The following is a 54,266-nucleotide window of genomic DNA, read 5'->3' on the forward strand; positions in this document are numbered from 1 at the left end:
TTAAATCAGAACCTTTTCTTCTACAAGAAAGAAACCCAACGAACAAACACATCTCTTTTCAGGAGTAAAGGCCACCACAGAAAATAAGCAGGAAAACCAGTTGTAAAAACAGAATCTTAAATTGGCAGTACCTTTACTTTTCCGAATCTAGCTGGAAGTTCTCATTTGCTTCCCCTTCAATGAAGCTAACCACCAGCATTTTTCCTAAAGAAGTAGATATAAAAAAAATTTCATGTGTTTAAAGTGGGAAGTGGCAGTTCCTGGGACATCTCTGGATATTGTGTGAACACTGAGCCTCAGATGGAATGGGGACAGCAGGGAGCCCACCAAGCCAGGAGGGGCTCCGGACAATATTTAATAGCAAGGGGAGAGTGTGGTGGGGGAAGGAAGAGTGAACAGATTAGAGCACATCACACCATGAACGGTTATACAGCCATTAAAAAAAAAAAAAAGCCACATCATTTGACTTGGAAGAATGTCCTGGGTATTGCTGAATCATAACATTAAAATGCAAAGAAGTGTGTATAATTGGACTCCAAATGGATATGTTTGTATGTGGTTATATAATAGGGTTGCCAGATAAAATATAGGATGCCCAGTTAATTTTAGAGAAACAAAGATTTTTTTTAGCATAAGTATGTCCCGTGCAATTATTTTGTAGTTATTTTTGTCCCAAATCATATATATATTTTTTGTCAATTGGCAAACCTATTATATCAGGATGGAGGAAAGTATGAAACAAATTGTGGGAGGCAAGAGAATATGAGAATAATCACACCCCAGCAAGCCTGAAATTCACCTATCTTTGTAAAAATATATGCTATGTGGACATTGAGATGCCTAAAGAAGTTAGAGAAAAAGATCTAGGTCTACCCTTATGCAAGGAGTGCACATCATAGGTTAACTGGAAAAGGAAATGACAGCATAAGGTGTATAGTAAAATGATATATGGAGAAAACCAAACAGTTGTTTGCAGCGCGTAGGGCTTTGAAGCACACGCATCAGCTGCTGCCCCTGGTATCTCAGAGCACAGGACTGTGGGGTGGGGTAGGAGTGGAGGAGAATTAGCCTTACCTTTATACTTCTTCGTTTGGCATTATGTCAACTGGTTATAACATAATTTAATACTTCTATATTTTGAAAAATATCAGATAATGAAAGTTGTTTTTTTTTTTTTTTTTTTTTTTTTTTTTTTTTTAGTGAGTGAGGCATACAGGATGGTATTAAAGAGCACCAAGTTTTGGAACCACATACACGTGGGATTGCAGGCTGGATTCTGTTATTCTCTGATTACATAATCCTAGGGAAGCCAATCAGCCTTTCTGTCCTGTTTCCTCAACTATAAAATAGGGATAAAATATCTGCCTCTTGTTTATAATGAGCGTGAACGACTTGTAAAGACTTTTGCATTGTAATTGGCTCCTAAGAGTTAACTACCTTTAATACTACTACTTGTTATTACTAGAAAATAATCTAGAATGTAGAAATCAGGATATTGAGGGAAACAGCTATAAACCCTGATCTCCTAGGGCCAACCACCAAAGGACTTGGGGTCTTGACCAAGATTCTGATCTCTGGATCGCTCAGCCTTCTTTATACCGTGAGAGAGGTGGACCTCATGGCCTCTGCTTCATTCATTTACTCTGTAGTTTTGGATAATATGCTGTGTGTCAGCCCTGTGCGAGGAGCTGGAGCTGCAGAAATGAAAGAGCTGGCTGTCCTTCAAAGGTGGCCTAGTTTCTGAGACTATACAAATAAGCCAGGTGGTAAGTGCTGCAAGAGAGAGGATTTGGGCACCCAGAGAAGGAAGAGCGAGAGAAGGGTCTTTCCATTGGCAATGACTATGAGCATCTTGCAGGTCTGAGCTTTCCTTACACACTGCTCAGATGTGGCCAGCCAGGCCAGGAGAGGACAGCTGGGTACCTGGTGTTGAATTAAGGTTGGCAGGGGGAGCAGGATACCACACTGAGCACATCTTCTCAGAATATCATAGGCTGCCTCATCTTCTGCAGGAGACGTGGTCCTGGGGTCGTCCTCAGACTTGAAAGGAATAGCCATGGTTTTATTTGTGCTGCTTGGTGCTAGATTTGTTGAATCTTCCAAAAGAAGAGGAACCTTGTTCCTATTTTTCATCTTTGGACGGACATCTTTCTGTTCCGAGGAAGCTAGATATTCAGCAGTCTGACTTGGAGGGGTTGGAGAAGAAGTACTTGGCTTTCCAGCTGGAAAATATTTCACAGACTCTGAGACTGCACAACATTTTTCCTGCAATTGTGAATAATATATCAAATTAAAAGTGACTTTGGCTCTTGTTGACAATATAATAGACGAGGTAATCTGAACACTTCCTACTACAAACACAAATGTTGGGTAAAATATGACATTTGTTTAACTTTATAGCTGACTTTGCAAGAAAGAAAGAAAACTGTGTTCCAGGAATGAAGACCTGATTTGTTAGCACATGAGCTGACACTTGGGAGAAGATGTGGGGTCAATCTTATCACGAAGGACTTCGTTGAGCGATGTGAGTCTACATGTGAAGAGTTATCAGTAAGATTTCCCTTCACATGACTGGAAACCTTGAAGACCAAACTATGGGAACTCAAAACAATTTACTAATTGGAAAAGGAAAGTCACAGGGAAGGGTGTCTACCTTGGGTTGGAATTTGAGAAAGGCTCATGTTCATGAAAACTCAGATATCACAGGTCCCTGTCATTCATATATGTGAGGGGATCAGATTTATGTTAGCCTATGGCCTGGGAATCCCAAGCAGAAGAATTAACATAGAAGTTGTTTGGCCAAAGCAATCACAAAATCCCTCTGGAGGGTACAAAACCTCAAACTAGATCATACAGAATTCTCACAGATAGAGATTCATCAAACAGAAATTCACAATCCAGACTCACCAATACACAAGGAAGTTCTTTACCCTAAGTAAAAGTCATAGATATAGCCAATATCAGTGTCAGTCTCTAAGAAGTGCAGATAATAGAAATAAAGACCAGAGACTATTGAATATATTAATTCAAAATGATCAAGACAAAAGAATAACACCCTATGAGAAAAGAACAGGAAAAGTTGAAAGAGATAAATAAAACTTCTAGAAATGAAAAATACAGACACTGCACCTTAACAAATGAGCTTAAATTTGGCCAAGAAAATATAAATGGACTTGAAGACAGATTTGAGAAAATTGCTCAGAATGTAGGAGCTGGAAATAGGAAATGTGAAAGGTTAAGAGACATAAAGCTAGAACAAGAAAATACAATATATTCTGGAGAGGGAGGACATGGAGGAGTTGGGGATTTGAAGAGAGCTGGGAATTTTTCAGAACTGATTAAGGACATAAATCTTTAGATACAGGCAGGAAAAATTCTGAGAAAGAGGGGGGAGTACATTGAGTACAATGAGTACAATGAGTACAATGAGTACCAATGAGTACAATGTACACATTTGAATACATTGTTCTGAGCAGGAGGGAAAAAAATATTCCTAACTTAGGTATATTGCAGTGAAACCACAAAAGATCAAAGGCAAAGAGAATCATGAAAGGGAAGGAAAAGCTTGTCTACAAAAGAACAGCAATTGCACATGGAAACAGACTTATCAAGAGCAATCATAAACGTGGGAAGATGGCAGAATAAATTTCAAAATGCCAAGAGAAAGTAATTGTTAACTAGTAAACTAGTGATACTACCATTCAAAAATGCAGAAAAAAGTAGTACCTTTTTAGGTAAAGATTTACTACTCAGGTTCTTGCTGAAGAAACTCCGGTCTGGAGATTGGGAAAAGATTCCAGAATGAGATATAAATTTGGGAGTGTTGCTTACTGAAGGTGTTTTTAAAAATCCTAAGATTGGATACAATTATTGAGGCAGTAAGTAGGGTTAAGGAGGAACACACAGGTTGAACACAAATTAAGAGGTTGGGGAGCTAGAGAAGGAGAAAGAAAGCAGTGAGGCAATTGAAAGGAGAGTATGGTATTCTAGAAGCAAGAAAGTGAACTGAAGAAGAGTGAACAGTGGTGGTCAATGCTCCTCATGAATTGAGGCCTGAGAACTACCTTGGACTTGGCAACATGAAGGTCATTGATGATTTTGACAAGACCTAAGGGATGGCGCCGAAGCCAGGTGGGAGAGGGAGTAAGATTGGGAAAGAAGAGATGGTGACAGTGATTATAAACTACCTGTTTCGAAGTTTGCTGCAAAGGGAAGCAAAGAAACAAGAAACAACAAGAAATGAGATCAAGAGAAGTGTTTTTTTTTTGTTTTTTGAGTCATGTTAATGTAACATGAAAGACAGAACTATAAAATATCCCTAATTTGCAAAGAGAGAGGAAAAGGAAGGGAGGGAGGGAGCTTATTATTATTTTTTTTTAAGATTTATTTTTACTTATTTGTGCACTGGGGGTCTAGGCCAGAGGTGCAAGGTGTAAGGGAATGCGTGTGTGAGAGCATGCACCAGAGACAGAGTGGGGAGCAGAACAGGCAGATCTACTGAAATACACTGCTGAGGGGAGCAGCGGGAGAGTCAGGAGAGGTCTGCTGTGCCACATGTGGGTTAGTTCTCTGGCAAGATGGAGATCGAACTCTTGAAATCCTGTTGCAGTGGCTGGTGGTAGCTTGATAGCGCTGAGACTTTAACCCTTGTATCACCATGGAGACCCCAAGAGATCGAGCTTTTCAATGCAGCCCCAAAGGTAGCACTGTCAATCCATCAATGTTAAGTGTTAAGGTTACCACTTCAAAAATGTATCATAACATATGTTAGAACACATTGAACAGTTTGCTGTTGCCTCCTTGTGCAGCATATTTCATCTCTTCCTGCTGTTAGGAGGGGGTCTCCTGGTTGTAGAGAGAGGGGAGAGCTTTTGGGGCAATGATCTTGTGTAGGCAGGGAGGATGGGCTGCAGTGCCCCGGTCAGCTCTCGGCAGGAAATGGAAAGTGTCTCTGTGGTTAATGGGGGGAAGCGTGTGTGTGTAGCTGCTGGCAGGGAGGTCATCTGGCAGCGAGTGGTCACGGGTGTTCTATTCTCATGAAGTGGACAAATCACCATCCCCATTTTCCTCAAAAGAAGAGGGAGGCTCAGGAAATCTGCATAGTCAATAGGTGGCAGAACAGAACTGAAGTGTAAGATTACTGACCACAAATTCAGTCCCATGTTTATTCGAGTCCCCCACACCTCTGAAGTGTGTTGCTATTCATGGTTGCCAGTCTGGACATTTGGAAGGGCGTAGTCAGCTTCTCTCTTGTTTGGGTGCTCAAGTATTTCTGATTCAAACAAAAGACATGGACCACTTATGTGATAGACTAGGCATCATGATTAAGGAAAACTAATGGGATTTGATGCCCAGCGAGGGCTGGCAAGCACTGGGCTGGGCAGTACTTCTCTGTCTTGAAACTTCAGGAGCCTCGTGAAACTGCATGTTCTGAGTTAGCATTTCTCGGGGGTGGGCCTGGGAGTCTGCATTTCCAACAAGCTCCTTGGTGAGACTGTTGCTGCTGCCCCACAGACTGCACTTCCAAAAACAAGAGGCTGAAAGGTGGAAATGACCCAAATGTTTAGCAACCGATGAATGGAACCGCAAAATACTTCCATCAAAGGCATGAGGTGCTGCCCGCCTCAGCAACACGGAGGAACCTGGAACACACGATGCTAACTAAACGAATTACATCAGACCACATGGACTGCGCTAACAAGGAATGTCCAGACTAGATATGTTAGGGGGAAAAGGATGTCCTAAAGGTAATTTCATACAGACTTTGTGGACTCCACCCCCACCCCAGGCCAAAGCCAAAGACACTGGGAACTCCAAATCCCATCACCACCAAAGGGAAGGTGGCTGGGACCTGAGGGTGGGGTTAAGCAGCCAAGTGAGTATAAAGACAGACACGTGGGCTTTTGGGGGGTCCCCCATTTTGGCTCTCCACCAGCTCGCAGCGTCCGGCCAGCTCTGAGAGTGACTTTGGGTTTCCAGGTCGGCGGATCGGGTAGGACGCATTAAAGACTTTATTTCCCTGTTTTCTCCCTGAGTTGTACATTTTCCTTATTTCCTTTTCCCTTGTAAATAAACCTTTTATTAACCGTTTGTGTGTGTCTGTAGTTGAGTATTAATAAGTCCCTTTTAAGCGCGCGGGTGAGGACCCACAGCCAGGATCCCGTTCAATATCGGGGCTGTCCTATAACAGATACAGCCATAGAGACAGAAAGCAGACTAGTGGTTGCCAGGGGCTAAGGAGAGGAGGGGTGGGGAGTGACTGCTTAGTGAGCATGGGGTTTCTTTGGGGGTGATGTAAATGTTCTGGAATGAGAGAGGTGATGGTCAACCAACATTGTGAATATACTTAATGCCACTAATGATAAGTCTCATGTTACAGGAGTTTTACCATAATAAACAAAAAGATCTAGATCACTGCAAGGGTCTCAGATTCTGATATTCATGGTTCTCTGAATTAAAGGGTAAAGAAAGGGTAAACAGCTCTTCCCCGGGAGGAAGACTTGTGTTTCAAGGGGAGAAAACTTGGTACATTTCCCCCACAGGGCAAACGCTCAGCCTGCAAAAGAAAGGAGCTATTCAGCAGAGAAGGCACTTCAAGGTGCTTAAAGCCACAGAGAAAAGAGCCTGAATGCTCCCAGGCAAAATCAATCAATCCATCAAGCATATCATTAAAGCACTACTGATCCACTTTTTGTACCCAGTCCTGGAAAAATGGAGAAAGTCGTTCAGTTTTGGGTGCTCACGTGGGTCAAGAAATAATAAGGCAGATTCTCCTGAGCAACATCCAGGCTCTGAAGGTGGAAGACGTTCCTAGGGGGGTCAGGGATAGCTGGAGCGGTCAGGTCAGGAGGCTCCTCGAAGGACTGTCACAGGGAGTCACCAAGGGCGGTCATCGTTATTTAAGCTAAATCAGCCTTCAGCAATTTATTAACCTCCCCCTTTGAACACTGCAAAACTGAACATGGGAAGTTGTAATATTCTTCGATGTAACACTGGGTGCAAAATCTAACCTTTCCCATCATACTCTTTGGGAATATGGACTGGTTGTTGGCATCATTAGAAAATGACTAATTCCTACTCACCTTATGGTAGAAGTACATATTTTCCGGAATCTCTTGGTGACAATAATGACAGTGGACTTTCTTTTCAGGAGGACTTCTCTCCCCTGAATAAAGGAATAAGAAACAACACCACAAATGATTGCCCTTGGCAACGACTAGTCCAGCTACCTCAGATGCTGTGGATGGCCTGCGCTTATGAGTATGATTTGCCTGGGCAGCACGCAGCCCTTATGGAGGGACGTTGTCCTGGAGCAGGACTCGTTTCCAAGGAGACGAAGGGACTGCTACTGCAGATGCCAATCCTGTCCATTGTGACCATCCTGTCATTTCACCATTTTCCTGGCTCTGTGATCCAACGAGGGCTTACCGTACATGCCTTTGTGGATTGTGTTAAAGCTGTGTTGGCTGTGTTGTGTTATTTTGATAGACATGTTGATAAAGTCATGTGGAAGTTGTGTTGGCTGGGCTGATGCCCAGCCATGTGGGAATGAAGGACATGGATGTGAATCTTAACCCTTCCAATTTTTCACTTGCCAAATTTGACCTTGGGCAGATTGTTAACTAGGAGATATTTACTGTCCAAAGTGTTTTAGACTCTTTCCACATGTGACTACGTTACTAAAACAACCTGTGAAGTCCACGGAAGATCTGTCACTCACGGTGGCCGTGTCTCCTGAAACACCCACATAAAAAGGTAACTGGGTCAAAAGAACCTGAAATGTCTCCTGGGGGTCACACAGACCCACAGGTCAGAAGCTATAGCTAGTTTCCCTCTGTCCACCGTCATGGTGAAAAAAGTTCCAGATGCGGTGTCAGAAACCTTGGGTGTCTGTCTTATTTCAGCCCCTAGCAAGCCCCTGCTTCATTCTGCTCCTGGGTGTCTCATCTATACAAGGATACAGGCAGCATTGGATTGTGCTGGAGGAGTTGAAAGGAAGCGTCCCATGTAGCAGGACTCTGTCTGCCTCTCTACCCATCGCTGAGGCTCCCAGCCCCCAGCCTTGGGATCTTAGACTCTCCAGACCAGTCATTTGAAGCGGACACACAAGGAGGTCACTGTCATGTATAGCTTAAAACTAGTGTGGCCAGACAAATTTATAAAGTGCACATCTGGCTATCATCTGCCCACACACGTCTTCTGTCCTGTGAGACCTTACATTGCTCGCATGCCATCCAGAAAAGGCTTCCCCCTCCTGAAAGCTTTTCTTTTCCTGTAGCCAGTGCTGCTCACCCTCACTGAGAGGGGCTGGTTCACTCCAACATGTGGCCCTGTGCTGGGCCAGCCCTCGGAGCATGATGGACTGGCCGCACTCCAGGCAGATCTTGGTCCGGTTGCCACAGTGGTGCTCGTGGATCTCCTGCTTGCTGAGGCGCACGACCAGCTCACAGAACTGACACGCAGTGGGGCGCTCCTGGCATTCTGTGCTCTGTGTGTGGGAGAGGGGACAGGCATGGTCACTGGCCTGCAGCGAGACAGGGGAAGGGGCAGAGCGGGGACTCTTTTGGACGACAAATTCTCTCTTGGGCTCAGGGATCCTTGCAAGCCCTTCTGACCAGTATCTGGGAGACAGGCAGACCTGTGCCCCTGGGCTGAGCTAGTTTGCTTCCCTAGCCTTCTTGGGTGAGAGAAGGGAAGTCAGGTGGAAATCTTTACTCCTGGCCCCTCCCCTCCTCCTCCCAGTGAACTGCTGGGGGTACAGGGGGATCTTGTATGCCTCTCACCTCATGGAACTCCAGGGCGTGCTTCTGTACGATCTGCTGACACATGGCACACCCGACCTGGATGCACAGAGAGAAACATGAGTCCCACCAGCATGTGCGCTTCCCCCAACACTGCCTTGTTTGGTCATATGCTTCTATTTTGGGTCTGTGATCTTCCAGAGGGCAGGGGTGAGGCATGGCCACCTCAGTTGCCCTGTGGCACCAGCCCAGCTTTCAAGAAGCATTTGTGGGATCCACTGCACTGAAATGGATGCCTGTGCTTGAGGGTCTCCAGAAAGACAGATGAGGGGCCCCTGACCATTGCCCCTCTTTGCTCTCCAACCCTGTTCCCTCAGCTCTGCTTCTTGGGCTGGTGCAGACTCCAGACAGTTAGGAAGATCTGAACTGAGCAGAGCTCTCTGGGAAGGACCCCATATCTACCCTAGAAGGGATTGAAAAGACTAGGAGAGAAATGTCAGCCTTGTGTGCTTTTTAGACCTTTCCTTTCCTGTGTGCCCTATCCACAAACCTCAAAAGACCTTTCAACCTTTCCTGAAACAGGGACCCCTTACCTTGATTGAATGCATGAGCCTGTGGGAATGGGAAAGCCAGGGGTAGACTCAGTTTGGCGTGAGAAACTAAACTGAGATTCCGCCTCCACTTCATAGATATGAGTAGACACAGTGCAGGCTAAGTGACTTGGCCACGATGGAGTTGCTGCCATGTGGACGGGACACTCATGGCCGCCCTGCCCTCTCTCCTTCCTGCTCACCTGCTGGTGCCCAGCCTCCTGGTGCTCGTCCATCTTCTCCTGTGGAACATGTTCCTTGCACTCCGGACAGGGAACCAGAGACTGCAGGCAGTGGGCCTCATGGAGGGCCAAGTGGGCCGAGGCTATGCTTCTTCTGCTGTAGAATCAAGGGGGAGGAACAACAGGCTTATTTCAACATATAACCGTGGAGCCATTTTTCACAGCCAGGGCAGCTGGATTAAGACCTTTTGATCTTAATACATGATGGTGATGATGCCCCCTGATCCCCTTCCCCCACATTGGTTGAAAATTAGAACATGCAAAATGATAAGAGAAGCATCAGGACATTCTATAAGTTCTTATATTGTCCAGGTTGAGCAGGGATGTTGAGAAGGAGCAGGAGGGAGCAAAGGAGTCCCGAGAAGTCTTTGAGGGTAAAGGAGAAGGTCCATTATCCCCAACGGGCTGAGGGGTGTAGACACAGATCAAACATGGTAAATGGTACCCTTGAAAAACATAATACAATTTAGGTCAATTATACCACAGTGAAGCTCTTTTTAAAGCTCAACAAAAAAATATCAATTGCTTTCAAATTTTTTTTCTTGTCTTGAAGTACTCCCTGCCCTACCACGCATAGGCATCCTGAAAGGGCATTGCCAGCATTCAGCCAGAGTCCAGACAGTGAGCTCTACCCATCCCTGCCAGCAGGTGCACCTGTGCCACCTGCAGAGGGACCTGAGGCCCTTCTTGGAGAACTCAAAGCACCCCTGTTTCTGAGCCTCCCAGCTCCAGGGCAGGGTGTTAACACTCCTCAACCCCCAGCAATGCTTCCTTTATTGCAAACATCTTCTGCTTGAGGTAGCTTGGGAGAAAGGAAACTCAGGACTCAGTAAAGGTCTAAGTGACGACAGGTGTGGCAGGCCAAGGGCTATGGCAGGAGGGCTATGGCCAAGAGGCATGGCCGAAGCCTCACCCCTTGGGTCTGAACAGACTCTACTTCTGCGCGGCCCAGGCAGACAGCACAGAGGCCATTTTCTTGGCCTTCTTTTCTTGCCCCTGGCCTGGTCACTATCTCCCTCAGCTTTTCTTTCTGAGCCTGTTCAGACCCTGAAGAGCTAGGGTACTCTAGCTGAAGCAGAGCTCTCCAGAAGGATTCTCCTTGGCATTCCCCCCCCCACCCCCGCAGGTAGGGAGAGTGGAGGGTAAAGTGCTTCAGAGGCGGGGTCCCCCCTGAGTTACAGGTATAACCGGACCCCTGCCCCAACACCTTCCCCCCCCACCTATCTTAGCTCCCCCTCAATGAGAGACTGGAAATGGTACCAGAGAATCTGATGAGCCCCTTTCCCGGGGAAAGACCATATGATCAGAACCCCAAATTTAGACCCCAGGTCTGCCAAATATGAGTAGCCCAAAAGGGGCAATGATCTTGGCCATTGACTTTAGGACTGTCCAAGAAAGTCTAAAATATCTTGGGGTGGGGATGCTGGTTCAGTGATATAGAGGTAACTACTTGTCACCCAGGGAACTTTTCCACCCATACAAATGCCTGAGCCCTTTCTCCTCACTTCAGGAACAACCTTACCCCGTGTGCCCCTCTCACTAGCTGGCCTCAGGCCGCTAGAGAAGGCTTTATCTTACCAGTTTCTGCACACCAGCAAGGCTCTCTCCATGGTCTCCAGAGTCTTTCTGTTGAGTTTCATTTCTAGCAGACAGAAACAAAACTGAAAGTATTTTGCAACCCAGAGTCCAGAAGGGAGGGGCTTTCAGAAATCTCGGCTTGGGGCTGCTCCAGGCTTCCTGTGCCTGCCGCTTTCAGGAAGGCCTTCTGCAGCACAGCCAGCCCAGCCTGCCCCTGCTGTCACCCAGGGCTACTGTCACCCACTGATTCTAAGACCCCGAGGGCAGGATCGAGAGGCAGAGCCTCCCCTGGACAGCAGCATGTCCTCCCCGGGCCGCTTGACTGCTCTGGTGGGTTGCCTTGTTCAATCTGAAGCTGTCCCTAGAAAGCAGCTCCTGGGTATCCCTCCCCCTCCTCTGGCCCCAGCTGGTGACAGCTGGGGAACAGGATCTGGGAGGAACTGTGGAGGTGGGGTGGCATTGATACTGGGCAGGTTGAGGGGCACCCCGGAATCCCCAAACCTACCCACTCTAAATAGATTCTGCCATTTGCCTTGTTATGGAAAACAGTCTGCCAGGCTGGAAAGGGCCAATATACCAACCTCATCAAGACAAAACATACTCTAGTGCATAAGAACTTTAACAGAAAGGAATTTTAATACAATAAATAAAGAGAAGATATAAGACAAAGAATGTAGTTTTCAAATCAAGTACTCAAAGTTACCCATCCCCTTGTGGGCAAATTCCCAGCCAGTACGGGTTGGCCCAAAGCAAGGCCACTAGGGCTGGGAAGCTTGCCACAAGTCCAAGGCATTTTCTGGTGGGGACCCATAGGAAAGGGGCAGAAGGGGTCCCAGAATGTCTGGGACAGAAGGAACACAATCAAAATCAAGATAAAAGCTGCCCTTGTTAACCTCCCCACAGATGTCACCCACATCTGTTTCAGGTGTCTCCTTCCATGTCCCCCAAGTCCCTGGTACCAGTCCAAGGCTGGGAAGCAAGCGCAGCTTCTTCACGTGTGTCTCTGCTCCATGTGCCTCCTCCAGGTCTCCTTCTGGCTCTCCATCCTTCAACCTCCCTTTTTCCAGTCTCCAGTTTCCCCTCCTCTCTGCTCAGCCCCACCCTTCCTTGGGTGGAGCAGGGAATCTGGAACCTCTCTTTTCCTTGGGGACCACCCTGGTACAGTTCTACAAATATAGATACAGATATATAGATTTGGTCATTCAGGTTGTAAATGACCAAACAGGGCCTTTCGCTGGTGTCCAGAAAGCCAAACTCTAAACCCTGAGAATTGTCTTTACTTGAAGGAGTTCAATCAAGGGAGTTGGGGTTAGGCACCCCAATACACCTGGCTTCCCAAGTGGCAGGAGTGCTGGGATTTTATAAGGGATGAAGGAAAGTAGGGAAGTGTCAGGCCTCACATCTCCAGGTCCCAGGAGGTGCTGGGCATTCTAGGGGGCAGGAGTCAAGGTGTTTGACTTTCCAGACAGGTTTTTTTCTCAGCAACCAGCAGATGTTTGTTTCTTTTCTTTCTTTCTTTCTTTTTTTTTTTTTTTTAAAGATTTATTTATTTATTTATTTATACAACCACTGGGTACCATCAGAAGCACGGGAGGGTGAGATAATTCACCAAAGCCAGAGCAGGGAGCAAAACAGACAGATTGATGAAATACACTGCTGAGGGGAGCAGCAGGCGGGACAGGAGAGGTCTGCACGCCATGTGGGACCCTCGCTGGAGGCTAAGGATCTAACCGGCGCTGCAGAGGTTGCGGGCAGCTTCTCAGCCCAGCGCTCAACCGCTGTGCCACCAGGGAGGCCCCAGATGTTTGTTTCTGATGCCACTGTCAACTCAAAGAGACAGAGAACTTTATCAGGGAATGCAACACAATCAATTTCCAAGTTCCCAGGTTTGCAGCTAAAGCCAGTTAACAGTTAATCATAAGGAGGGAACAGGAAGCACAATTCAGTGAGTTAACAGTTAATCCTAGAGGGAATGCAATTTAGTCAGTGAACAGTTACTCTTAAAGAAGGAATGCGATTCAGTGGTTGTAGTTTAATTCCAAATTGTTAGTCTAGAGGTATTTTCTGCTGCAAAATGGAGGGGATTGGCTACAAGGTGATCAAAATATATTTCTCATACCCATTTGATCTTCATCCACAGTCCCTGGCTCAGAGCTCCCCAAAACCTTGGCATATCCTAAGTGCTGAGCGTGATAAATGTGTCTTTTGTTATGTGAATGAATGCAGCAGGTTGCGCAAGATTAAAAGTTGAGAACTTTCAGTTCCACCCCTTAACCTCCAGGGATGGGAGAGGACTGGAGATGGAGTTCAACTCCCAATGACCAATGATTTAATCTACTGTGCCTGGGATGTGAAGTCTTATAAAAACCCAAGTGTGTGTGTGTGTGTGTGTGGGGGGGGGGGCCCTCCCCAGTGGCGCAGTGGTTGAGCGCTGGGTTGCCAAGCTGCCCCAAGCTTCTGCAGCGCTGGTTCGATCCCCGGCTGCTCCCCGGCCACCGGAAGATGGTCCCCCATGGCGCGCAGACCTCTCCTGCCGCCCGCTGCTCCCCTCAGCAGTGTACTTCGGTCCTTCTGCCTGCTCTGCTCCCAGCTCTGGTGAATTCTGCTTCTGACTGTACCTATCACTTGTATAAATAAATCTTAAAAAAAAAAACAAACCAACCAAGTGGGCAGGCTTCAGATAAGTTGCAGTTGGTGAGCACGTGCAGGCTCAGAGACTGCATGGAGCTCCCTGCCTCCCCCCCACCCCCACCTTGGCCCTATGCATCTGTCCCAACTGACTGTTCCTGAGTTCCATTCCATTGTAATAAATCAGTGATCTAGTGAGTAAAATGTTTCCTAAATACTGTGAGCCACTCTAACAAATTAATTTACTGAGGAAGGGGTGGGTTCTGATTTATAGCCAGAGGGTCAGAGCACAGGTAATAAGTTGTGGCCAATTTGTAGGCAGTAGATCAGAAACACAGGTAACCATGTGGGCTTGGAATTGACCCCTGAACAGGAGGATGGTCTTGTGAGTCTGATCCCCAGATTCCTGCGGAATCTGATAATGTCTCTGGGTACACAATGTCAGAATTGAGCTGAATTAAGTTGAATTCTTGGACACCTTGTTGGTGTCTGAAAATTGTTTGGTAGAGGGAAGTCTCTGCACCCACACATAGCACTGGACATGGGAACCCTTCCAGGTGGGAACGGTTGTTGTTGATTTTTTTTAGGAAGGTAATAGGATTAAGGAAAATACCCAAGCATGGTGTAGAGACAGGAGAGGACACAGAGCAGGTTTTCTGATCCAGGAGACCGGGTAAAGGAGGAGTCAGAGTCTTCAGTGGCTTTTCAGGCTTTTATTGGGATTTACCGGGTACATGGCAGGTAGGGGTGCTGGGGGGCCGGGAGGCTGGCAGTCCTCCCAGCCCCCAGCAAATCCTCACCCTATCTGGGCTCTCTGGTGTTCTCTCACATTCTCTCTGCTCCTCTCATGGCTCTGCTTCTCTGCTTCTTTCTCGGCTTCTGCTGGCGTCCCTGTGATGCCGCCTGTAAAGCAACCAACCCATTCTTAGCAGGTTTATGAACGGTTCTAGCAGCCACATGTTCTTCGCCATGGTTTGTAGTCGCTCCAACACTCCTCCGTACACTCCACTCCTCCACCGTTAACACCGCACTACCACCACACCGCACTCTGCTGCACCACCCTTATAAATCAGTCTCTTAGCTCAGGTGGACCCACTTCAGGTGCCCGCCATCAGGCATGCACCCAGGATCACAGGGCTCCCTCATCTATCCTGATGGCGGAAGGGCAGAAAAGCCTGATACCTTGTACCTTACCCTACACCGCCCTTTAAAGCCCAGTCTCAGCCCAGGTGGATCCCGTCTACCTATGCCCACACCCTACTCCAGGTGCCCGCCATCAGGCATGCATTCGGGACTGCAAGGATCCATCATCTGTCCTGATGGCAGGAGGGCAGAAAAGCCTGATACCTTTTACCTTACCCTACACATGGGCTCTAGCCTGCTGCCAGACTAAAATTCAGGCACCAAATGAGAGATAGTGTGCAGTAATAATAATGATCAAAGCAAAGGTGGGAGGGAAGAGCAAACAGACTTTTAAACATTTTCTATGTTGCTGACATCATACTAAGCATCTTACAGGCATCACCGAGTTTCGTCTGCCCAATAACTCTGGTGTAAGAATGACTAGTTCCATTTTGTAACAGCAAGATGAAACAATTTGTCCAATGCCACACACTGAACTGAGCTGGGAGATCTCACGCTGGGGGCCTATGCGCCTAAGCAGCTCTGAGCCAGGAGTCAGAGACCCAGGTGAGCACCAGATTCTCTTCCTCATCAGCTGGGCCAATGCCTAAATCCCTCTGCTTTGCTTCCCACTCTGTCTCCTGACAGTCCTGACAGTTCGCTACAGTCCTGACAGTAGCGAAAAGCTAAGAACTTTAACATGTGTTATCTCCTGCAGAGATCCCCAGAATGCAAGGGTGTGGTGGAGCGGGGCGAAAGAGGGCTGCACAGGTGAGGTGTCTTCAGCTATGCAAGCACCGGGGTGCAATTAGAAATGACCTTGAGATCTTCCTCTACATCTTAGTTTTCATTTAAGATGTTTCCTCTTTGCTGACTGTCCCACCCCTTCCCTGACATATCAAAATTCCACAAAACCAACTCCTGTGTTCTCACTGACAGAGGATCTGTCTCCTCTGCCTCTGGTTATTGCAGGCTGAATTGAATGCAGGCACATGATGCGTGTTTGTGATAATTAGACAGAAGGTAGAAACACAGCAGCCATAGCTGTTTCCTTTTGGTTTTTAAAGATAACCTAAGTATAGAGCTAATGCAGGAATATGCTTTTGTTAAGAGGATTAGAATATTACAGATAAAGCAAGCTTTCTTCAGACTTCCACGCCGGCTCCTGAGTCATTGCCGTTTTCCACCATGTGTGTACTGAGGCACGTTGCAGTTGGCACAAAAGCCTGTCCCCATTCCCACCGCAACATGAATCGGTGCTGTGGGCTTGCATGATTTCATTATTCTGCCACCCGTCTTTGGCTGGTCACCAACTCCTCCCCAACCCCGAGTCCCATGAAAAGCTAGATGAGAAATGCTCTGTTGTGAGCTTAGAATTCTTCCCCGGGACATTGGCTGCCTGCTTGGCAGCTGTCGGGAGTTTCCGGCCTTGTCTTTGTGTCCCGCCTGGCCTGTGGGTATGGGAGGCGGGCGAGGGTTGTCACAGGGAACCAATCCCTCAGACGTGCTCTGGCTGGGCTCTGTGTTACCTTTCACTGGGAGGGGAGAAGGGGAAGCAGGAACAATAATCAGACCTCGATGCACCGATTTGAGGCGAGAAGGAGAAATTGTGTGTGAAAGCCAGACAAGGCCATGGAAGATCAGAGAGAATATTAAAAGACCATTTTTTTTAAGATTTATTTTATGCATACAAGAGTTGGGGTACAGGCCAGATGCACGGGAGGGTGAGAGGATTCACCAGAGAGAGAGCGGGGAACAGAACAGGAAGACTGACTGAAATACACTGCTAAGGGGAGCAGCGGGCGAGCCAGGAGAGGTCTGCTGCACCATGTGGGTTGCTCTGAGGCCGGCGGGGATCGAACCGGCACGGCAGAGGCTACGGACAGCTTCACAGCTCTGCGCTCAACCACTGTGCCATGAGGGAGGCCCCTAAAAGTTCATTTTCAATGGTTGACTTTGAGAAGGGATCTTAGGTTTTTATTCCTTCACAAGATGGCTATGCTAAGGAAAATGATATAACAACAGAGATATTTCACTTCCCAGACACAAATTAAATGGTGGAACCATGCACACTCCTGTCAGTGTGCCTTTAGAAGGGTCCTGTGGTCAGAGTGGCTGGAGCCATGGGAGATAGGATTAGGGAGCACACAGTCTCCCCAAGTACATATGTTTGGGTGGGAGTTTGTTCTTTAGGCCACCATGCAATTGCTCAAATGATAAGTCCCTGGATGGGAAGGAAGCCTGGCAATATCTGTGGCTATGTTTGGGGAGGACTCTAAGCCTGACTGGGCAGCCAAGTCAGGGGATGCCCTGCCCAGCTGCACCTAGCTGGTGCAAAGGGGAGGAAAGTTGTCACTAGAATCACAGGCAAAAAATAGCAGCTCCAGGGCCTTCTGTGTGCTTTTGTGTTCCCAAGTGCTTCCCCCCCACCCCCCAATTTCTGGCAGAGGTCTGTTTCCATACATTCTCAATTTTCCCTCCTGGCTAACGCACCTCCCTCACTTTCTCCCACCCAAGCAGCAATCACACTCCACTCCCTATCCCCAAAGGGGCGTTTCAGGGGTAACTGTTGCCACATCTCATGGACGCAGGACAATGATCAAGCACCTCAAGGCTTTGTCTCTTTTGGGGGGGTAAAAAAGAAATCTTGAGTATCTTTTCACTAGCAGTAGGATGAATTGCAGGCCCACATGTATTTTCTTATAAACTGATAAACTTATGGTATGGATAATTACAGTGCAGGACTGCAAGTGTGCTTTCTTTTCCTTATGATCTTCAGAATACTTTCTTTCCTCTGCTGACTTTATTGTAAGGATATAGTATAAAATATATATATATATATAAAACATACAAAATATATGTTCATTTATTATTTTTTTATCCAGAAGGCTTCTGGTCAACAGCAGATTGTTAGCAGTTAAGTTTTTAGAGGAGTCAGAAGTTAGATATATAGATTGGCATTCTTAGTCTCCCATTGTTCTAGGGTCGAGAGTAATCTGTTCAGTGAGGATGAATATCTTGCTTTAGGTCTATCTTGGGACTTTCTCAACCCTCCCTAGTGAAGCAAGGGGTTAGGAAGAGTGAAAGAGATAATGGTCCATTATTGCCAGTAATGGTTGTGTTGGAAATATAACTAGGAAAATGAACTCTGCCATCTTTCATTCCAGGGACATTTTCGTGATGGGATGCTTACTGGCAATGCAAGTGAGGCAATACTGACTAGGCAACACTGTGGCCTCATTGGCGGGAAAAACAGCAGATATTTAGTCATCAAGATCCTAGGGCACAGGTTGGGAAAAGGCACATTTACATGCAAACCGAAGCTCCATCCCTCTGTCTCCTTCCTCCACCTTTACTTCCAGGGTCAGCTATGTCATCCCAGTGGCAGATGAAAAGTACCAATTTCCAAATGATCAATTTCCAAATCGACCTCATGGATCCACATTTTGGAGTTATAATAAGAGAAGTCACTTTAGGAACCTTACCTTCTGCTTGCACAATTTTCCTTCTGTTGCAATTCCTTCTCGATTGTTTTTGTACAATCATGTTCAGGACACTGTCTTCTTTTGGTTAAAATTAAGCAAAACTAGATTATTTATTTACTCACATCTTGTAAATGACAACTGGGTTTTGTTGATATCTTCTCTGTTGGCCTTATTTGCTTCTTGCTTGGCTCCTAACTTTATTTAGAGACCTGAACTTCCAGGTTCTCTTTCTCTTTCTATTTTAAATAAAATTTGATCTTTCTATAAATTTTGTTTTTGGGCTGATTGCTGCACTTAATTCATAGAAATAAAAAATTTATGACTTTTAAAATATTAAAAAATTAATGAATGTTCACCCATGATTCAGCTTAAGAAATAAGAAGTTAGAAATAATAGTTGAAATCTCTTGTGTAGTCAGTTCTGTTTCCCTTCCTCCCCATCCATAATTATGCCCCTGAATTTGGAGTTTGTTATGCCTTTGCATGGCTTTTGAACATTCACTTCTTAAAATTATTGCTTAACATTTACTATTAAACATTATTATCATGTATGGACCCTTAAATGATATATAATATTGTATTTGCATGTCGTTAACCTTGTATAGTGGAGCTAAAATGTTTATATAGTTCCACAACTGACTCCCCCATCCAGTCTTATATTTTTGAAATTTGCCCACATCCAAACATTTAGCTCCAGTTTATTCATTTTCATTGCTAAGAAGATGTGCCTCAAGTTGTTAGCCCATTCTCTTGTGAATTAGGACTTAAGATTTTCCTTTTATCATCATTGAAAATAATATTAAAATTAAAAATCTTCAAAGTAAAGGACATTAATATACTCAGAAAGACTTTCAAAAAGATACTTTCTTAAATAAGAAGAAAATGTCATAAAAAACTATTTAAAGAACAAAAAACAACCTTGGAAGTTAAAAATATAATAGCAGAAATAAAAATACACCTCAATAGAAATATTGGAGGGTCATTGAGAGAACGTCCCAAAATATAAAGCAAAAAGACAGACAAGGAAAACTCAGAAATGGTGAGAAAATTGGACTACTCATTCTGGAAATCTATTGCCCAAATAATAGGTGTTTTAGAAAGAAGAGCGCAAGAGAGAGAGAGAGAGAGAGAGAGAGAGAGAGAGAGAGAGAGAGAGAGAGAGAGAGAGAAGTTGGAGAGGAAGAAGTAATCAAGAGAAAAGTTTAATAAAAATTTTCAAAGTTAAAGGACATCAGTTTGCTGAGCATTCCAAGTACTCAGTACAAAGAGTGAAAAAAACTGACAGAATTTTAATGGGGATTTTCAGAACACTGGGAACAAGGAGAAGATTCAAGGGCAAGAATGGATTTAGATTTTTTAAATTGTGGCACTGGAAGTGAAAAGACTATGGCCTTAAGAGGGAAAGTGATTTTCAGCATAGCATGCTATAGTCAAGCAAACTGTTAATGGAGGATGGATGTAGAATATTAGATTGAATTTGGTGGTAATTTATTTAGGACATATGCATATTTATCTGTGAACTAGCCTACTTTTCCTTTTTTGAGCTGTTCTTGTCTGGTTTTGGTGCTGAAGTTATGTCAGCCTCAAATAAAAGGGTATGTTTCAATTTTCAGGACTAATGTATATAATACATTGTATGTATTATATAATACATTATTCAATTATTCCTTGAATATTTTACATAACGCACAAAGTAAACTTTCTGGGCCTGGTGGGGTGGAGAACATTGTGGGTACTCCAAAGAAGACATAACAGATGGTGTAGGGTAAAAGAGTGAAAATCAGGCATTTTTACACCCTCCTGCCATTAGCATCTATGACTGGCACCTGTTGTCTTGCACGCACACCTGTAATGGACACCTGGGCCCAGAGCGCACGGGGCATGTATGTAGGCAAACGACAAGGGGATATAAAGGTGGAGTCACTCTGCAATGGGAGGACAGAGGAGAGGAGATAGCCAGAGAAATGCTGAGAGAGAAAGCTGTCTCTTGATTCAGCATTAAAGGCCTGTAAAAATCTACAGAAGACTCCAAAATTATCTTTCATCTGTGAGAACCGACAATGAGCCTACCTGGCTTGGGATGGTTGCAAAACAGATGGCCAACAAGCACATGAGAAGATATTCACTACCTCTTATCAGGGAAATATAAATCAAATGAGCTATCACCTCGCGCCTATGAGAATGGCTCTTATAGAAAAGATATAGACAGTCAGGGCCAGTGAGGATGTGGAGAAAAAGGAACAGCGCACACTACTGTGAGAATATAATTGGGGCAGCTACTGTGGAAACAGTATGGAGAGTCCTTATTTGGGGTTCTAAATAACACCCTTCATAAAAAAATAAACTCGCTTAGTTTAGAGGGATAGATCTCCATATGACATCTTGACCAGTGAAATGCAATGTGCCTTAAAAATGGACATATTTGACCAATGGAAATGATATTCCCCATATATATTTTATCTTTTCTATTGATGGACATATTTGAAAGTAAAAAGAAAAGATTTAGACAAGAATTACTTGCCATTCAGCAAGAAGGGGACTGAATAATTCAGGCAAGTGGGAAAGTCTGAGTTCTTACTCAGCTCAAAGGAATTTGTGGTTTCACACTTGCCTGTCAAGGCCACTATTATTATTTCATGACACAAAACTTTGGACCCAGCTTCAATTTGGAAAAAGGCTCAAAGTTCACATTTTAATTCAGATGTCATTTATGTACGCAGTGATAAAAAAGAAACTTGCCTAATTTAAAAACCACACATCCCTGTTTTTTTTTTCTCTCTCTCTTAACTACTCCTACCCACCCCCCCCCCCAACAATTTTTTTTGAAGGAGACTAAATTTTCAGTAAGTTAGACGTTAGCTATTCTTATTTGGTCTGAAATATTTTTTTTCCTTTATCTTATTACTTGTAGCTTCACTAATGATTTTCTAGTATCAAACATATGTAGGACCCTTAAAAAATGTTATAAAATTTATTCTACAATATTTAAAATATGTTTAAAAATATAAAAGATAATACAATAGCATATTCATGCCCAGTTAAAATAATAAAATGTTTCATATACAGTGGCAGTCCACACTTTAAGCCCAGGCTGCCTCCCCATCACGTTAAAACTAGATTATATTTGTGTTTATTTATTCTTATATTTCTTATATTTTTAATACTTCTGTTTGTGTCCCAAATGAAAGGCAGTATTACATTTTATATTTCAAATTTTATAAATACTATCTCTATAAATATTCTTCTGTAACTTACATCTTTTACCAAAAAATATAAGCTTTCATCAAATATATATAAACTTTATATTTTTGTGTATAACTCTAACTCCTTCATATTTCCTGCTATCTAAAAATTTGGCATGCAATTCTCCAGTTTATTCCTTCTGCTACTGGATATTTCAAATTTTTTGTTCTTGCAAAGACAATTACCAACTTTTTTTTACATGTCCCTTTATACATGCAAGGGAAGAGTTTTTGAATTCTAGGTCAGTGATCTTTGAACTTCTTGGCTCATATTTTCCTTAAGATAATTTTGGGAAAAATTACATTTTTCTTCCCACATTTTTAAGTTGGCATCTAAAAATTATCATGTTAGGGCCTCCCCGGTGGCGCAGTGGTTGAGCGCTGGGTTGCAAAGCTGCCCGCAGCCTCTGCAGCGCTGGTTCGATCCCCGGCTGCTCCCTGGCCACTGGAGGAGGGTCCCGCATGGCACGCAAACCTCCCCTGCCACCCACTGCCCCCCTCAGCAGTGTGCTTCAGTCATTCTGCCTGCTCTGCTCCCCGCTCTGGCTCTGGTGAATTCTCTCACCCTCCCGCGCTTCTGACTGTACCCAGTGCTTGCATAAATAAATAAATAAATCTTTTAAAAAATAAATAAATAAATAAATAAAAATTATCATGTTAAATATTAACTTGAACCATATGAAAGTGCCTTATTTGTAGGTTGAAAATGACTGAATAAGGACAATATCATATGCCTCAAGCTAATAATTGCAAGGGATATCATGTTTGATTGTCATAAGCAATATTTAAAAATAAGTCCAGGGCCTCCCTGGTGGCACAAGGGGTTAGGATGCAACCCATGAAGCTATTCCCAACCACTGCAGTACGAGTTCCATCCCTGGCCTGCCAGGGAGCAGCCACATGGCACAGCAGGCCTCTCCTGCCTCGCTCACTGCTCCCCTCAGCAATGTACCTCAATCCACCTGCCTGTTCTGTTCCCCCCTCTGTCTCTGGTGAATCCTCTTACCTTCCTGCACCTCTGGCCTGTTCCCCAGTTCTTTTCTGTGTAAATAAATAAATCTTTAAAAAAATAAAAATAAATAAAAATAAGTCCATTACTTCATTTTTCAAGATGTAGCCAGTAGAACCTAATACCCTAGTAATTTGATACTTGCTAAAATATTCAAGTAAGCTCTTCCTTATCAGATCAAAATATTATGTTCCTATTTTGCTCATTATCTTTCTCTCCACTTAGTTCATAAAACCTGTTTTTCCTGTGAAGTTTTTTATTGCCTCTCGGTCATATTTTTTTGATATGTGTACACAAAAATATGTGTACAAATTGAAATACTCACATTTTAAAAGTTTCTTAAGACAGTAAGTCTTTTTTAAAAAGACTTATTTTTATTTATTTATGCATACAAGAATTGGGGTGTAGGCCAGAGGTGTGGGGGGTGAGAGGATTCACCAGAGACAGAATGGGGAGCAGAACAGGTGGATCTGAAATACACTGCTGAGGGGAGCAGAGGGTGAGACAGGTCTGCTGCACCATGTGGGTTAGCTTAGCTACCTGGCTGGGGATTGAACTCAAGCTGCAGTGGCTGGTGATAGCTTGATACCACTGAGACTTCAATCCCTGCATCACCAGGGAGGCTCAAGACAGTAAGACTTTTAAGTGTTAAAATTTTCTTCTGTTCATAGCCATTTTCAGTACATATTTGATCAGGGCAACATAAATATAGCATTGATTTTGATCAATATTACATCTAAAAAGGACATTTAATTGTAAAGGCAGTTCAATCAGAAAGATGGATAGGACTTTTTTTGTTTTTAATTAGTCATGGATGAATGTTACTTGTAACTTGGATGAGACAGGATTCAGCATCCATTCTTTGTTTTCAATTTTAGATGTGAGGTCTAATCCATTTGCTTAGATAAATGGATGGGAATAGAAGATTTTAAAAGACAAAGTCTTTTAATTCTAAGAACTTTTCCCAAGTTAAACCAAATTCACCAAAAATCACACCATAATCTATCATAGTAAATTGTTTTTGATGTTGTATCAGTTGAAAACTCAATGAGTTGTCATTGAATTTTGTTGATAGCAAAGAATGGGACATCACTTGACCTGTAAAGGCATTTGTTGCTCAGTCTTTAGAGAGTCATTTCCTGTTCAACTTTTGAGAACTTTCAATGCCCCAAGGCATTAGACTTGCCACAAGTCTAAGGAAACATCTGGTGAGCAACCAGAGGAAAGGGGTCTGAAGGAAGTCTCAGAAAAAACTGGGACAAAAGGAGATACCACATCAAAATAATGGCTGCTCTGTCAGCCTCCCCATGTGTCTCGTCTAAGTGTCTCTACATCTCTCTCCTCCATGTATCTCTGTCCAAGCATACCAGGTAGAAGTCAGACTGTAAAAGCAAGAGCTCTCTCCTCCAGAGCCCTTCTGCTTCCCTGTTAGAGAGCTTCACCTGGCCGCTCAGCTCTTCCCCTAGTTAAGCGGGGCAGGGATCACCATACCTCCCCTAACATGGTTTTAAAATGCATTGTACTATACATATATACCATGGAATATTACTCAGCATTCCAAAAAGATAAACACATGCAATTTGCAGTAACATGGATGGCGCTGGAAGGGATCATGCTCAGCGAAATAAGCCAGAAAGAAAAAGAAAAATACCGGATGGTCTCACTCATAGCAGGAATCTAGAAAACTTAAATAAGGGATCAGGAAAATGAATAACTATAAGAAAGTGAAAATCAAAATCAACAAAAAACTATGAACCAGAGACACTTTTTGGGGGGTGGGGGCGGGAGGGGAGGGATTGGGGTCAGAATGGGGCATGTGCAGTTGTATGGGGGAATATAAAAATAAAATTTATTATTTAAAAAAAAATAAAAAATAAAATGCATTGTACTATATAACAAAAATTATAGTTATATGCAGAGCGGTAGTATAATAAAGTTATTTGCAAAGTGGTAGTATAATAAAAAGCAGGGTATTTGTGTGAAACAATTGAACTCTTACATTCAGTTTTTGGAGCAAATGAAATGGCTCATAAAGAAAAACTAAAAGTAACTTTATTAATTTAGTGGCTATTATGATCGATCTTTCCTTATGTATTCATCATAGTGAAAGGACAATGTCTCTAATGCTAAAAAGAATCAACTGGTCCAATAGCAGCTGCCAGTAGGCACTGAACAGCTCATGCGATGTCTCTTGTAAATCAAGTTTTCATGCAGGCATGGACTTATTTCTAAACTCTTCATTCAGTGCTACTGGTATAATTTTCGATTCTCAAGTCAACAGTGAATGATTATATCAATCACTATACCTCTGTAAGTCTTGAATTCTGATAGATATCTTCTCCTCATTTCTCCAAAAGTGACTTAACTATTCTTGACTCTTTGCAAAAGTCTGAGTTTTAGAATTAACTTGTCAAATAAAAATTCTGTTGGGATTTGTTGTGATTTTAATTGGGATTGCATTAAATTTATAGACTTATTTGAGAGGTATAGATTTTTTATTTAATATATTTTATTTTATATAATTCTTCCATCATTTTTCATTTTTGCACAATGTATGCATTTTCATTTTGATTATATTCCCCATATAATTCTGCCCCCCTTATTTTGACCCTAATCTCTCCTCTCCCCTCCCTTCCTCGTAGTGTTTCTCTAGTTTATAGTTGCTTGTTGATTTTGATTTTTTCTTTATTATAATTAGTCTTTTTCCTGGTCCCTTATTTTAGGTTTTATAAATTCCTTCTATGAGTGAGACCATCCGGTATTTTTCTTTTTCTTTCTGGCTTATTTCGCTGAGCATGATCCCTTCCAGCTCCATCCATGTTGCTGCAAATTGCATGAGTTTTTCTTTTTGATTGCTGAGTAATATTCCATTGTGTATATATACCACATCTTCTTGATGAGAGGTATAGATATTTTTACAAGGTTTAGTCTTCCTATCCATGATCTTGGTATAATCCCTCCATATATTTAGATTTGTTGTTGTTGCACTTCAGCCTCCAGTATTCCTGAACTATCTTGGAATTTTGCTAAAAATTTCTAATATTTTCCCTTTTGTTGGTGATTTTAATTAGCCTCCACTGCTGCTTGTACTTAACTTACAAGTTCACCTCTTCTTGGGCACTTCCTCCATCGCTCCTATTACTTGGAGTATAATTTTTTGCATGTAATTTGTAAAAAAAATTGCATGTATTTGCATGCATGTGCATATGTATATATTTTGTATATAATTGCAAGAACAAATAGTTACTGATCGGTTATTCTATGCCAGACCACTGTGTGAAGCATGCTCTGAGCATTAATATAATCTCCAAAACAATCTTTGAAATCAGTGGAGGTAGTCTTATCTCCATTAACGAAAAAATATGTGTGCAAGTACACACAGTGGGGCTGAGACGGTGCCAGAAAATGCATCCAAAGAGACTGGCTCCAGAGCCTGTGCTCTGACCACCATATGCCCCCTTCCAAGCAGCCGTCTTACTGTACTGCTATGGCTTACTTGCATTCATTCCTACAACCCAGAGAAAAACGTTTGCGAGCACTCACTGGATCAAGACTTTAAAAGGTGTTGTCTGGACATATATTAAATAAAATCACACCAATAAACAAACAGGTACAAATTATGCTAAGTGCCCTGGATGGATGGGGATCGAGGGAGGAAAACCTAGGATTAGATGAATGAGAATTACAAGGGGGAGGAGGGAAGGAGGCAGATGTAGGAGGGAGAACAGGTATCCTTAGCTGGAGGCTCGTGGAAGAGATGCGAAACCTAATTTGAGTGATTGGTGGATTCCTGCTACCAACAACCCTTATACCCTTTTGACCCCCCACCCTCCCAGCCTCAGAAACCTCCGTTTGTATATCAATGTCTGATGGTTTATGATTATCTTGCTTTGTCAGTTCAGCAACTTTGCTCCATATTGGAGTTGTTCCTCCCTCTTTTGGATTGTTCTGCCCATAATGCTTCAAACAATTAAATTCCAGTCTTTCCTGCCGTCTCTGCCCTGAAACCTCTCCGCATGCAGCGGTCATCTGCTTGTCCTGGGGAATGGCTGGAGGGACCATTTGGTTTGAGCATGTGGAACAGCAGAATTCTGCCTCCACTTGTTCTGCTCTTGTGCCTCTTATCCATGTACGGGGTTTTAGAACTCTATAAACTAAGGTATATCCAGGCTGGGAAATGTTTGAAAAGTCGGTCGAATGAAAGGACCACTCTCTCGCTGTAGCCTTAGTTAGATTCCTTCCTCTGGAGACCACACACACACACACACACACACACACACACACACACACCGCATTCTGTCTGTGGAAGTGTTGGGTGGGCTGGGCAGAGCCGGCTCAGGAGCAAACCCTCCCCGGAGCAGCGGCCTGGCAGGTTGCGCGGACGTCCGCTGGAGGGCGAGAGCCGCTCAGACTGCGGGGGACAGTGGCCTCGTCTCTTCTGCCATCGCCAGGGAGCGCCCATCTGCGATGGGTGGGCGAGGCCACGCTCGGGAGAGGGGTGTGGCGCCCCAAGCAGTGGCTGCTCAGCCGCGAAGTCGGCGGTTACGCGAGAAGGGGAGGCACAGCCCTTCTGGGAACGCGCGGGGCCCAGCTCCTGGCCTGGGCGAGAGACCCCTCCAGGATGGGGAGCAAGGGGCGGACCTAACGGGAGAAAAGGAAGGAGAGGCTGGAGAGACAGGTCCGAGACACCCAGAGGCCAGCGGAGACTTTCCGTCTTAGGCGCCCCCAAAGCGCTGACAGAGGCAGGTGCGGACGCAGCAGGGGACCCGCGCGCCCAAACTGGCAGAATGAATGACCGTTCATGGCCGGCTGGGCAGCCCCGGGCGTGCCCGGGACAAGGGCAGCGCTTGCAAAGCCATGAGGTGCCAAGACTCAGACCGCTCCTAGAGGGCGGGTTCCGCGCACTGCAGCCCGCAGGCGCCTCCCGCAGCCGCCGGGCGGCGGAGCTGGGGGCAGGCGCATCCCTTCAACCCCGCGGGGTGGCCCCGCCCCGCAGCCGCCGGGCGGCTCCACCGTGGGGGGCGGAGTTGCTCCCGCCCCTTCATCCCCCCCGGATTGCAGCCACTTCTTAAGCCCGCGAAGCGTCAGGTTGCCCCTCACTAGCCTCGCCCGCCAGTCTCCCTCCCGCGCGATGGCCTCGGCGCTGAGCTATGTTTCCAAGTTCAAGTCCTTCGTGATCTTGTTCATCACCCCTCTACTACTGCTGCCATTCATCATTCTGATCCCCGCCAAGGTCAGTTTCGTCTCGGGGCAGCCCCACGGACCCTCAGCGCCTGGTGCCCGGCAGGGAGCACCGAACAGGGACCTCTGAGCTGTAGCCCACGGTTTTCCTGGCGGGGCGGGCTCAGGTCCCCTGGGGCGCGCACCCGGGAGTTCCCGGTGCCTGATGGGAGGTGCCCTGCAAAGAATTAAGAGAGACACGGCGACCCCGGGGCGCACCGACCTCGGGGTTCACATATCCTGGGAGCAAAACCCTCCTGGCAAGCACAGAAAGTCAGAAGTTAGCACAGATCCTGGCCATCCTTAGACTCAGCCCTCAGAATCTCCCCAGTATGTTTAATCACATCTCTCCCAATCCCATCCCCAAATGCCACCTGCGCCTGCAGGGTGCCTGTCTTTCCCTGCCTCTCTCTCCTGCCTCTTCCTTAAGGTAATGGGGACATCCGGACTACAGTTGTTTCCGAGGTCCCTTTTGTGTAGGGAAGTGCAGGAAGAAATCATCACCTAACTGGATCCTGAGTGCCATCTTTGTCACTCTCTCTCCCTTTTTTTGAGCCTGTTTCTTTATCACATTTCGTTTCAGCTCTTCACGCCTGCCTGGAAGCCACAGCTGAGTCTAAATCCCACTGCCCACTGAAAGGCAGGTCAGGGTTGGCCTGCTTTCCCCCCTGCCTGCTGTGGCTGTGGCAGGAGGCGGGACAGGTTCCCAGAGCTCACGCCTTGGGTGGCATGACCCAGGGCTGCAGGGAAGTGGTGTCCCATGCCCTGGCCTCTTGGAGGGAGGGAGGGAGAGAATGGCCTTGGCCACAGGGTGGGGGCAGAGCCCCCATGCGCTGGCCCAAGGCTGAGCTGGGTTGTGCGAAGCCTATTTGGCAGAGACCCGAGCCCTTTGAAGCCTTTTGTGGCTTCTGGCTGCTCCTTCCTCATTCCCTCTTTCAGCCCTTTCACTCTCAGCCCAGACAGGAAACCTTCCCCCTCCCCGCCCCCCCCTCCCCCAGCCTCCAGGCAGGTTTGGGAAACAGAGGAACTCTTTAGGGGATGCTCTGGGGGGTAGACCTGGAGGAGGGGATTTGTGCTGGAAAATCAGGGAGTCAACCTACAAGATAACTGGAACTTCCACTATTCACTCACCCTTGTGACTTTAGCCAAGCCCATTTCTGTGCTCTCTGGGCCTCAGTGTTCTCATCTGTACAATGGGTCAGGGTGGTTTAAGGTTCTGACATGTTATGGCTTTGGGTGCCAAAAGGGATGGGGGAGGGAGAGGCTGGGTGGAGCCTTCGGGTGGCCTGAGCATAGATAGTGAATGTGCCAAGAACAGCAGATCCAACTGTTGTGGCTCTTAAGTAAAGTGTGATCAGCCATCTTCTCTCTATGGAAAGAGATTTGGGTTGTTATTGTGCGTGGGAGGGAGCCAAACAGGAGGGCTGTGATTTTAATTCTGCAGGTCGGGAGTGATGTTCCCCTGGAATAATTATAGTAGCTTAGCTGACCTTCCTGCTCCAGGAAAGCATGACTGATACCCCCCGCGCCCACACACACACTCACATGCATGCAGCCGGGCCACGAGCTGGGACCTCCAACTTGGGTGTGTATGTGTCATTAATCTGCCTTAGAAGCAAGAATCAGCCCGGGGGGGGGGGGGGGGAGGCGATATGGTGAGTGAACATCATTCCAAAGTGCTTTCCCTCCCAGAGGGTCAGGTGACTGGGATCCTGGAACTCTGTCTTGTTTTTCTCTTTTCGTGCTTCTGTTTGGGTCCACCAGGAGCTCCCCGCCCTGCTCCCGTGGCCACACTGCTAGTTGTGTAAGGAACCCAGGGGCATCCCGCCTGGGGTGAAGCCCTCCACAGACTTTGGCAGCCTGGGTGGCGCTGTCCAAGCTGGCACCTCCCAAGGCAGCCGCCTTGTGCTGGAGTCTGATCCCTCTCCTCCCTCCTTCTCCTCCAGACATCCTTCTTTCGTTGTCTTTGTACCTTGCTTTCTTTCTGCCATCACCTCCGCTCCACTTTTTCTACCTTTAAAAAAAGTAACATTTCAATAAAATAAATGATACACTTATGTATGGTTTATTTTGTTAAGATTGTTCTTAAAATGTTATTTTTGAGGTCTGTACAATCAAGTCTGTAAAGTCAAAATGAATATATCCTCAAATCCCATCACACACACATGCATTCGCTTACCTACATGCTTTCACTAAACAACATGTCTGAGGCACCCTTATTTGTTAGTAAGTACACATGGTTTTGTTCACCTGTGCGTTTGGCATGTTTAGTAAGCCCCACCAAGTGCTAGGCGCTGTGTTGGGTGTTGACTTTTAAAATCCCATCACATGCTTTCATCTCAACTTTAAGTGCTTTTCCAGTCACATTCTCAGGTGTAGTCAAGGGCTCTGAAGTTACCCATAGGGAACCAAGCTCCTCTGCGCAGGCAGAATCCATCTCCCGGTGCTCTGGCCCCTGCCCACACTTCTCTGTCATCACTGGGCTGTTCTGCTTTGCCACCAGCATGGTGGGAACATCTAGGTGAGGGAGGGTCAAGTTTGCTGCCTGGTGTTATTCTAGGATGGGTGTCTCCTGGGTCTCCTAATCATGGTTTGGGGTGAGGGGGTAGTTGGTTAGCCTTGCCCCTCCTTTCGTTGGTTGGTTTAGTTGCTTAGGGAGCTGTGTGCGAAGCTTGTTTGCATGCCACCTACGGTTTCTAAGATTAGACAATAAAAAAATCACTGAGCACTTTCTGTGTCGTAGGTCAAGAATGGGTACTCTTAAATCATTGATTTGAAGAGGAGGATGTGAATCAAGTGGGGGTGGGTGGGGCCAGGGACTGGAAGCAGGAGGAGTATTTTGTTAATGACATAGTTGAGAATTATTATCACACGAACATACAAAGGAGAATGATTTCTAGTGGTGCTACTGCTTTTAAATTCTCTACAATGCACCTATCTTATTGCCTGCTCTAGGAAGGGCACCATGCCCCTCCCCGCTTGACACCAAGGCCCAGGGAAGCTAGTGACTGAAAAGGCCAAACAATGGCAGACAGTGGACACTGATTGGTTTGGGGCTCAAAGCCTGCTCTTCCAACCACACCATTGTCCTGCCTTACTCGCTACATCAATCAACATTGACACTGCAATCCCCTGTTCCACCCAGTGGACATTTGGTAAAGACTGGACACATATTTTGTTGTCACAACTAGAAAGAGGGCTACAGGCATCTAGTGGGCGGGTGGTGGTGGGGAGGCAGGGATGCTGCTAAGTATCTTACAATGTCAGGATGCTTTTCCCCCCCACCCCTCCAGCAAATAATATTGATGTCTCCCCCACCCCCATATCAAAGTGTCAAGGTTGAGAAGTCCTCCTTTAGACAATAGGGAGTTGTCCTGGGGTGTGTGGGATGTGGAAGGAAGATTTATTTTTTATGATTGATAATACAATCTATAAAGACTTTCCAAGTCTTCTCATTGTTTCCTGGATCTAATCTGTGCTCTTTCGGTTGATGATAAGCGGAGTGTTCCCGTGTGTTGGTTTTTGCCTCAGCAGCGTTCCAAACCGTCGCTTGTGCTTCGCTAGTCCTTTTCTCTGCTAAATATTTGCTGAGCGTCTCCTGAGTCTCTGGTGTTGGGAAGGAAGAAAATCTTCCTTTACCCTTTTACTGCTGGAAAATAATTAAATTGACACAAGAGAGATTAGCAAGAGAAAAGACAAACTTTAATTATACATGCAAGATTCATCAAGGCCCATGCATAGAATAATGGAAGGTTCCAGTTAGGTCATATACTCTCTAGAAAGGGAGCAGTACATTTAGAAGGGAGTGATAGAACAAAGCACAGTGCAACTTACAGAAATAGAGGTTTTGCAGGGCTTATCTATATGCACATGGAAAACAGACCTAGTAAGCCCTAGCCTGGGGGGGCAGAGCTGTAAGGCCTACGCTCACCTCCTGAACCACCACAGGGAAGATTTATTTACTGTTTTAAGGGAGGTAGATAATTAGGCAAAACCCATTATTCTTAGACCTTCTGTCTCTTAATTTCTTTCAATTCAAAATTGTCAGCTTGCCTCTTATATACATCCTGGGACAGTCTGTCTTCGGCTCCAACACTGGCATGTGCTGGAAGCTTGAGGACTCAGAACCCACAAACACTGATTCTGTCCTTCAGTGTTCTATGTTCGGTGGTGGTGGGGGACAGTTAAGGGCACAAGCAGTGACAACCCAGTGTGCAGAGACAGAGGGCGTCCTGAGTCATGGGAAGACCTTTGGCTTTTGTCCTGAGGCTTATTATTATTATTATTATTATTATTATTTTAAATAAGGGAGTGACATCAAATTTGCAAAAGAGAGCGGGGAACAACAGTGTGATGCAAGGAGAAAGGTCAAGTTATGAAGTAATTGCCGGTGGAGGACATGCGGCCTGAGCACAGGCTGTGGCCATGGCGTGAAGGCAGGAGTCCGGAGGGGGCCTGAGCATCCAGGGGTAGAAGTGACAGGTGTTGGTGACTGGTTTAATTGGAGGCCCCAGAATGAGGGAGCAGGCAGAGTCTGTGTAGTTAATAACGATTGTAATAAAAATGCTGATGAAACATAAAACCACCTCGAGAGGTGGGTGTTACCCACTTTTTAATAGGTGACCAGATTGAGCACCAGAGGGGTTTAAAGTACTTGACCCACGTGCTGCAAGAAGAAGGGGCCAGGACTGGAAGCAGTTGCCCTGGAGCCCAGGTCTGTGTCTTCCAAGTCCCAGTGGCTAAGTGGTTAAGGGACTGGAATGGCAGCTCACATAAAATTAACTGCAAATAGCAAAGCTTTGTAACTAGAGAAACCTTTGTAACTAGAGAAATGCTAATGAAAGCACCAAGTACCATCTTTTCAATGGCAATTTAAAAACAATGCTGGGAATACTCCATGCAAGCAATGTTCTGAATGAGCTGGTTTACAGGGGGCAGGAAATTAGGAACAGATATCAGGAGTTGCAGGCTGTGCTTTCAGGAGCTTCTCCTCTGAATGGATTCAAAACAGCACGCTTTGGGTGGCAGAGAAGAAACAACACTTATTCCACCACAGAAAGGCAAAAAAGTGAAACCATCTTGTCAAATTTATGGAGGATCAGTTAGAAAAAAAAGATCATAATGGAGGTTATGTAGCCACATGAAAACAAAAACAACAAAAAACCCCAATGAGAACATCTTGAGAAAAGGAAGTAGGATTGAACAAGACCCTGGAGAAAATTGCACTTAATTTGCAAAATGGACAAGAATTGCGCTTGTGTTGCAAAATGGCTTTAATTCTTAGAACAGGTCATTAAAATGGTATTTATTCTTCGTTTCCTCCTTTTCCTTAATTTTTCTCCCTTCTACCCCTTTTCCTCCCTCTTTTCTTCTTTCCCCACCTCATCACCTCCCAATCTCCCTTCCACATCCTCCTGCTCTTCGTGTTTCCGAGGGTGAGGTGAGCCCAGAACCACGCAGCTGGGAGGCGGGGGCAGGAGTCTCTGGATGAGGCCTGGGTCCATTTACTGTCCTGCACCTGGAAGGCTGTGCTGATGAGGGCGGGGAAGCAGGGGACACTGAGGAATTTCCTCTGAAGTGATGACCCTGTCTTGGCAATCCATGCGCTCTGGGGTGGGAATCAGGGGCAGCGGCAGCACACTGGGGCTCAGAGCTGTCTCTGCAGTTTGGCAGGTGTGCCTATGTCATCATCCTCATGGCCATTTACTGGTGCTCAGAAGTCATCCCTATGGCTGTCACCGCCCTCATCCCTGTCCTGCTTTTCCCACTCTTCAAGATTCTGGACTCCAAGGAGGTGAGCAGACCTGGGGATCCTGGTGGCTTCCTGTTTTTGCTATGGGCTCATTCTTCAACCCCCAATTTGAGCTGCCTAGGCCCCAGGTGACCCTCTGGCAGGGGAACCTGACACTTGACCCCCCCATCCCCACTCCAAACTGTCCCCGAAGACAACATCCAGTCTCCCCACCTGCCTCTGGGGACCTGGTGGCCTGGGCCCAAGCAGTGTGTGGCCAGGGGCCTCCATGATGGGGCCTCCCTGCCATCCTCCAGGTGTGTACCCAATATATGAAGGACACCAACATGCTATTCCTGGGTGGTCTCATCGTGGCCGTGGCTGTGGAACGTTGGAGGCTGCACAAGAGGATCGCCCTGCGCACGCTCCTCTGGATAGGGCCCAAACCTGCACAGTAATTGCACCTTCTCTCTCTTGCTACAGGGCCCCAGGGCTGGGGTGTGGGTGTGGCACAGTCCAGGGGAGGCCTGACCATGGGCTTACTTGGGCTTGACAGGCAGGTGGGCCCTGGGTGGGGCATGTGGCAATCTAAGCTAGGGAGACCTGATGCATGGGGAGTGGAGGTGGGGGTGCAGTGAGCAACAGTGAGAAGGGTTGGCTAAGACTTTGGAGGGGCTGCGGGGAACAAGGTGAGTGACGGCTGGGTCAAACCATCCCTGTCAGGGCACCTGTGGGGAAAGCAGGATAAAGGTGGCTCAGCTGCTCAGCTCAGGGGGCAGCAGACAGACCTCCCTCCTAAGCTGCACACCTCTTCCCCTTGACAGAAGCTCTGGCCTCCTCTTCCCCTATTCATTCTGCACCTCACCCTTCTCCAAGGTTTCCCTCAACAATTGCAGGCTATTTCCAACCAACCCATGGAGTTGACAGTCTGAAACAGCGGGTACACTGAGCACCCACAGTGCCCCAGGCACCAAGCCTAGAGCTTATTTGTTATGCACTGAACTCTCACAACTCTCGTATCACCACTACCACCCACCTTCTAACACCAGGAGTTCGTGGCAGAGAGGGGTTCAGTGACTTGCTGCCTATCAGATGGGGACTGGACATAGCCCATCTGAGGCTTTGCTCCCACACTGGGAACTCAGAGTCGCCCCTCAGTGATGGCGTGTCCCAGCCCGGCCCTGCAAAGGCAGTGCTTGTCACCGAAATCCCTCCTGAGACGTCCCTTGTCAGAGCACGTGCAGACCTGGCCTCAGCGCCGGGACCCCTGAGCAGAGGGCTTCATGGCTTTCTGAGCTGATAACCTGCATGGACTCAATCTCTCCACTGATTGGTTTACAGGGTCATATCAAAATCCATTGTATTTTCTAGAAATGTGAGACCTCCGGGGGTTCAGAATTCTTGTTCTTAGGATCCTTTGAGTGGCCAGTTTTCTCCATCAGCGGCTAGGGTCTCTTCTGGAATGTCCTGGAGGGCTTCCGTTCCCCAGACCGGGCAGCTCACACCTGCTTCCCTGCTCCTTCCTGACACCAGGCTCCCCTGAGCTAGGCTTGTGGTATCCATGACACTGCCTGTCCTGGGGTGGACTGTCTGTTGGGGCTGCTCGGTGCCTTGACGCATTGTTTTTAAGTGTCACTTGTGCAAACTCTTGACTCTCCTCTTCCCAACCTGGATCCCAGGCTCTGTTCTTGTAACTCCATGAGGTCTATCTGTGTGGATACCAGCAAGGTAGTACAGCCCACATGTCCTCTCTTCAGGCAAATGAGTGGCCTTGAGAGAAGCCTGACGCAGGGGGCATGGCAGCTGAGAGCACTGTGTTCCAGTGTTCCAGCCCGCCCTGAGCCCTAATGTTCCTGGCCTGTGCATGGGAACTAGGGAGAATCAGACCCTTGCTGGGCTCATGGTCTAAGGAGACAGATAACAGGGAAACAGGTCCCTAGAATCCAGCCAGTGTTGAGTATTGGAGGGAAGGAGGATGGAGGAGGGAGTGGTCATCCATCTGGTGTGCGCAGGGAAGGAACATTGTCTGGGGAGGCTTTGCGGGACCACAAGGAGTTTCCTATGCAGGTGGCAGAGGGGGTACATGGGTGGAAATGGGGGTATAAGTGAAGAGAACACATTTCATGATTACCGTTTGTTTGACCTGGTCCATGGCAGAGTGGAGGGGCCAGGTATGTACAGAGAACTGGTGGGCAGGGGGCCCCCACAAGGGAGGTTCTTCTCCCATGGCCCTGCCTAGCTTAACCCTACCCCACGGCTGAATCTGAGCAGCTCCTCTGCTCTTCCGAGAGGAGCTGGGGCTGGGGCAGGTGGAAAACTTCTAGATAGAAGTGGAATGTTGGCACTGCCTATACGCAAAGCTGCTCCCCCAGGTCAGACCAGAGCCAACTGTCTCTGGATGCTGGTGCTCCCCTGTTAGATGGGGAGCTCTCAGAACCATGGTGGGGTCTGAAAAAGGCCTTGTAGTAACCCTGGCAGCCAGCAGAGTAGAAGTGAAGAAGGGGCACGGGGGAGATATGAGGCGGGGCACTAAAACTGCAACCCCCTCCAGGATGACTCAGTCTTAAACTGGCCTCAGCAGCTTGGCCCTGGCCCCTGGTGTCCCTGCTGGGGGACCTAGCTCTAGTTCCTTTCTAAGGGCTGGGGGACTCTCTGGCTTTCCTCCCTGCCCTTCCTTTGCAGGCTGATGCTGGGCTTCATGGGGGTCACAGCCTTTCTCTCCATGTGGATCAGCAACACAGCCGCCACGGCCATGATGGTGCCCATTGTGGAGGCCATGCTACAGCAGGTGGATGCCACCAGAACAGCCACCAGCACGGCCGCCGAGGCTGGCCTGGGTGCCCTGGAGCTGGTGGACAAGGGCAAGGCCAGCGAGCTGCCAGGTGAGACCCTGGCCAGGAGGCCGCCTGGATCTGAGATGGCAGGCTTCCCCACTTGCCAACAGCTTGGGTCACCTCCCAGCTTTCAGGAGTGCTCCTTTAAACAAGCACACAGGGAGGTTACTTAGAAAGTGCTATTTTCATCAATTTTAGGAATGTCATTATTGTGTAAGTTAGATCAACTAGTAGCGCTTATAGCAAGGTCTCACTCTCAGGTCCTGCCAATCACAGAATTCAGTGTGTGTTCTTTTGATGATTATGCATTTGGACATCTTTTGAGCAGGTCCTGGGTGCCACTCACCCCTTGCTACTCCTGCTCATCAGGGAGGGCGTCCCAACAGTTCCCGTCCCTATGCTCTCTGGCCCCACAGGAACTGGGGTCAGTCGTCTTACATTTGCTCCCCGCTAGGCATGGCCTCAGGAGCCAGAGAACGTCTGCTTAATTCTTTGCTCGATACCCCACCCCCAGGGGAGCTCCTCAGGCTGGTTGCCAGCCCTCTGTCAGGTCTGGGGGCCACAGAGATGGAGCAGACACACTCTTACTGTGTCTTACCCCACCATGGTTCTGAGAGCTCCCCGTCTAGCAGGGGAGCACCAGCATCCAGAGAGAGTTGGCCCTGGTCTGACCTGTTCTGACCCAGCCAGGTGGGGTCAGGAGGCCCCTCGCACCAGTCATCTGACTCGGGAAGCCATGGGGTGCCATAAACCAGAGAGGTTTCTGAGAAGAATCAGGAGGGGGATTTTGAGTTGGCTTTGGACACCCCAGGTGGATGGAATAGTCAGCAAGAGTGAGAAAGCAGAAAGAAGGGGTGTGCCTCCGAGGATGCTGGATATGCATACGCTTTTTCATTTATGTATTATTTATATTTTATTTAATTAAGTTTTTTTTACATCATTGTTCATTTTTATTATTTATTTATTTATTTATTTATTTTAGAGATTTGTTTATTATTTATACAAGCACCGGGGTACAGTCCAGAGGCGCAAGAGAGTGAGAATTCACTTGAGATAAAGCAGAGAGCAGAACAGGCAGAAGGACTGAAATACACTGCTGAGGGGAGCAGCGGGCAAGACAGGAGAGGCCTGCTGTGTGCCATGTGGGAATCTCCCCTGCTAGCTGGGAATCGAACTGGTGCTGCAGAGGCTGCGGACAGCTTCACAATGCTGTGCTCAACCTGTTGCAACACTGGGGAGGTCCCATTGTTCATTTTTAAGCAATATTTGCTTCCCTTCCCCTTGGGTGTAGTCCCTGGTGAATTTCCTTCACCAATGCACCCAGGCACCATCACCTCAGTCCCTTGGGCTCCTCTCTCCCTCCCTCTGATCACTCTCCCTTCTCTTCCGCTGCAGGATGTCTCTGATTTATAATTGTCTGTTTTGTTTTATTGTGTTTTGTATTGTTGCTATTTTTTTACACTAATGTCTTATATATACACAATGGAATACTATTCAGCAGTCAAAAAAGATAAACTCATGCCATTCACAGCAACATGGATGGAACTGGAAAGAATTATGCGCAGTGAAATAAGCCAGAAGGAAAAAGAAAGATGTTGGATGGTTTCACTTATAGCAGGAATATAGGGGAAACAAATAAGACCTCAGTGGATTTGCATAAGCTTTTTTTTTTTTTAAGATTTATTTATTCATGCATACAAGAACCGGGGTACAGGCCAGATGCGTGGGAGGGTGAGAGGATTCACCAGAGACAAAGTGGGGAACAGAACAGGCAGACTGACTGAAGCACACTGCTTCAGTGGAGCAGCGGGCGAGACAGGAGAGGTCTGCCGCGCCATGTGGGATTCTTGCTGGCCGGCCGGGATCGAACCTGTGCTACAGAGGCTGTGGACAGCTTCACAGCTTCACAGAGCTGCACTCAACCGCCTGTGCTACCAGGGGAGGCCCAGGATTTGCAAAAGCTTTAAGGGACCCTAGGGACAGCCTAGAAGCCGCGTGTGGGAAGCTAATGGGCCAGATCATAGCTTTGGACTGGAGGCTGAAAGCCCTCTGGAGGGAGCTGGGAGAGCAGGTGTGCCCTGAGCCTTAGGTCAGGAGCTAGAACTGGGCAGTGGCCCCTGGATGGCTCAGCTCATGGCAGTGTGCCCCCCACAGGGAACCAAGTGATTTTTGAAGCCCCTGCAATAGGGCAGCAGGAGGACAGAGACAAGAAGAACGTGTACAAGGCCATGAACCTGTGCTTGTGCTACGCGGCCAGCATCGGCGGCACGGCCACCCTGACCGGGACGGGGCCCAACGTGGTGCTCCTGGGCCAGATGAATGAGTGAGTCTCTGGCTGCGCCCTCTGGGGACAATACTGGGGACCTGGGCTTCTGGCCTACACCCACTTCTCCCCCTTCCCTAGCTGGTTTCTGGAGCTGGGGGTCTGGCAGCAGTGGGAGGATATACCCCATCAGCCTCTGTGTCCCAGCACCCCAGCTCCCACTCAGGACGTCCGGGGCGGGAGCTGACGTTCCACAGAGCTAGTTACTTTTGCCCTGCGGTGGGTCCTGCCTTTCTTCCCTGGACACGGGATTCTCACTCAGACAGGCCTGCGAGCTAAAGGACATGAGCTAAACTCTGAGCTAAAGACCTGGGAAATGACAATGTAGTTCTAAATGCTGGGTCCTGGAAAACAGACACCCTTGAAGATGCCCCCTCAGAGCTGGTTCCCTGACTTTGGTTGTTAGCAGTGCGGTCCTACTATGTTGGAGACCTGCAGATGGCACCAGGGTCCGAGGCTAGGACACTCTTGCCTCAGCACTTCATCAACTATAGCCCCTCCAATTGCCCTTGAGGTGACGGGTGCCCGTGTGAAGCCCCAGGGGTGGTCTGGGACCCTCCCGCCCGGCCACATAAGGGACACAAGCCTTGAGGACCTCAGCTCTGTACCTGGCCTTATGCCAAGGGGGACTGGGGTCACAGACGAGGGAAAACCTGGGCCCTGCCCATGGAACAGTCGTGGTTGGCTAAGGGAAGCAGACTCCTAGAGAGTTCCAAGAGGGTCTTGGCAAATAAATGCATTAGTGAGGTAAGTTCAAACTCTGGTGGCCGAGAGGGAAGGAAGAAAAGCAAGATGGCATCCTGCAGCAAGCTCCCTGGACAGGGGTCATGAGGGTAGCTGGGACGGGGGAAAGGAGAGGCCTGGCTTGGCAGATACCTTAGATCCAGCAAGCAGACAGTTACAGGTCCTGGGAGTGTTTTCTGTAATGATAGCCTTGCAGGTCTCCCTCGTGTTCCAGGGAGAAACAGCCTGGGAAAGGCAGGCTGTCTGGGCTGAGTGGGGAAATCTCTGTGTCTGCTCTGACACCTTGGGCTAATGGGGTGGGTGGGGGGGCTCTGGAATGGGACTGACCCTCCTCCAGCTGCCAGGAATGCCATTTATCCCACCCTTGGAAGCTTGTGAGGGCTGCCTCCTAAGAGGGTCCTTCCCTTGCTGAAACCCACAGGGTGAGGTTCTGAGGGCCCCCCTAAGGCTATTAGCCTAGTTAAGTGTGTGTGAAGGTGTATTTTTGCAGAGTGAGGGGCCATAACTCTCATGAGCTTCTCAGTGGGGTCTGGGCCCATGGGAGAGTCACTTGGTTACTCCTCAGGCTTGTTTTGTGCTTTGGCCAGGATATGGCCAAAGAGGGGGCCCCCACTTGATTGGGGTGATGCCTGGTGATGAGCTTGGGTGGCTGGACCTCAGGGTCCAGCAGCTGCTCAGCCTCCAGCCATGAGGCCCAGCCTGCTCTGCACAGTCTGGCACCATGTAGAGATGTGAACTATTCTCCCTTCAGATTGTTTCCTGACAGCAAAGACATCGTGAACTTTGCCTCTTGGTTTGGCTTTGCCTTCCCCAACATGGTGATAATGCTGCTGGTTTCCTGGTTGTGGCTCCAGTGTGCTTTTATGGGATTCAGGTAAGTTTGAACTGCTGATGAACAAAGAGTCTCATCATGCCACACCCCTGCAGCAAAGCCCTCGGATTCAGTGGACGAGTCCACAGAGCTGTTCATGTCTGGCCCTGATTATTCCTGCAGCCCCATCTGCTCATCTGCCTTCCCCTTCTGACCACCCCAGGCTGCTCCCTGGGCCTTCGCCCATGCTGTTCTCACTTTCTAGAAGGCCATTCCCTACCTTCTTACTTTCTGAATTCCTCAGGCTTCAAGACCAGCTCAAGTGCTGCCAGCTTAGTGACACCCAACCCCCCTGCCCCAGCCCCCATGCCTTCTTAGAAGAATTCCTTGCTCCTTCTCCCTGGCTTCCCTGAGCAGGTCATGGTCCTGTCCTTGGTACCTGTGCTGCTGTCTCAGCACTTCCCTCCCACCCCTGACTCCTTTCTGGGGCCTGTGTTGAGTCCTCTCTGTCCTCTGCACCCTGTCCAGGGAGAAAGAGTGGGTCGCCATCGACATCAGTCAAGCAGTTAGAGAGGCTCTTGCTCCCTCCCTTGTGTAGATGGACAAAAGCGGACAAGCTTCCACTTGGCTGCATGTGTCCATTACGCCAGTCACAACTGACTGTCCCATGACGTCCAAATCAACCCCAACCCAGACCTTTACTGAATGCCTACAATGTACCCAGCGGCGTGCCAGTTTCCAGAAAGTTTACCTTCCTGTTCCCAGCATACGGGCAAGTGCACAAGAGTCAACTTTGACAGCAGCCAGACTTTGGACAGAAACCATGATGTGTGACTGCCAAAGGCCTAAAAAAGTTGTTATTTTAAAAGACACAGATTTATCTATGGTACAAAGGTAACCCTCTCATATTGGGATACAAGAGTCTTAGCTGTGAGCTGTGCTCAGTGTCTTAATTCACAGGGAACTTTGGGCAAATGAAAAACAGGGCCAAAGTGTCAGAGACCTCAGAACTAAGAGGCAAAAGTTCCCCCTAGCCCATGCGTAATGGGGAACATGGGGTGTTTTGGTAAGTTTTCTTTTGAATGAGAGACTGTTATTGAATACTGGCATTAAAAAATCTCTACACATAATCAAAACAGCCATAACAGTGACGTGTGAGCCATGGGCATCCCTGCATGTGCAGGCCCCACGTGGATGCAAAGGGCTCTCTGTGCCCACCACGCAGCTCGGTTTTGATGGCAGCCCTTTGCCCTGTTTTTCAGATCTGCTCCAGAACCAAAGTCCTCCTCACTGACTCATGTCCGTCTGACAGGCCTCAGGAGATCAGTCTGAACCTGTGGCAGGTGGCAGGCGGGCATCTGTTTCTCCCCACCAGGTTGTAGTGATAATAACAACCAGTGTTTATCGAGTGCTTATTAAGTGCCAGGCACCATTTTTAAGCACTCTACATACAGTATCTTAATTTATCTTCACACCCATCTGTCAGTAGTTTTATTCCCAATTTACAGATAAGGCAACTGAGGCAGGGAGAGGTTAAATGGCCTATGCAGGGTTGTATATTTTGGAAGACCTGGGACTGAGATTTAAACTCTGGCAGTTTTGCTCCAAAGCCTGTGCTCATTACCCTGCTCCCGGTCTCAGTAAGCTCAGGCCGTAACAAAAATAACAGCCGTAACAAAACTCTGCAGATTGGGCAGCTTAAACCACAGGCATTGATTTATCACAGTTCTGGAGGCTGCAAGTCCAAGATCAAGGTGCCAGCAGACTTGGTTCCTGGCGAGGACTCGCTTCCTGGTTTGCAGAAGGCTCACTGTGTCCTCACATGGAGGGGAGAGCCAGCGAGTTCTCGTGCCTTTCTGCTCTTGTATGGGCACTAATTCTCTCCTGAGGACCCCATCCTCATGACTGCATGTGTCCATTACGCCAGTCACAACTGACTGTCCCATGACGTCCAAATCAACCCCAACCCAGACCTTTACTGAATGCCTACAATGTACCCAGCGGCGTACCTAACTAATGTACGCCTAACTAAACCTGACTACCTAACTAAACCTAACTACCTCCAAAGTCCTCACTTCTGAATAGTATCACATCGGGGGTTAAATCTTCAATGTAGAAATTTGGGGGTTATACAATAAAGTCCATAATGTCCCTCTTGGGGAGGCCTGGGTGGCTGCCCTTGACTGTCTCAAGGCCTAGATACAGCCAGGGGTCAGGAGCTCCGGTTGCAGGCTCCCCTCAGCCTGGGGGTTGGAGGCTGTCTTTAGCCCTGGGACCTCCCGAGTCCCCTGACAGAGCAAATGGAGGGGAGCTGGCCAAGCCCCAAGACTACCCACATGGGCACTGCCAGACTCCAGGGGTGGCCCTAGCCAAGAACCTGATGTGCCGTCCACCCAACCCAGCATGGTTCCCACTGGGTCATTTTGGCCAGCTAGGATCCTAGGGATTTCCAGAGTCTGCCTGTGTTTGGGGTGCAGACTGTCACTTGTCCCACCCCTTCCTTGCAGACTGCTGTGGCTTAGGGACCCTTGCCAAGCACATGGGACTATGGCAGGTGGGGTGGGGTGGCCCGCAGGTAGCCTTGCTTCAGATACTGCTTTAGAACTCAGCTTCAACAACAGGAATAGCAGAGGCTGTCCTCAGCCCAGGCCACATCCTGCCACATGCCAGCACCAGATGATTCTGGACTACCTCACTTGAGGCAAGGGAACACCTGTCTCAGCTGCAGGACGCCCCTCTACCATCACACCTGGCCCTCATGTGAATCCTCCTCTGAATGGTCATGGAGACCAACGTGAGGCACTCCCTCTAGCTTAATCTGGAAAACCTGTATCTTCCCGTGTCTAAGGGTGACTTCTTAGACTGTATTCAACCAAAAGGGCCACAGATGCCCTCATGACCCCCCAGGACTGATTGGATATTACTGCTGCGTATGCCCAATTTTTCTAACCAGGTTAGCCCCTTGAATTAGGGATTAGGGTTCTTGTAGACCCCCGCCACGGCAGGGGCACTTGGGAGCAGTCCCAGTGCTTCTCCTTGGCTCTGCGGCATGGCCAGCCAGCTCTGCAGCATCGTTTGAGGGCTGCTCTGTGCAGAGCCCACCCCACCTGGCGCTCTGTATGCCCACCCCACCTGGTGCTCCAGCAGGCGGGCTAGATCCATTTGCCTCATCTCGTGCCAGCCTAGTGATCACTAGATGGGATTAACCCAGACATGAGATAAACTGCTTTGTGTAAGAAGGTCCTGAAGACTTGGCATCAGCAAGGCTTGGGGTGGTGTGGGGGGTGTTAGCATCAGATGACTGCATTGATGATACAGCCCCCAAGGTTGCAACCCCTGTGGTGGGACAGTACCAGCTGGGCAGATAAGACCAACATTACCCCTTTTTCTGGAAGTCTGGAGCCTGAGGCCCAGTCCCATGGTCCCCGAAATGACAGGGTGCAGCAGACTGGTACTTGTTAGAAACAGACTTTGCCATGCCAGAGGGGCAAGGGCAGAAAGACCCACCCCCCTACACTCACACTTTCAGAGTCACTTGCACACTGATCTGGAGGCTCTCCAACAGCTGACCATCTGAATGCACAGCCTCGCCCTCTTGTCCAGCAGAGATTCTGGCTTCCATTTGCTCTCCTGGCCTGAGCACCTCCAAGCTGCATCCTCGTGTCCCCATGCTGCAGGCCGTGTCCTGTCACCAGCATGGCCTCACCCTCTCAGAGCCTGTCATGTCAGGCACTAGCTGCAGGAGTCAGCACCTGTCCTGCAGCCTCTTCCTTCCTGAGAAGTCTGTCTCAGGGCCAGAAAGGTCTCCCACAAAGGAGGTCTTCCTAGCACAATCTTCTTGGCCTTGTCCACTGCCTTCAGACGTGGCCGCAGCGTAGGCACACCACCTGCAGAGAATCCCTCGGGACTTCCATCCCATGCACAGTGCCCCCATTTAGCCCCTCTCCGCAGCTGAGTGCTCGCTACCTCTCCCAGAATGTCTCCTTCCTGTCCACTCTAGCCAACACCCATCTAGGAGCAGTCCTGTGGGGAGCCGGGGGTGATCTGTGTCTGCCAATGTCTTCCTTCCATAGCCTCATGGCCTCATCTCTTGCTAGCTCTAGAGTCTCCCAGATCCCTAAGCCCTTCAGCTCCTCAGAACACAAACACCTACCAGCTTCTGCCATGGTGGGGAAGGAAGACTTGAGGAGAATGTGAGGGAGCCCTAGTCTCACCTGGAGCCAGTTCCACAACTTCTCACAGTCCCCCGATCCAGTTGATGGGGACAGCCATGCTCCAGACCAGTTGCTACCTGCCAGGTCCCCTTTGCCAGGGGTGGCCTCAGTTTTGTTATTTCTGCCCCCTATACTCCTAGGTACACCCTCCCCACTTTCAGGCTTCCATTCCATGGGGGCTGAGGATGACAACCTGCCCTGTGTTCTTTTTTTTTTTTTTTTTTTTAATTTATACAAGCACTGGGTACAGTCGGAAGCACGGGAGGGTGAGAGAATTCACCAGAGCCAGAGCGGGGAACAGAACAGGCAGACTGACGAAGTACACTGCTGAGGGGAGCAGTGGGTGCGGCAGGAGAGGTCTGTGCGCCATGTGGGACCCTCGCTGGTGGCGGGGGATTGAATCGGCGCTGCAGAGGTTGCCAGCAACTTCGCAGCCCGGTGATTAACCGCTGTGCCACGAGGGGAGGCCCTGCCCTGTGTTCTTTTTGCTTCCTTTAGTTTTAAGAAGACTTGGGGCTGTGGGCTGGAGAGGAAGGCCAATGAGCAGGCTGCCTACGAGCTGCTGCAGGAGGAGTACAGGAAGCTGGGGCCCTTGTCCTTTGCTGAGTTAAACGTCCTGCTCTGCTTCCTCCTGCTGGTGAGCCTGTGGTTCTCCCGGGACCCCGGCTTCATGCCCGGCTGGCTGTCGCTCCTCAGTGCCGAGGACGAGAAGACCAGGTAAGTGGCAGGAAACGCGCCCTTGTTCAGCGCTTGTTGGTTTCACGGTCATTGTTTTTCTTGCCAATCTTCATGACAAGCCCGTAAGGGTGTTCCTTGGCCCCTCCTGCCCCAATAGGCCACAGAAAAGAAGTGGCTGGGCAGGGTGGCGGGGCTGTGATAGAGACTTGTTGGGTGGGCTAGAAATGGGGCACCCAGAGCTCTGGGTTCCAAATCTGCTCCGCCATCTTCCTTTCTTGTTTTTCTTCAGACCTGGGTGAATCTCTCTAAAGACACACATCTAGGAGTTCAGAAGCTTCTTTAGACAGAGACTGGACACACGGGGTATATTGTTATGTGGCCAGAATGGGAGAAAAGTAGGGAGACTAGATCTTATAAGACCAGAATAGGGAGCCAGGTGCCCATTAGTGTTTATTCCACTTGGAAGGTCTTTGTGGGTCAGACCCCAAAGTTCTTGTGGACAGCTGGTGAGCCCAGAATTTGAGGTCACCAGATTTACCCATAGAGCAGTGTAGGCAGAGAGCAGTGAGCTGTTCAGGGTGCAGAGCCAGGCCATGAATGAGGGTGTCTTGGTTCCCAGGCAGGATTCAGGCTGCCCACCACCCTGACTGACCTTGGGCTTTGGGGCTCCTGTTCTTATACTCAGTCAAGTCTGTCTCTTCGTGTAGGAGCACCCACAGCCAGGAACACTCACGGCCAGGACTGCCGAGTCAGATTGGCTCAGTGGCAGCCACGGCAGCGTGCTGGGCTGAACTCCCATGTGCTCCTCCCTACCTAGGTACATCTCTGACGCCACCGTAGCCATCTTTGTGGCCATCTTGCTCTTCATCGTGCCTTCCGAGAAGCCCAAGTTCAACTTCTGCAGTCAGACTGAGGAAGGTAAGACCCATGCTGGCCCCTTCCTACTGTTGGGGTCCTGGCAGCTGTGGATGTCTGTGAAATTCCCTGGGCCCAGGAGAGAGAAAACCCCACTCTTGAAAAGAGGACCAGCTGGATTATAGACAGCTGGGGAGAGGGCATTTGTCAAACCTTCCCTGGGTGAGCTAAAGCTCTTTTTCTTCTCAAATACTTGAAATCCGATTTCTATTCCAACAGGAGTAGAAAGGTGTTCCAGATTTCCCAGAGTGACTTCAGTTTTTTTTTCCCTCTTTCTCCCCATCTTTGTATGCATACATATTACTTAGCTGACATCAACACAGACACAATTTTAATCCTGTGTCTTTATTTCTGCTTTTGCTGGGGTTATACTACAAACATTTTTCGCTCTTGTCTCAGACTTCACATTTATTCCCTGTTAACTGCATGCTACTGCATCTGAGGGGCAGGGAGAATTCTCCTGTTATGGAACATTCTGTTTCAAATTTTTGACTATTATAAATTACCATTTTCCTGTCTGTAGCTTTGTCTTTCAGAGTGTTTCTTCTTTACAATAAGTTTCCAGGAATCAAGTTGCTGGGGGCAAAAGAATATAGATGTCTTAATGACTCTTACACCTTCCTCCCCACTGCTTTTCACAAGACTGTACCCCATACCGTGCTGCTGGGCGTGTACAATAGCTGCACCAGATCCTCACCCGCCAGGGGTGGGGTCATTATTGTGAAGAGTAGCTGATTTCAGACCATTGTCCTCATAGGCTTCTATTGATGATATCTCTTGTTAATTAATGCTGCTGGGGGGGGGGGTGGTGTTCCATTGTTCTTCTCAGAAAGGAAAACTCCATTTTATCCCCCGCCACTGCTGAACTGGAAGGTGGTCCAGGAGAAAGTGCCCTGGGGTATCGTGCTCCTCCTGGGTGGCGGATTTGCTGTGGCTAAAGGATGCGAGGTAACTTCAGCTGTGGCGGCCTAGGGCCGCCTTTTGCACCAACGAGGTGCTAAAGAACTTCTGTGTCCCCTGTGCCCCTGGCTGCATCTGGATGCTTTCCTGTCTCCCCCACATCACTGCATACTTTTGAGGATAGGGACCCTCTTATCATCTAGGAGCCCTGTGCTGTGGCCTGTGCCTGGAGTAGAGAAGGTGACTTCTCTCTCTGTGACGGCAGAAGTGAGTGAATAAGTGACCCTGGTTAGCCAAGAGGAGCAGAGGTGCTGGGAGGTCTCCTTTGGCATTTGGTAATGTTGATCTCTCCTTGCTTGATTTATTCTAGGGAAATCTTTGTCTTAAGTCTTATAAATATTCTCACTATTAGTTTTGGTTCTTCTACCTACTGAACATTTTACTAATATGGTTGCCATTATGAAGGAAAACACCCCCAAAATGTAATTTTCTTGCCCCCACCCTTTTCTTCCTAAGGAAGAAATGAGCCAGAGGGAGAGGTAAACCAGACTGGTCCTACTATATTCCATCCATCCATCCATCCATCCATCCATCCATCCATCCATCCATCCATTCATCTCCACCCTCAACCCATCCCTCCACCCCTCCATCCAAGAATAGAAGGCAACGTGTAAACTTGGTGTATCTTATGGCTGCTCCCTCAGCATCTAGACTATAGCCTGGCACCTAGTGGTTCATGGATATTTTTGGATGAACAAAGGCATCCATCTAGTCACCTCTCTCTTCAGTCATCTAGTCATCCATCCCTCCCTTTATCTCTCCACTGTTCATTCATTTATTTATCAAACATTCCTATTTTGCCAGTATCAGGCCAGGCATGGAGGTTCAAGAGGAGATGGAGATATAGCCCCCATTCTTGAGGACTTCAAAGTCTATAGAGGGGGCCATATCTGGAAGGGCATTTTAGGTAGAAGTGACACAGGAGTTAAGGAATCAGCATGTGATGTCCTGCTGAGGAACAGCAAAAAATGGGGCTGGTGAGGCTGGCAGAAGCCACTTCACCGAGGGTCTTGAATTCAAGGTAGGAAGTGAACAGCTACTGAAGTGCTGAGGTCAGAGAGTGACTTGGCTGGATCTGTACTTGAGAACAATCACTCTGATGTCTGGAGTGGAGGCCTGGGCAAGGTAGGGGCTGGGAGAGGCCCAGTAGACACTCTAAGTTCTTCATCTAACTCAGTCTCAGTGCACTATGTCCATGGGGCCTCCTCTCCTTTTTTTTTTTTTTTTTTAAGATTTATTTATTTAACAAGATTCAGGGTACAGACCAGATGCATGGGAGGGTGAGAGAATTCACTAGAGACAGAGCGGGGAACAGAACAGGCAGACTGAGGAAATACACTGCTGAGGGGAGCAGCGGGCGCGACAGGAGAGGTCCACCCCGCCATGTGGGACCCTCGCGGGCGGCCGGGATCGAACCTGCGCTGCAGAGGCTGCGGACAGCTTCACAGCGTGGCGCTCAACCGCCTGCGCCACCAGGCTGAGCATGATCCCTTCCAGCTTCATCCATATTTTGGAGATGGTATATTGAGTATGGAGACTAAAATTGTGGCATGGATGAGGTCACCTATGGAACATATACAGAGACATAATCAGAAGTGGAGGGGGGGGGTTGAGCTCCTGGAGAAAGATGAGGGTGCCTTTTGGCACAGGCTTAAGTATAAACGAGCAGCCTTGCATTAACTCCCTCCTTGTGCTTCCCAGTCCTCAGGGCTGTCTGAATGGATGGGGAAGCAGATGGAGCCTTTGCGCACCATGTCGCCGGCAGTCATCACCTTGATCTTGTCCTTGCTCATTGCTGTGTTCACAGAGTGCACCAGCAATGTGGCCACTGCCACCCTGTTCCTGCCCATCTTTGCTTCCATGGTAAGTAACCCTGCTGGGCTGAGGGGCTGACCCTCAACCATTATTTCATAGAGCATGTGGACTATAAGCATGTCCTGAGTCCCTAGAGAGGCAGCGAAATCAAAGGCCAGAGTCTGGCCAGGTTTTGGAGACATGATTCTGGCCCAGGTTCTGACAGACTCTTGTGCCCTTCAGGACTCTGGGCCTACCCTCAAGGTGTTTCTCATTTATCTTTGTGTTCTCCATGCTGACCACAGTGCTAAGCCCCAACCAGGTGCTTAGAATGGGCTGACTTACAAATGTAATTGATTATTTCTCCAGTGGGGGAGACAGGATGTATCTAGGAGGAGTGGGCCAGTGCCAGGGCAGAGTACTAGCAGCTCTCTGAGTACGTAGCATGGGTGTACAGGAGGACAGCAGAGCAGGGAGCATCACTGGCTGGGACCCACTGGGAAGAGGTGTTGGGTAAGGTAGGACTTGGGAGTTGTGGGAGGGGAGAAGATGTTCTGAGAAGATGGTAGCCCAAGTAAAGGAAATGGGGAGCATAATCGAAGACTCCCAGAAACCAGAGGCCAGGCACCTGTGAGAACTGAGCCCAGAGAGGTAGTGAGTGGTGATGGTGGAGGGGGCTGCAGCATGCTGGGCTAAAAAGTTTTTGCCTGGACATGCATGCTTTGGAGTTGGAGTTGAGAAGAAAGTGGAGCTAATAAGAAAACCAGCGTAATCTTTCCCTTTCTTGCATATCCTTCTGTCACTCCATATGGCAGCACCAACCTCAGGCTGGTACAGAAATTGTCTAGGCTTAGAGTTAGAAGACCTGTGTTTACATTTATTTGATCCCCCAACATGTCACCCAAGTTCTTTCTTCCTGGACTTGGGCTGAGTGTCCACTAAGATGAGAGCTATGAAAATCCTCGGTAGACAGCAAAACAAACCTGAGAGAGGCCGGTGTGGTCATTGTGGGGTTGGGAGATAGAATTACAAAGGTCTGAACGCAGGATTGCAGTTGGTACATTTCCACTTGCTGCCTGGTTGTCCACGTGGAGAAAAAGCAAAGTGGATTTCTCCTACCATCCAAGAGAAGTGACAGCATTAAAAATAGCGAGGCAGGCCCGTCTTCCCTCCCCCAAGCAGGCTGCCCACACAGATGCCAAGGAGAATCTTTTGATGCAGGGCATGCGGTGGTGGCCTCTACTTCCCTAGTAGGAAGCTTTGTTACCTCCAGTCCCAGCACAGCCCCCGGGGCTCCAAGCAGGACCTTCACCCAAGCAGGTCATCAGGCCCTTTGAAAACATTTCTAGAACCAGAAGCCCCAAGTAGGATTGCCTGTAGTTACTTCCAAGGGTCCCTTGCTGGCAGGAAAGGGAAAGGGGTGATCTTCTAGCCAGTTCACAGAAGCACGTGGGTGCATGGACCATGGGTACCCAAGGCCAGGACAAGTGGGGGAGCCACAGACAGATGGGGCCCCTGCCAGGGGCCGCTCAGGTGGCAGGAGCGATGTGATTTTGTGCAACCTTTTCAGACACCAGTTTACCAACAGGTGCCATAACTTGAAACCTGAAACCCTCTCACCCAGCAATTTCATGTCCAGGACTATATCGCAGGACAATAGTCAGAGATGCCTACAAGCATTATAAAGATGAGCATCACAGAATTAATTATAAAATTATTTCTATAAGAGTAGGGCAGAATAAGTTACATATATCCACACAATGCAATGCTGTCAAGCCATTAAAACATTAGTTTTGAAGGATATTTAATAAAATGGAAATATGTGCAATTTTAAAGTTGAAAATGTAATTCATACACATGGCTAAGAAATGTCTAATGAGGGCCTCCCCGGTGGCGCAGCAGTTGAGCGCTGGGTTGCGAAGCTGCCCGCGGCCTCTGAGGCGCCGGTTCGATCCCCGGCTGCTCCCCGGCCACCGGAAGATGGTCCCCCATGGCGCGCAGACCTCTCCTGCCGCCCGCTGCTCCCCTCAGCAGTGTACTTCGGTCCTTCTGCCTGTTCTGTTCCCCGCTCTGGCTCTGGTGAATTCTCTCACCCTCTCGCGCTTCTGACTGTACCCAGTGCATGTATAAACCAAACAAACAAACAAATAATAAATAAATAAATAAATAAGACATGCCTCTAGAAAATTAAAAAAAAAAAAAAAAGAAATGTCTAATGATGCAAAACAGTATACAGGACTTATCCCTCTAGGCCTTCCCTAAGACAACTTCTGATAGGGATTTCTTAAGTATTCTGGATCTCTCTCTCTCTATTTCTTAAAATTTATTTTTATTTATTTATGCATACAAGAACTCGGATATAGGCCAGAGGTGTAGGGGTGAGAGGATTCACCAGAGACAGAGGAGTGGGGAGCAGAGCAGGTCAATTTACTGAAATACACTGCTGAGGGGAGCAGTGGGAAAGACAGGGAGGTCTGTTGCTCCACGTGGGTTTGTTCCCTGGCTGGAGATCGAACTTGTGCTGTAGTGGCTGGTGATTGCTTGATGGTGCTATGACTTAATCCCTTGCTGCACCAGGGAGGCCCCCTTCTCTCTCTCTTTAAATGAATGGTCTCATTCTCTGTCCTGTTCTTTATCTTAATTTTTTCTTTATCTAACCATAAATCTTGGAGAGCTTTCCATGTTAGCACATGAAACCTGCCCAGTTCTCTACAGCTATGAACATTCCATTGTTTGCATAAATGTAATTTATTGAACCCTTCTGCTATTGATAGCTGTTGAGTCTGTTTCCTGGGTGTTGTTGCTGTTATAATGTTGCAGTGAGCATCTTGAGGACACATACCTGTCCTCATGTGCATGTATATCAGCATGACAGATGATTAATTTTGATAGATATTGACAGATATTATGAATTACATTATAATAGCCTTCATTCAAGAAATATTTAATGAGTGTCTGTCTACTATGTGCTAGGTGCTGTTTTATGTGGCCGAATTTTAAGATGCAGAGTAAAAAAGGTGGATACCATTTCATGTGCAAAATTCTCTCAGTTGTGTATAGAAACACAGACACATGTGGATGCATGCCCAGGCAAGAGGTGGTCCTCATCCTCTTCCATCTGTGCAGGACAGACAGACACCCCTGCACACAAGGGCTGCAGGAACACCACAGAATTCATTGCAGTCTTCATGCCCAGCCTGGTCTCTGGCACATTGTAGGTGCCCAAGAAATTAATGTTCAGTGAATTGAAGGGGTTTAGGAAAGCCTCCCAGGGCCTGAGTTCAGCCTCCTGCTGAGTCCACCAGTGTCATCGTCCAGGTTGAGGGAGTAGGGTAGTGGGCCAGGCAGGACAAGGGCGCAGGGGATGTACACGAATTAGGGAATACTTTCCAGAATTATGGTCCCCGGAGTTTTTGTTTTCCACTTCTGTGACATTACTACGCTGTGTTTTGCCCCAGTCACGTTCCATTGGCCTCAACCCGCTGTACGTCATGCTCCCTTGTACCCTGAGTGCGTCCTTTGCCTTCATGTTGCCTGTGGCCACCCCACCTAACTCCATCGTGTTTGCCTATGGACATCTCAAGGTTTCTGACATGGTAACGCAGTCACTTTTATTTATTCCTACAGTTACTCACTGTTGTCGGGAAGGATGCCCCATTTTTAGTGACATGTGATGTCATGCAATTTGGGACTGTCATCCAACATCTAGATCACATTATTTGCATTTATAAGCAGCCTTTTTTTTTGAAGTGATATCAAGTTTTATAGACAATTCTGAATCCCAGAGGTGAGAGGCAGGTTATGGCCTGTCTCCTACCTGGGGGAGTCGAGCCATCACCAGAAGAGCTCTTGAAAGGGGTGGGGGTGGGTGTTCCAGGTGGCCAAGATGGACTTGGAAGCAAGAACCATGAGGACAGTCAGGAGGGGCAAGGCTGAGATGAGGAAGCCGTGTGCATGACAGCCAGAGATTTGTAGAGATGTTGGAGGGTTGGGGAAAGAGGGTGGATGAGGCCTTGGAAACAAAAGCCATGGAAAGAGAAACTCTAGGTCTGCTCTGGCTTTGTCACCTCTGAGGAGAAAGGGAGTGTACGAGGCAGGGAGGCCAGAAATGAAGCTCCCTACCTCAGCCCAGGCAGATGTCAGTCCTCTCATAGCCTCCTGGGCATCTTGGGGTCTCCATGGGGTACTCTCACAGAAAGTGGGTCCCTGAAGCCAGGGTGCAAGTGCAATGTCAATCTGCAGGAAAAAAATATCTACAACAGGATTTGCAGTCAGTGGCTGATGGCATTTGGAAAGAACGTAGAGCAGGCATCAGTAAGAGCCACAGGTAGCACTCAGGAAGCCGCACAGGCTTGTGGGACCTGGTCAGAACCCCAACTCCCCAGTGGCTCCCTGGGTGGACTGGGCCTGTGGCCTCACATCGCCTCCCTGAGTCCCACTTTTCCAAATGCTCAGGTAGGCAGAGACCGCCTTCCCCCACCCTCCCCACGCCCGTCCTGCCTGTGTCACAGGGGTACCACTGTACCGTTGATACTTTCTGGACAGGAAGTTGCTTTGTTTGGGTGTGGGGTGGGCACAGAGCAGGGGCCAGCGTGGGCAGCCCAGTAAGGAGCCTGGGGCCACTTCTCCCCCAGCGCAAGTGCCCATTGTGCTGTTTGCCTTTGTTCTGACAACCCAGCAGGCTCCAGAGAACTGACTGACCCTGCTTTTTTCCTCCCCAGGTGAAAACAGGATTTATGATGAACATAATTGGAGTCTTCTGTGTGTTTCTGGCAATCAACACCTGGGGACGGGTCATATTTGACTTGGATCATTTCCCTGCCTGGGCAAATATGACACATGTTGACACTTAAGAAGAGCCACAGGACCAGCCACACAACCCCTGCCCTCCCGAGAACTCCCGAACCTTCCGGCACACCTTGCAGCACTTCTTTGGGCTTCACACCCCAAAGTGATCCAATGACGCCCACACCCCATCGAGACCCAAATGGGCCACCTCTTCATCAGGGCCCCAGTGCAGAGGTGGGGATGGGCTCGGAGGCGAAGTGCCTCTCAGGAGGCTGCCACTGTCCAGTCCATCTTTCCAGGGTCCCTGCTGTCATGGCTGGGGTGGCCAGGCTCCCATTCAGCCTTGCACTGGCCCCACACTGGACCCTGCCATCCACCTGTGTAGCCCCAGGATCTTCTGGGTAGGACTCAGGGCCCCAGCTCTGGAGGTGAGAAAACACCTTCCAGAATCAATGCCTCTTTCAGCTTCCCTGGGCTGCCTTGGATCACTCTCCTGTCATCAGAAGGGGCGACCCACCCCAGGGACAGTGTGTGGTCCTGGGCAGCTTCCTGCTGCAGGAGTGAAAGCAGGATGTGGAGTCTTGTAGGACTGCTGGGGAGTGTGGCTGGGGATATGGT

The 54,266-nt window shown here is 48.0% G+C and overlaps 2 protein-coding genes across 5 annotated transcripts; one reads left to right on the forward strand and one right to left on the reverse strand.

The window, feature by feature from the left end:
• Nucleotides 1–6,725: 6,725 nt before the first annotated feature.
• On the reverse strand, nt 6,726–11,205 carry XAF1 (XIAP associated factor 1; the record flags this gene model as incomplete). Its single annotated transcript, XM_084237894.1, has 7 exons — nt 11,152–11,205; nt 9,535–9,670; nt 8,784–8,840; nt 8,293–8,488; nt 7,721–7,734; nt 7,083–7,165; nt 6,726–6,810 (listed from the first exon to the last, which is right to left on the reverse strand). The coding sequence occupies exons 1-7, from the start codon at nt 11,181–11,183 to the stop codon at nt 6,726–6,728; spliced, it is 603 nt and encodes a 200-aa protein (XP_084094020.1). The 5' UTR covers nt 11,184–11,205.
• A 16,562-nt stretch (nt 11,206–27,767) lies between these two features.
• SLC13A5 (solute carrier family 13 member 5) lies at nt 27,768–53,713 on the forward strand (the record flags this gene model as incomplete). 4 transcript variants are annotated; one of them, XM_084237358.1, is made up of 12 exons in its annotated part: nt 27,768–27,869; nt 33,522–33,650; nt 33,905–34,041; nt 36,270–36,469; nt 38,576–38,744; nt 40,240–40,362; nt 45,012–45,230; nt 46,009–46,109; nt 46,936–47,054; nt 48,768–48,929; nt 52,319–52,456; nt 53,582–53,713. In XM_084237358.1, 12 exons carry the CDS (start codon nt 27,768–27,770, stop codon nt 53,711–53,713), a joined length of 1,731 nt encoding a protein of 576 aa, XP_084093484.1. The 4 variants fall into 4 exon arrangements, with proteins under 4 accessions (XP_084093484.1, XP_084093485.1, XP_084093487.1 ...); XM_084237359.1 differs by having other exon boundaries at nt 36,321–36,469; XM_084237361.1 differs by lacking the exon at nt 52,319–52,456.
• Between the last annotated feature and the right edge of the window lie 553 nt (nt 53,714–54,266).

The sequence above is a fragment of the Talpa europaea genome (assembly GCF_964194135.1).
Source record: "Talpa europaea genome assembly, chromosome: 7".
Classification (NCBI taxonomy): Eukaryota; Metazoa; Chordata; class Mammalia; order Eulipotyphla; family Talpidae; genus Talpa; species Talpa europaea.